The 72,089-nt window shown below is 41.2% G+C and overlaps 1 protein-coding gene and 1 pseudogene across 3 annotated transcripts; both read left to right on the top strand.

The window, feature by feature from the left end:
* The first annotated feature begins 3,360 nt into the window (after window positions 1-3,360).
* LOC120321045 lies at window positions 3,361-8,008 on the top strand (annotated as a pseudogene).
* On the top strand, window positions 5,157-17,088 carry LOC6539240 (serine/threonine-protein kinase GE16371). Of its 3 annotated transcripts, none has more exons than XM_002086103.4 (6): window positions 5,163-5,329; window positions 14,257-14,908; window positions 14,968-15,991; window positions 16,057-16,202; window positions 16,273-16,422; window positions 16,480-17,088. In XM_002086103.4, the coding sequence occupies exons 2-6, from the start codon at window positions 14,258-14,260 to the stop codon at window positions 16,759-16,761; spliced, it is 2,253 nt and encodes a 750-aa protein (XP_002086139.2). In that variant the 5' UTR covers window positions 5,163-5,329; window position 14,257; the 3' UTR covers window positions 16,762-17,088. The 3 variants fall into 3 exon arrangements, 2 of the variants coding, with proteins under 2 accessions (XP_002086139.2, XP_015045239.1); XM_015189753.3 differs by lacking the exon at window positions 5,163-5,329 and adding an exon at window positions 5,331-5,547; XR_005560540.1 differs by lacking the exon at window positions 16,480-17,088 and having other exon boundaries at window positions 5,157-5,329; window positions 14,968-15,984; window positions 16,273-16,414.
* The last annotated feature ends 55,001 nt before the right edge of the window (window positions 17,089-72,089 follow it).

Here is a 72,089-nt window from a genome sequence, read left to right on the forward strand (position 1 = left end):
TTCAATGGAATCATAAGTCTCGGCTACTATCCAAGGAAATGGAAAAAATCAATTATTATAATGATACCGAAGCCCGGAAAAGATCACACGATTCCGTCATCTTACAGACCAATAAGTTTACTATCATGCCTGTCCAAATTATTCGAAAAATGCCTTCTAACGCGCATAATACCATATATGGGGGCCCACAACATTATTCCAGCCCATCAATTTGGCTTCAGAGAAAAACACGGAACTATAGAGCAAGTAAACAGAATAACATCAGAAATTCGCACAGCCTTCGAACATAGGGAATATTGCAGCGCGATATTTCTCGACGTATCTCAAGCATTCGACCGTGTCTGGCTCAAAGGTCTCATGCATAAAATCAAAACACACTTGCCCGGGTACACCCATAAACTCCTTGAATCCTACCTCTACAATAGAGCCTTCGCAGTAAGATGTAATACAACAATTTCCGATAGCTACACTATCGAAGCTGGGGTCCCTCAAGGTAGCGCACTTGGGCCAACTCTATTCGTCCTTTACACAGCAGATATTCCCACGAGTGACCGACTAACAACATCCACCTTCGCCGACGACACTGCGATCCTTAGCCGCTCCAGATGCCCAGTCCGTGCAACAACCCAACTCGCCAACCATCTCGTGGTAGTCGAGAAGTGGCTATCTGACTGGCGTATTAAAATAAACGAACAAAAGTGTAAACACATAACGTTTACCCTTAACAGACAAACTTGCCCTCCGCTCTGTATGAATAGCACGCAGATCCCCCAAGTTAATGAAGTAACGTATCTCGGCATCCACCTCGACAGACGTCTAACATGGCATAGACATATCAAATGCAAGAAACTGCACCTAAAACTGAAAGCCAGCAGCCTCCACTGGATTATAAACTCACGATCGCCCTTGTGCCTGGACTACAAGGTCCTGCTCTACAACTCCACTCTTAAGCCAATCTGGACGTATGGCTACCAGCTGTGGGGAACGCGAGCAGAACCAACATAGACATCATTCAGCGAGCCCAATCAAAGATCCTGCGAACTATCACTGGGGCACCATGGTATATTCGTAACCAAAACATCCACAGGGACCTCGGCATTCTCGCAGTAAAAGATGAAATAGACAAGCAAAAAGCGTCGTACAATGAAAAACTATCTGTCCACCCAAATCCTCTAGCAAGGGTCTTGACTCGGCTCTCCAGCCGAACCCGCTTGCAACGTACAGACCTTCCAACCCAGCCATAACTTGTCAGGGCCACTGTCTCAGTCTACATGACTCCTAGTTAGGTTATAGTATAAGATTTGATACACTTATTGTTAGTCTCGTAAATGAGAAGATTCAATAAATAAAAGCAAAGCATTTAAAAAAAAAAAAAAAAAAAAAATATATCTTCTTTTTAATATTTTGTTATGCTTTACGTATAACGTCAGAAGGAACTGGGTGACCACACTGGTGACCGTCAAAATTAGGAGTAAAACCCACAGTGCATTAATATCTCCTATGTGATCTACTATTTTAACGTTGTTCACGACATTAGACGTGTTGTCTTTGGTGTGAATATCGTCAGATCCGAACCAACCCATATTTGTTAATTGAACGATTATTTGTTATTAGATTGTTATTAAAAAAATTTTTTTTTGCTTTTATTTCTTCCTACACGTATGTCTGTCCAAGAAAAAGTTAGTTAGAGGGACTGTGTACGGTTTTCAATGTTTTGCTCTATATAATTCAAGACCGTACACATGTTTTTAGTGAAAGACTAACAGAGATTAATATTTTTCAAGCAGCGTTTTCACTCATCGGCTTGAGGTTTTTATTCTTAATATTAAGGCATATTGGGGCATTAGTAGTTAATACAGCCTCAACTGCGTTATTGCGCACCACTGCGCAATTTGTCTTCAATCGCTTTCAGATTTTTATTTTGGTTGACTTTTTCCTCCTCCGTTGTTGCCGTCTTTTTTAGGTCCTTTATAAATCTTCTCTGCTGTAGCAGCTTTATTCTTTTGCTGCTTCTCTTCTTCTTGATTTTTGGTTTTGGCTGTCTTCTTGCCCTATACTCAGCTATTGTGAGTGGGCGTGGTCCATCGTTTGGACACACCTCTAGTGCCTTTTGTAGAGTAGGTGCGTCCCTTTACTCGATAGGAGCAGAGTCCTCCAGTTTTGCTGCTGATGTTGTCCTGGGTCTATGGGCTCAGGCGGTGCCGGTGCTGGTCTTCGCACAGGCTTATACGCATATCATTAGTAGCCGTCCTTTGTTACGTCTTTGTCTGTGTTGGTGTTGTCGTGTTATCCTTTGTGTTGTCGTCGCACAGTTTGATCACTTAACATTTTTTTTTTATAGCATTTTTCTTATACAGAATCTGTATTTCTAATTTTTCTCAATTTTTCCAATGGTCACTTTTATTTCGTTTTAATTTGTATTTTATTGTCGTGACCATGTCACGGTCGCCATGTAATAATTGTATTTCATTTTTAAGTTGTGTAATAATAGTAATTCATTTATTGAAGAGAGCTTTAGGATTAATTAGAACTTAATATTAATTGAAGACTTGTTGAAGACTCATTTAAGACATATTGAAGACTGCCTCGTACTTGGTCTTAAAGGGTCCAAGCTAGCCACCAAATGCAATCCGTCTGCGCCGGCAGAGAGGCCGTCGGCAGAGGCGTTGCTTTGCTCTTATGTACTTAACCTAGACAGCGAGAGCGCCGCTTTAAGCCAAGCGATTGCAAATATAAAAGGCATTTTTCACGTTTTTTGATTTTGACAAAAATAAGTTGTGTAATAAGTTGTGTAATAATAGTAATTCATTTATTGAAGAGAGCTTTAGGATTAATTAGAACTTAATATTAATTGAAGACTTGTTGAAGACTCATTTAAGACATATTGAAGACTGCCTCGTACTTGGTCTTAAAGGGTCCAAGCTAGCCACCAAATGCAATCCGTCTGCGCCGGCAGAGAGGCCGTCGGCAGAGGCGTTGCTTTGCTCTTATGTACTTAACCTAGACAGCGAGAGCGCCGCTTTAAGCCAAGCGATTGCAAATATAAAGCGCATTTTTCTCGTTTTTTGATTTTGACAAAAATAAAATAAAACAGGTGTTTTAAAAGCAAGAAGCAAAAGCAAAAATATAGCAAAAATATTGCGAAAACCAGAGCACCTAAAAGGGAAATTGTAAGATTTGGCCCAAATAGAATTTAAAAAAAAATACGATTACCGGAGCTTGCCTGATAATTGCTAGAATACACTGTGATAATTAAGATAAGTGTCCCAAATATTTCAACTTTTGTAACGAAAAAATGTTTTTACTCAAATAAGAAAATACAGTATCCAAAATGTACTAATCAATGCACTTTAGTTAAAAATGAAGGTGCGATCGTTTACTGTTTTTGTTTGATTAAACTGCCGTCTAGAAAACTAAAAAAAGCAGGTATTTTTTGTAGAAAATTCTGACTTTGCGGTCGATTTTTAGGCCAAATATGTCTCTATGGAAAGGGTCATTAAATCTCGGTAAAACAAAGGTAGAATAAATGTATAATATTCTTTGCAAGTGCAGGAATACCTGTTTTGCCGAAGTACTAATTTTTACATTTTTTCATCATTGATGGAGTATATAAATCGATTCCCTACCATTCCCTGGGTTTGGAGTATGAGGTGTTGTTCTTAAATATGTTCTTTATCAGAATCAAAAGAAATCGGGTCCCCCCACGTCCCACCCCGAATTTCTCAGGCAAAAGATACTTGCAACTCAGCGTAAAAAACGCGCGGCTTAGTGCAAATTCTGCTACAAGTGCAGTTGCTGCGCAGTACGAAATTGTATGGCTGGCATACATTTTTTCCTGTATGGCGGCTTGTTTTTTAATCCCTGACTTTGTAATGATTTAAAATGAATGAATAATGATTAACTATTCTTCAAAAATATTAAATTAAGTAAAATTGAATGATTATTTTAAATTATTTGTAAAAAAAGGTTAAAATAGAAGAAAAATTAACGAAATACAAAGTAAAAAATACATAAATTTTTGTTTTTTTAGAATTTATTTATTTCTTGTTATTAAAACATTTAATATATGCCATATTAGCATTTTCAGAGAAATTAAATGAAAAGTATTTGTCGAAATTGGATACAAATTGAGAAAACTGCCTCCAAAACCATTAATTTTCGAGTATAAAATCTACTATTTATCACACCATGTTGTATGACCACTTTATCGAAAGGTATTAAAATTACCTTTTATTTGAAAATTATTAAAATATTTCAACTGGTTCAAGAGTTATGTTTTTTGTAACGCAAAAGTATCTAATGCGCCACTGTGCGTCGGCTGCATCTTGCATTTGGGGTCTTGTATTTTTCCCGCTTATCTACCACAAATAGTCAATAGGCTGACGTTTTTTTATTGTCTCTGCATTATTAGAAGACGAAGACAGCAAACCTTCGAATTCGGAGACCTGCATCCATATGACGCGGAATATATTTTCAATTTTTCTTAACACGCGGCCGAATAAATCTCGCTTGGTCTACAATAACTTTGGATTATCTACAAATTATATATGATTAATTTCCCAGACGCATGTATGAAGTCCTTGAAAACAAAGGTGGATTGACTCTTTATTAATTTTCTTTAAAAATATTCGAATTCTAAATTTTTAAGTCTTAATCATCACATTGTTTTCGAAATGAATCGAACAAACTTAAATTATCGTAGGGTGCGCTATCCTAAAGACCCTATTTTGATTTCCTTATTTATGGACTGCATCCCATATAAAGTTTTTATTTATAGTTATTCAACTTTTAAGTAAAACACTAGCAACACTAGTACTAGTAAACAAGACTAGTAAAACTCTAACACTAGTAAAACTCTAGCAGTTTTCTGAATATCTCAGTGTATACCAAACGGGAAAGAGCTTATTATTTACATGCATTTTTAAAAATATATATTAGACCTTTTACAATTTTTTTAAACATTTTCAAAATTAAATTAAGCATCCAATAACTAATGAATAGAATCCCCATATTAATTTCTCCAATGTTCCTTAATCGACGCTAACTCACCAACGTTATGTTGACGCGGAATTTTATTTCGACACATTCGCTAACATTGGACCCTGCGGTATATTTGTAGTATTATCGAAGCACGGTCTTACTTTTGAAACAGTTTGCTTTTGTACTAAAGGTTTAATTAAATTATATTTACTTCGATTTCGTTTCCGAATTAAAATTTTAACGAACCATAATTAGTTACAATTTTTTTTATAACGGAATGGTTCAATAAGCAAGTATAGTTAAAAAAGTATATCGAGTATTAAAGTGTTCAAGCTAGTATTATTTAAAGGTAAATCAAATGTATGTTGTGCTATTGAAGGGGGATGTCGGTGGCGGTTGTAAAACTACATCATGTTGATACATATAGCATAATGTTCTTGAACCAAAATCCATAAGTTCGATACCGGCTGCATATGCTCGTCTGAATACATAGCAAACCGATAGAGTGCATAAAGCTGCCGTGCTGGCTTAACGGTACTACACAAAAATACATTGTTTTGACAATAGGTGAGCATTGAAGATATTTTTTTACTCTAAATACCCTTAAAGCATCACGACACTTTATTTTCAACAGCGTGGCAAAAATTTGCGTTTATAAAAGCGGGTTTAAATATGAAAATTTCTTTACTATGTTATTAAATTGTATTAAAGTTGCCGAAATTTGCAGTGGGTTGTTTAATGGAAATTTTATAACTATACGTACTTATACGCTGGTGTTCCCTTAAAGCATGTAAATGCAGGCAGTTGCGGTTGCTCGGAGCTTATTTCAACTAGTACATGAATAAAAGTTAGCAGCCTAAAAAAAAAAAACAACAAAAAAGAACAAATATTTTCATTGCACGATATTATGTCCATGTTTATACTTGTACCTTTAAGCTTTATATATTTATATCCTTGCAGAAGGTGTATTGATTTTAGTCAAAAGATATCTGCGTCCATGTAAAGTACATATTAATGTATCAGTAGGCCAGGTCCGGCCGTCTCTTTCTAAGCAAACTTATCTCCCAGTTTTAAATGTATTTGAATAAATCTAGAGTAGAATATGTGTAAAAACGGGATCATTATATCATTTAAGAATATTCGAATGAAAAAAAGCCTTCTTTGATTTTAATCAAAAAGCTTATTTGTTGGGTATACACCACTTTTCTTTGGCAATATATATGTAGGTTTCAAATTGATCATATGGTCATTTTTTTAAAATAACCCAGTTTTGTTGTTTGTGTATCAAAAGCACATTTTTCCACATGCATTTCTTCTGCAAGCTTGTTTCTGTTATTTTATGTGTATATATAAAATTTCAGTTCGATACCTGTTGATGCGTCAGTTCTCTTTTTAGAATGCTTTAACAATTCCACCAAGATCACTAAGCTAAGCAGCTAAGCCTAAAATTGTACATTTAAATATTAAAACGCATAAATAGGCTTATTTTCTGTACTTTTGTTTAGATATACCAATAATTTTGTCAAAGAAAAATAGGTAAAGTGTATATTTTTATTCTCCTACAGTAAAAAAAAAATATAAAGTATAATGGCACATTGAGAATTTAACACAGTTTTGAAAAACATAAGTTATAATTTCATTTTCGACTCCTTAAAAAGATAATACATAATTTCTATTATACTATCAAACAATCCGATGGATTACCATGTATTAAACGATCCATTGCTTGAAACGATATTAGCAATTTAAGATCTCAAGACATACTATGGTAAACTACAACAAAGTGTCGCTAGCCTTTGCACCTTTTCCCTTCTGTCATATACATATAGGGAATTATATTTAACTTTACTAAAACAAGAAACGGGGAACGGGTCGTGTACTTCTATCTTGTTTGTTTTGCTTCTCCATGTTTTAAAAATAAAAATATTAAATCATAATCTTTCAGTAGTGTTGAGCTTCTTTGACCATTTTCAGTTGCGGAAACAAGCGCAACCTGATGTTAAATCAAATAAAACAGTCTCAACGCGTCAGAAGCGAAGAATCACAAATTTATATAATGGAAGACCAAGCAGTCAGAGAGGCATTAGAACTACAAAAAGAGATCAGACAGGAAATCTCGAGATTTATTCGCAACTACAAAAAATTTAAGCGGAACGAAAATTTAGGTTGACCTATTTTCAAGCTAAGTTAGCAGCACTCAATTAGGCTTGGGAACGACCTCAACATCCCATAAAAAACCATAAAATACAACAAGCCGTGACGACAAGTGCCGAACAATCATGTAAGACGAGTTTATTTTGCTGTTCGATTGAGCAGGTCGTTTCGCAGTGTTCCCGGTCCGGTGCAATTGTAGTTCCATTTTCGCCAGTGATTTCGACGCCATCTTCCGACACCGAACAACACAATCGCTATGAAGATCTACAAGTATGTCACATGTATGCAAAGACGAAATATTCGTTTACGCTGGTTTACGATGTGATTCACGAGGTGTAGGGCAAGCTGATCACCCGCCATGGTGACGATATCAAGGCCGTCGAGGGTACCGATATCACCGCGGTGTCGGTCGTTAATGTTGTGCTTAACCACTGCTGGAGTGTACACCCTTTACCTGAAGGACTACATGAAGAAGGTGCTGGACAAGCTGAAGGATAAGTTGGCCGACCAGGTCAGGTCGATATCTTCAAGACCAACATGAACAAGACCATGAAAGACATCCTCGGCAGGTTCTAGAAGCTGCCTGCAGTTCTTGCCCGGTGAATCCATGGACTGCAATTCTAACCCTGTGGAATACGAGAAATTAACGGCGCCCGTGCTAATTTTTTTTTAAGCATGGATTTCAATCCGCCATAGAAGCATCCTCCCCCAAACGGAACCTATTCTCATGCTTATTTTTTACACATATAGCTGCGAAAAAAAAATAGCACCACTTGCCCAGTAAAACTTTGAATAAGTCTCCTACCTACAATTTTGGGTTTAAAAGAATCTGAAATACCTTTTTGGAAAGGTTAAACAATTCACTTTTTAGGAAATAAAAAAAAAACACAATTGTTCTATGAATTCTTAACTTATTTAAGGAACTTTATTAAAAATGACAAAATAAGGCGAAAAAATAAAAAAGGACCACTTCATAAAAAATGCTTTAAACATAAAATATAAACTTAACAGTAACAAATTCATTAATAACAAGTGATTGTATATTAAAACAAGAGAGAACGCTATAGTCGAGTTCCCCGACTATCTGATACCCGTTACCCAGCTAGTGGAAGGGAAAAGGAGAGTCTTAAACACAGTTTTTGGCGGTTTGTAGGCGTTATTGTGGGCGTGGCAGAACGTTTCTTGGCAAATCGATAGAAATTCACAAGACCAATATAAAAATGAAAAAATATCAAAACATTTTTCAAAAGTGTGGGCGTATCAGCTTTGGGCGGTTTGAGGGCGTTAGAGTGGGCGTGGCAAAAAGTTTTTTGGTAAATCGATAGAAAATTACAAGACTAATACAAAAGTGAAAAAATTTCAAAACATTTTTCAAAAGTCTGGGCGTGGCAGTTTTGGGCGGTTTGTGGGCGTTAGAGTGGGCGTGGCAAAAAGTTTTTTGGCGAATAGATAGAAATTTACAAGACTAATACAAAAATGAAAAAATATCAAAACATTTTTCAAAAGTGTGGGCGTGGCAGCTTTGGGCGGTTTGTGGGCGTTAGATTGGGCGTGGCAGCATGATTCGACAAACTTGCGCTGCGTCTATGTCCCTGGAGTTTGTATGCTTAATCTCAAGTTTCTAGCTTTAGTAGTTCCTGAGATCTCGACGTTCATACGGACGGACAGACGGACGGACAGACGGACGGACAGACGGACATGGCCAGATCGACTCGGCTATTGATCCTGATCAAGAATATATATACTTTATATGGTCGGAAACGCTTCCTTCTGCCTGTTACATACTTTTCAACGAATCTAGAATACCCTTTTACTCTACGAGTAACGGGTATAACTACGCCGATACCATTAATTTAGTAATTGGTAGTGTATCCTTTATAAGCAATAACAGCTGCGCAACGCTTTGGCATAGAGTCAACCAGGTCCTGGCACCGTTTTGGGAATATATTGCTCCAGGACTCCTTAATCACGGTCCATAGTCTGGCGACTGCGCAGGCCACTCCAGAACATGAACTGATTTATTTTGGAACCATTCCTTGGCTTTCCTGCTGGTATGCTTGGGGTCATTGTCTTGTTGGAAGACCGATTTTAGCGGCATATCATATTCAGCAAAGGGTAGCATCACCGTCTCCAAAATATCCACATACACATGCTGATCCATTATGGTATTTATCCAATGTATTGGTCCAACTCCATAGTAAGAAAAACATGCGCATACCATTACACTGGATCCGCCGTGTTTAATTGTTTTTATTGTGTAATTTGGATTATATTCGGTGTTCCTAGGACGCCTTACATATGATCGAGTTCCTTTGCCACCAAACAGGACAACCTTGCTCTCATCTGACCATAAAATGTTCCTCCATTTTTCGCATCGCCATTTTAAATGATCTTTGGCGAACTTAATGCGCTTGGCTAGGTGTCTCGCATTTACAAGGGGGACCTTTCTTTTAAGCCATGTTCCCTGAGACATGTACGAACAGTTTGAACTGTTTCGGATATGTTAAGCTCCTTTTTAAGTTCTGTAGCAGCTTTAAACGCATCCTTTTTGCTCTCGCGGACTAGCCTGTTGACGTGACGTGTGCTCAGGGATCGTTTTCTACCACGTTTTTCGGGCTTCTCATTAAATGTTATTGCATTGCGTATCATTTTGTTTGAGCATTGAAGGATTTGACCAATATTTCTAAAAGATTTTCCTTCAGAAATGAGTTTTTTGATCAAGTCACGTTTTTCTTCAGTGCAATGCTTTCCACGTCCCATTTAAATGATTTTTTAAAGGAAATTTTTTTAAAATTGTTTTCGAAATAATAGAACAAGTGTCAAGTTTCATAACCACATGCTTTTTACCTAAGCAACCCTTAGATAATTATTGATTATTTGAAAAAATCGATAGTGGTGCTATTTTTGTTTTCGCCTCATTTTAGACCTTGCCCCCCAAAAAAAATTATAAAAAATAAATATTCCGTTCATGAGGAACCAGTCCTTCATAATTTAGAGAAGGGGAATGCAACGAAGACACTTGCCCAGAGTCAGCGTCCCAAAATTCCGGAAAGTTCAGATGGGCGTGCCGTCGGCGAAAGGCTATTTTGGATTCAGGGCGCGTAAGTTTACAGAGACGGTAAACCCCATTAGAAGAACACAGGAAATTCATTATTCCGTTCATGAGGAACCAGTCCTTCATAATTTAGAGAAGGGGAATGCAACGAAGGCACTTGCCATGAGTCAGCGTCCCAAAATTCATTAGAGATTTGAACTTGATCTTGTTAAATCCCTAAGTACCTATTAATTCGGTTGATCCGATCTTATATAAGCCGGGAAGAATTGGCATGTTTATCGAAACAGAATATTACTATTTATTGCTGCGGCCATTCTTTTTTATTTAATCTGTTCCGTAAATTGTTAATGAAGTTTCTGAAAAATTTCAAAATGCAATAAAACGGGTAGCACTGTCCATTACGCGGACAATGTTCCAGAAATGAGTTTTTATGAGGTTATATTTCTTGTCATTTGTAAAGATTTCTTTTGTCTGTGCAATTATGCTCTAAACATGTTAATTTATGCATATAAAATTAATTTTTGTTATTTCAGATGTTATTTTTCGTATTGTTTTAATCTTCTGTTAAGTATTTAATTGTCTATATAGAGGAATGCTTGCGAATGGTCTCGTGGTCTAATGGTCTAATGCTTTAGTCATCATTTTTTGGAAAGAGTTAGGTGTGAGTTAGATTTTAGACAAATTACCGAATCGAGTTAAACTTTGTTGTAGTTCAATTTTGTGAAACCTGTCATTGTATCGAGAAATAAAATCTCTTCCTAGTTAACCCAAAATATTATCAATTATACATAGTGGAAATGTAACAGTTAATAGTTAATAACACACAGGCGATATAGATGTTTTAAATTACTCTCATGCGATATAGTTGTTTTTAATTGACTTAAAGGCGGTTTACCCATTACTCGTAGAGTAATAGGGTATACCAGATTCGTTGAAGGGTATATAAACATATGTAGTATATTTATAAAGGATATATATTCTTGATCAGGATCAATAGCCGAGTCCGTCCGTCCGTCCGTACGAACGTCGGGATCTCAGAAACATTTTCGAAGAATGTTTTTTAATTTTTTTACATTTTTGTTATTCTCGATTTTCCACAAAAAGTACCACGCCTACTTTGGGGAACTCTACTATAGCGTTATGTCTTGTTGTCCTGCAGTTCCGCTGTACAGGGTCCTACGTTGAACGACTGTCTCGATCACCATGTAATAAATAATACTCAGTTTTGGTTATAACATCAGTGGTGTTTGAGCTCATAAAGCAGCGCAGCCGATGACGCCTCATTTATATCTTATGTTATTCTGATGTATATTGTTCAGCGCTTAGGAAAAATGAGTTCTGTAGGCCCGCACAATGTTTTGGTCAGCATTTGGCATAAAAACGCCGCGAGTTGATGATCGTGCTAAATATTGCCACAATGCGTTTGTATTTAATTGCTTTATGATAGTTGTATATTGGTGCAGTAAACATATGTATATGTGCACATACCGCCCTATTATATCCATTTCTATATACATTTTTCTTTACACTTAGTTTTATTGACATATGCATATTTTATATACTCTATTAGCCCATACATTCCGTTAAATTTAGTCCATACAAATTTTTTTGAATACAAATACAAGCTTAAGAGCATTGCTCTCATCAGAGGCTGTCGCTGAGACTTCAGCTCCTTTTCTGCGTATAATTAACCACTGTCCAACTGTTGTTTGATCTAGTTGCAACGATCTAAGGCACATGGCTTGTGTATGCCAGGCATCTAAGTCAACAAACTAAAGCTTCCTCTTACCTGTTAAATATTTTTATATTAAATCTAGTAAATTCTTTTACTCTTAAAATAACGGGTTCATCGACGAAAACATGATTTCATTTGTATTACTATTTCTATTACTTAACTATTTTCAAATTAAAACTTAATATATATAAAAATAGCCGACGTATACCGAAAACGAAGGGAAATGCTTTCAATCTCCACTTTTCGATAAAAAAAAAACGGAGGTGGAAATGTCGACCCAAGTGTTGATAGTATTGAAGAATAATGCTTTGTGTTTTTTAGAGACGTAAAAATGTTTGTTGCCTATCAACTTTCAACCTTATTAGTCATTTTATTGTCATTATGGATCATTGACGTCATTTATGGTGTATTTTCAATATTTATACATTATATTTACAATATAATTCTTTTTTATTTTTACAAGACATTTAAAATTATAATTTTAAAATTCCGAACAATTACAGAAGCTTCATAAGCTTAGACAAGCCCGATTCAATAATTAAATACAAGTTTTGGTCTCAGATTAGGAAGGTACGCTAAGGATATCTAATAACAAATAAATGATTAAAAATGTTGTAATATTTCCTTTCTCCTGAACTATGCAGAGAGCGTAAGACATGCTCTTTGAATCCTATAATTTAGATTAGGGGTAGGTGATTTAGATTAGTTACGGCAATTAACGTAATAAAAGAAAACACACATGTCTAGACGCCGTTTCATTTATTCAACATTAACACTGAAACACTTTATTAATTCAAGTTGTATAAAATTTCAATTGAGTCTCCACATTATGGTATGCGTTATGCACAATAAAAATTGACACGTAAACAAGAAAGAACGCTATGGTCGAGTTTCCCGACTGACTATCTGATAACCGTTACTCAGCTAGTGGAAGTACAAATGAGCTTAAGCCGGTTTGTGGGCGTTAGGGTGGGCGTCGCAAAAAGTTGTTCTGAAGATCAATAGAAATTTATAAGACTAATAATAATAAATGGAAAAATATCAAATCATTTTTCAAAAGTTACAGTTTTGGGCGGTTTGTGGGCCTTATAGTGGGCATGACAACAATTTATTTTGCAATTCGATATAAATTTACAAGACTAATAAACAAATTAAATAAATAATTTCTCAAAAGTGTGAGCGTGGCAGTGTTGGGCGGTTTGTGGGCGTTAGAGGGGCCGTGGCAACATGAATCGACAAACTTGTGCGGCGTCTATGTCTCTGGAGTCTGGATGCTGAATCTGAACTTTCTAGCTTTTACAGTTCCTGAGATCTCGACGTTCATACGGACGGACAGACAGACGGAGACGGCCAGATCGACTTGGCTATTGATCGTGATCAAGAATATATATATGTCGGAGCATGATTATTATTTTCATTCACTACATCGATACCGTCTCGCAGCGCGTTTCCTAAGCAATGACATACTGAACTCTCAAATTAAGACTGTGTCGTTTCGACACCACACTCAGTATTTATAGGCTTGTGGCAGATCAGCATAACGATCCCTGGCACCCCAAATCTAGGCGACTGCGTTCTTGCATTTTTGTCGCGTCGAAGTGGAATTTGGGCCCGAAACTACTCGGAGCTCGCCACACTTCTTACAGCCATGTCGCGCCTACGATACGCAAAACAGAAACAACCGTTAGCCCAGGCATCGAACGGACACAAGACGAATTCTAAAGAATATAGAGAATTCTGCGAATTGCTTTACATTTCATCATTTATTTAAATTAACATTAACATGATATAATACTTCAGCATGACAAATATAATATAAAGCAGTGACATATAATACAAAGCGCCGACATATACTTTATATGGTCGGAAACTCTTCCTTCTACATGTTACATACATTTCAACGAATCTAGTATACTCTTTTAATCTACGAGTAACGTTTAAAAAATTCAACATATTTTAGGAAATTTTTTGCGTGAAACCTTTCTTCGATTTGTTGGCGTGGCAATTGGCAAATAAAAATAAAATAAACAAAAATTTTCAACGCTATTCTGAATTAAACTTACGCGGCATCTATATCAACACAGACGCAATCAATTGCATAAATAATTAATAATTTAAGATAGATGTAGATGTTCCGGTGTTTGTCTTTCATTCTTAGTAAGCACGGTATTGAAAAAGAGGTATCTGTCAATATCAACACTTCTGGTAATGTCTTCTAATTTTTCTAGATGTTTACAAAAGAATTTTGACAAAGATGTGTCGTTTAGTAACCGAACGAACACTTCTTAACAGACTACTTATTCTTACATACTTAATTTCTGTCTTGCTTCAGCATGGAATTAGACAAAGTAAAGACACACAGCCTCCATTGCAATGCTGCTGTGCTTTCTTCACTTCAAGCACCTACTTCTGCGACATCTCCTCAAAGCTTCACTTCAAAGGCGAATGCCGTGGCCGAGGCTGCTTTTATCGAAAATTCAAATCAACAGCAAAATGTTCAGAAAGACTTGAATAGCCATAATAGAGATTGTGACAGCCCCGTAAGTTCTACCTCGGAACTGGAAAAGGAGTTTGATGATCTTCGGAAGTTGCACACCTCCTCTTTAACAAACAGCGTAGTTGTGGGAAAATCGACTGGCTCGCTAAACGGCGATTACTCTATCACATCAGCCACTTCCAAAACTAAAACGCTTGAAAGTGTTGTCACGATCAACTCAGCTACTGGGTCGGCCTGCTTAACCATTGCATCCACCGCCGATCACATCAAGAAACGTATCCCAAACAGTCGAACGCCGACACGAAAGGCGCTAAGAATCAAATTCTATCGTAACGGGGATCGTTTCTATCCGGGTGTAACCATTCCTGTCTCTAACGAACGGTACAGATCCTTTGAAAGACTCTTTGAAGACCTAACCCGTCTGTTGGAAGAGAATGTAAAGATACCAGGGGCTGTTCGCACTATCTACAACATGTGTGGGAAGAAGGTAGATACTTCTCGTTATTTTTACTCACTCATTATTTGATTATTTATTTGCCTATGTAGATAACCTCTCTCGATGAGTTGGAAGATGGCCAGAGCTATGTTTGTTCCTGCAATAACGAGAATTTTAAGAAGGTTGAGTACAACCCTGGTTCCCAGCCTTTGTCCAATCTGACGCTGACAAACAATAGTCGACCCTACAATCAACGATTGGCTAAGCATCGACCCGCGTCTCCCCTGAAAAATGGCTTACTTGTAGGTAGCAGTCCTTTGGCAGTGTGCGGTGGAGGAACCGGCAACGGGAGTCCACTTATCGCTTCCAAATCAAGCGATCGAGTTACTGTGGTTCATCCTCGTATTGTGACGCTAATACGTAGTGGAACGAAGCCGCGGCGTATTATGCGATTGTTGCTAAACAAGCGTAACAGCCCGAGTTTCGATCACGTACTGACCGCCATTACGCAAGTGGTGCGCTTGGATACTGGCTATGTGAGAAAGGTATTCACCCTTTCAGGTATATCAGTGGTCCAACTATCTGATTTTTTTGAGTCGGATGATGTTTTTTTTGCTTATGGGACAGAGCGCATTAACACTGCGGAAGATTTTAAGTTAGAGCCGGAAGAGCTTAAAGCTATTAATGTCATACGTAAGACCATGCGCACGGCGGGAACCACCTGCAAGGGACCTAAGCCTAAAATGCCCATAAAGAGCAAAAAAGTTTATCCTCCGTCGGTTAATTCAGAGGCATTCAAAGCAGCAACCGCACCAGAAGACGACAGGCATGCGACTTTACTTACGAGCACTGGTATAGAGATCAATGAATTGCCATCGAATATTCGCAGCACATACACTCTGGGAAAGATTATTGGCGACGGCAACTTTGCCATTGTGTTTAAGATAAAGCACCGCCAAACTGGTGATTCCTACGCACTGAAAATAATAGACAAAAACAAATGCAAGGGCAAGGAACACTACATTGATGCGGAAGTTCGCGTCATGAAAAAGTTAAATCATCCGCATATAATTTCGCTAATTTTGAGTGTAGACCAAAATACAAATATGTATCTTGTACTGGAATATGTAAGTGGTACGTTGAAAGTGAACATATTCACAGCATCTATCAGCTTTAAAATTTTATTAAATTTGTAATAGGTGGCGATTTGTTCGACGCTATAACTCAGGTAACGCGGTTCGCAGAAAGTCAGTCGCGCATTATGATTAGACACTTGGGAGCAGCCATGACTTACCTACATTCAATGGGCATTGTGCATCGAGACATAAAGCCGGAGAATCTTCTAGTATGACCTGACTAATAAACAAATGCAGATCTATAATGTGAAAAATTATTGGAACTATAATCATTTGCAGGTAAAACTGGATGAACATGGAAACGTTCTTGAACTAAAGCTTGCGGACTTTGGACTAGCATGTGAGGTAAATGATCTTCTCTATGCCGTCTGCGGAACTCCCACCTATGTAGCGCCAGAGATATTGTTAGAAGTCGGATATGGTCTAAAGGTAAGTAAATAATCGCGTTCTTAAAGGTTAAATCATAATCACATATTCTTCTTAAAGATTGACGTTTGGGCCGCTGGAATTATTTTGTATATACTTCTTTGCGGGTTTCCGCCGTTTGTAGCGCCTGACAACCAACAGGAACCGCTTTTTGACGCTATTATTTCTGGCATTTACGAGTTTCCTGATCCTTACTGGTCTGATATAGGGGACGGAGTGCGCGATCTAATTGCCAATATGCTTCAGTCGGATCCAGACGTTCGTTTCACAAGCGAAGACATCCTTGATCACTATTGGACGATTGGGAACGAGGGGAACGAGTGCACCACTTATAAAAGATGAATCGTGGCTGTAGAAATTTCTAAAAAAAAAAATAGACTTCCACTCTTAAAACGTCTAACTTTTGTATTCCGGATCTTAAAATGCTTTTGTATTAGCCCTAATTTATTTTTACATATAAATTATATATGCAATAACAACAAACATAGAATGACTATCGAAAATTAATAAGGAATTCAAAGAACACTTGAATTCTCATCTTAAAACCGTCTTTAGTTGCTTTCCATCAATGTATAACTTTTTAAACCATTTACACTTATACATGAAAATATATATATATTTTTATTTCTTACCGTTCAAACGCATTAAATTCCGTTCACGATTTTTAAACACCACGGTATCGCATCTGCAGGAGACGGTCCGTCGCTGTGTCGATATTTTTTGTAAATCCAATAGCTGCAGATATTCCAACTCCTTGGGAACTCAAAGTTACTCACAGCTGGGACACGTAATTACTCGTAACAGGCAGAAGGAAGCGTTTCCAACCATATAAAGTGTATATATTCTTGATCAGGATCAATAGCCGAGTCGATCTGGCCATTTCCGTCCGTCTATCTGCCCATATGAACGTTGAGATCTCAGGAACTATAAAAGCTAGAAAGTTAAGATTAAGCATGCACACTCCAGAGACATAGACGCAGCGATTCATGTTGACCTCTGAGTGTATTGGCCATTAGTTGTAGGTAAGTTTTCAGAGCCCATCGAAGCCTCCACCATGTCGTCTGTCACGGTGGACGTTAAGGTGCTACATATGTAGTTGGCTTGTGGAAATTGGGTATTATTCAGGGTGAAAACATTTTGTTTACATTTTTCTTGTTTATTTTTCAATGATAGTCTTTCATCAACCTCTACAATCCCACGAGTTATTAACTAATAGTGCAGTTTCTTGAATTGGGCATTTGGACCGAATTATGATCGCGGTATCGTCTGCAGTTGTTGAAGGGGTTAGCCGCTCGTTCATGGGATTTTCCAAGGACGCTAACTTAAGGACCCCCAGCCTTTACATTGCAGTCATCACTTGCTGTAGCGTTGCATCTTACGGCAAGGACTAATTAGGGGTAACATTTGAGATCTTTCGGGCAGAACCGTTATGTTATGAATTACAATGTCCAGAAATGATACTGCAGAATTCAAGATTCTTTAGTGATTTTTTATGACCTATTTTCGCACATAAATGAATCTTCGAACTTTATTCAATAACGCTTCGACAATGGACTCTTTCGGTCCTCGCCGTCGGATGTTTCGCGTCGCTCTTCGTCGTCCTTCTTCCGTTGTCCCGCGTCGTTCTTGACAGCGTACCCGTGCTGGCTCGAATGGGGCTTAGGGTGTAATGGGGGCAGGATGTATCGTCCGTGAGTCAAGCTAACGCTTTTCTTCGAACCACCTTTGCCGATCAATAACTGCACTGTTCCTTCTGATCGTCCTGGGGCTTTCAGGTCCTTGTGATCGCTTGTTCTTCACTTGCAGTGATCTTACTTGGGTGTCCTCTACGACACTCACTCCTGCGTGATCTTGCTGTCTGTTCCCTTTATCGTTAAATTATCCGTTCTAACGTGCGGATCTCACTGACTGCCTCGAGCTGCACTTGCGGCGTCCCGTTATAGGCCGCGGAGATTCCGGTATTTCTCCTCTTACGCACGGTCCGCTCGGGTACAAGGTCCAACCCATGTCCCGTTAGTTCACGGTGCGTCCTCTTTGTGCTCGGCCAAAGTCCACACCGTTACCGTTCGACCTCTGGCTGGTTGGAGTCCAAGGTTTAGCGCGGTACCGTTAGTTAACGGTCTCTCCGTTTTGCCGGGGTCCAAGATCCATTATTTCCTGTTGGACCTAGCTGCCCCTGACTCCACTCGCATTCCAGTCGTCTTTGCTGTTGCTAGGCTGCTCCATTGCACCCGAATTTGTGAAAAGTTTTACCTCATTTCTCCTCTCCGTATTTATTTGAAATTCATTAGCTTTTGTGTCTGACAACTCCACCGATACACACCACGATCGAGTTATTGATATAGGCGGCCGGCCTTGCCCCTTCCTATTGCCAATTGCTGATTGCAATCCATAGGGTATTGTGTATCCAGTATTTTTGTTTCCTACAGATTGACCGCTGCTATCGCAGCGCCGCCATCCTGATTTTTCCCACATGTGGTTCCGGTGTTGCAGCTCAATGGAGGTACGTTTTGAGGAAATTTTTGCCATATTAACTTATCCTACTCCCGATGCCGGTCTGCTGCACCTCCCGGTTGATGCTCTGCGCGCGTTGTCATCTCGAGATCTTGATTTCTAGAGACGTATTCAAGCCGTTCTCTCTACTACGAAACCTCGGTTTTTTGTATGCTTCCTTATTTCGCGGTGCCTGTACCGGTAACGGGATTCTCCTCCGTGTACCGGCCACACGCGGAGTTCGCAACAGTGTGCGTTAGCTGGTAACGGTGTTGCTGCTGTGTACCCCCCTGTCCCGCTCTCGCGCTCCAACGGGCCTATGTGTGTGACGATACCCCGTATTGTCTTCCCCCTTCTTCTGCAAGGGGTTTCTTCTAGTTTCTGTTTTTAGCATTTTTCCGCGATGCCTTCGAATGCCTTCGAAAGGTGGTGCTCCTTGGCCCGTACTGTGTCCCCCACATTGGGTTTCCACGGCCTTCTCCGGAGATTATAGTGGCGTGCCTGGCTGCCACTCTCACAATTGTCTTCCGACTTCCTATGTCCTTCGCTGTTATCGTCCGGCTCGTTTCCTGTAGCAGCTGTCTTGAGAGAGCGTCCACGTCGACGATCAGATGGCCCTTCAAATACGAGATTTCGAAATCGTACTGTTGAAGTTCCAGAGCCCACCTTGCGATTCTTCCATGCGGACTGTCGATGCTATTCAGCCATTTCAGAGCCAATTGAACCGTTATTACTTTGAAATGGTAACCTTCTTAGGTTACGGTATCGATACACACTTTTGCTAAACATTCCTTTTCCGTTGCAGAGTGGTTCCTCTCCGCTCCGTTCAGCGTTCTGCTGCAGTAGGATATAACCCGCTCGCCTTGATCGGACTGATCGTCCTGATATGCAAAGGCGTGTGGCATCATCTCGGATCCTATAACGTGGTCCAACGTCCGTTGAAACGTTGCCGACGCGATGTGCAGCCCGAATGGCGGCATCACTTTCCATTAAAACAGGCCCTTTTCTGGCACCGTAAATTCCGTATATTGCCGACTTGCAGTATCCGTCCTACAAGTCCAGGCTGCTCATGTACTTCGCCTCCCTTAATTGGTCCAGAATGTAATTAAACATTGGCATTGGGTACGCGTCCGTCATGGTCCCTGCGTTTATCAGGTGGAAATCCACACACAACCTTCATTATCCCGTCTTTTTATTCACCATCACTATTGATGAGCTCCTAGACGGCTCGATGGATCCTTTTTGTAGCAATTTGTCAACCTTGAAGTTGATCTCTACCTGCAGCTCCGGGTAATAGCACTATTTTGTGATTTAATGGAGGATTATCAGTTGCATCCGTATAGTCCTCTCTCCAAAGTCCTATGTCCACTTCGATCAGCTCTTCGATAATAAAAACATTTGTGGCTCCGATGTCCATCGTGGCCTTAATATTCAAGCCGTCTATGATCACTGTGGCGGGCAGTTGCCTCTCTTCCGCCTTCAGTTTGCCCATTAATTTTGAGGGGCGGAACGTTGCGAACCCTGAGGATGGGGTCCATTGGCGTTTCCCGATCTCGGACAGCACTCCGCGGTTCTCGGGCCGATTCTCCGGCATATACAGCAAACGTGATCGGTCGGTTACGGCACCTTCTGCACACCGCTATTTGCTCCAACTCGAACCGTTCCCATTGAGCTCTTCGAACTCGTCGGCCAGGGCCATCAGAGCATCCATGTGCCGATACTCGTACGGGTGAACAAACAAGTCCAGGGCTGGGGTGCTGTTTACCCTTATTCTCTCTAGGGTTTCTTTCTGGGACATCCCCAAGGGCTGCATTTGGGTCTGCATGTCCACCATGTAATTTTTAAAGCACTCGCCGTGCCGCTGCTTCCTCTGCCTGACCTGTTCTGCCTGGAAGCTGTGGATAAATTCTGTCCATGTCTCCCAGAATCTGTTGTTGGCGATGAACCACTTTAGGGCCCTGCCCTTCAAACGTTCTGGCATCGCTCGTGGGATTTGGTTGATATCAAGACCGTACTGACCATTCCACCTGCTCCAGGAAGTCCAACGGCTTGTCGTGACCGTCGTACCGGAAGCTCCACTCCCGCACCTGCTTCGTCACCTTCGCGTAATCTTGAGGGGCTACTCTTGCGTTGTCTCTCCGATCGCGGCTGGACTCCCGCCTCTTCCTTCTGCTTCCCGCCGTTCACTCCCGACCTCCTGCCTTTCGGGTCTGCTCCCGCTGGCCTCCATCATGCTGTTGAAATCAAGGCTACTCATCAGGCCTTCCTCGCCAGTGACTTTGACTTCCACGGCCGGTCTCCTTGCATACTCTCTCTCCAACGCCTCCAGTATGGCGACCGTTTTGGGCTCGTCTGTGGTCTGCTGGATGAATTCGGACAGCGTCTTCCGCATATCCTCGGCCAACCCCTCCAGCTTGGTCCCTAGGGCGCTCGCTTTCGCCGGAAAGTCTTCCTTCTTCAGGCTGTATAGCCACGATTTCCCCATCTTCCCCTCTGTTCTTTTCGCCAGGACAACCACGGTTGGGCGCCAAATGTAACAAACTGATTTCTTAGTTTCTGCTCGCTACGAATTGCAATAACCGAGTCGATCTGGCCATGTCCGTCCGTCCGTATGAACGTCGTGATCACAGGAACTATAAGAGCTAGAAAGTTGAGATTCAGCATTCAGACTCTAAAATCACAGACGCAGTGCAAGTTTGTCGATTCATGTTGCCACGCCCACTAAAACTCCCACAGACCGCCCAAAACGGCCAAGCCCACACTTTTGAAAATGGTGTTTAAGTTTAAGGTCGAAATTTGTGCCAAGCAGTAGAAGGACACAAATGTAGTACAGGTGGAAGGCGAGACAAAGCAAGAATTCGTGTTTACGTATTTGGGACTAGCGTTTAAATACATTGTGTTTGTAACTTTCAAACGATTAGTGGATTAGTGGATCTTGGATCTGATCTTGGTTTGCTTCATCACCGCATTAATTTAATCTTAGGAAAAGAAAAATATGACGGGAGGTAAAAAAATTTTGTCTGAAATCGGTGAAATTCAAATCGTAACATTCGGAAGCATGACAATTCCAGTTCATATGGCATACATCGCAACGTAGATAAATAAATATCTTCAACATTGTGGTTTATGTTGAACACGTTGCAAAGAGAAACCATAAAATTCGCGTAGTCTCCATCGGTTCTTTCAATCTCACTTTCGTTTAAAAATAGCTAGTGTAAATTATAGTTATAAAACTGGATTATAATTTCACTTCAATTAGATCAATAAGTTGAAGCATTATGAACAAAGATTTTTTTCCCGGACGAGCCTCTAAAATGTGGGATTAGATATAGTTTAATTTAATTATTTGGTTAAGCTTAGCTCTTAGCTGAAAACAAGTGTTTGACTTAAAAGAATATTTCACAACTGAATAGTGCACATAATATTTGGTAAACATGTCTGCAATGTAACTTCCTTCACTTTCGTCCGTTATCTTGTTTTTGCTGTTTATGCCCGTTACTCGTAGAGTAAAAGGGTATACTAGATTCGTTGAAAAGTATGTAACAGGCAGAAGGAAGGGTTTCCGACCATATAAAGTCTTGTAAACTTCTATCGATTTGCCAAAAAACTTTTTGCCACGCCCACTCTAACGCCCACAAACCGCCCAAAGCTGCAACTCCCACACTTTTGAAAAATGTTTTGATATGTTTTCATTTTTTTATTAGTCTTGTAAAATTCTATCGATTTGCCAAAAAACGTTCTGCCACGCCCACTATAACCCCTACAAACAGCCAAAAACTGTGTTTAAGACTCTCCTTCCCCCTTCCACTAGCTGAGTAACGGGTATCAGATAGTCGGGGAACTCGACTATAGCGTTCTCTCTTGTTTTATATTAAATAAATAGTGGTTACATTTTTTGCTTAAATGAAACCATAAATCAACGGGCTGGGCTGCTGCGGAGGGCACCAGGAGAGTGGCTGCGATATAAGTTAATAAAACATAAATTCAAGTCACCTGACACTCGCTATTGCGCAAACACATGTTCTACATGTGAAGTACAATGCACTTCAAATAATAATGCACTTGCCCAAATTACTGACCTAGCGTCTGCGACACATCCGCGATTCTTCAGCAACGAAGGCTCTGCCGCGACCGACGCCAGCGACACCGTTTTCTTAGGGCCAGATTAGGGTATAACAATTTAGTCTTCAAATCATAATCAAATAAAACGGACGGTATTTGACCGCATAAATAAAGAAAACATTTTTTTAATTTGAAATAAATAATTCGTTTTTTTAATTGGCGCCCGGAGAGGGACCGCCATGCGCGTACTACAAAACTAAGTTCGTGTTAAGTGCGAAACAAATTTTGCATAGTGACTGTTACAACAAAAACAAAATTAATTAAAAACCTTTCGCGATCGAGACAGACTCCCGGTTACACACAAAAATTTGCCGGTCGACGCAAAACATAAGCATAGTGGCAGAAAATTTGCAGCACCAGATTCCCGCGTTCGCCAGGTCAATAAATTCACCTGAAAATTTTGTTGGCGGTCTTGAGACAAAATTTAAAAAAACTCGATAAAATGCCTGATGTAGTTAAGTGCTTACGAGAATTTTCTGGTAACCGAACCGAATGTAATTCGATATAGATATATCGAATATCTATATAGATATAGATATATGACTACGAATAAATTGACATGACCGAAAAGGACTACGCTCAAATCCTAGAACAGAAAAAAACAGTAGGAGAATTCGACGAGACCGTACAAGAATAAACAGATAGGGAAGACGTATTTTTGCCAGACCAAACGGAGGAAGAACCTACAAATTTAATTTTTTTTAGAATTACCCGCTTCTCCTTGCTATACTTTGAAGGAAATGTAGGGGGCGTGAAAACATAAAAAGATATAATTGGCACGGGATCAAATTAAAATTATATTCAGCCTCGTTGGGTATCTAACCCAATACCCAATAAAAACGCATTCGAAGCAATCACATTTAATTTTTCTTACTTCCCACACTGAAAACTTTTGATGCTATTCGCGGAAATGATAGCCTAAAAAGAATTGCAAACTACTATTTACACCAATATGAATCTAATGATGATAAAATCCCGTATTAAATTACAAATTAAGGAAAAGAAACTCGAGGCAGTGAACAGCATGTGCTCCCCTACCGACCATATGACTCCACCACAAATCAAAGAACTAAATAAACTGACAAATAAATACTCACAAATCTTTGCCAGGCCGAACGAAAAGCTAAAATTCGTAACTAACGTCAAAGCAGACATACGGACAAAATCGGCTGAATCTCGAATAATTAAAACTAAAGCGGTGAAAGACATTCGACTCCCATTAAGACCCCTTGTCTTTTATTTTGGCGTTTCTAAGAACGTTGTGATGGACAACAAAAAGGTCTCAATTTATCCTTAATTATTTGTATGCTTAAAGATCAGCTTAACATAGAAGTTTTCCGAGTACCACCCTATAATAGTACTGCCAATGAACAAATTCCATTCTACACTCTCAGAAATAATGACTCTGGGAACAATGAAATTACGAACTGTACGGACGTACAAACGGCAACGATCCGTAAGGGATTAGGTAAAATAAGATCATCAACAACCATACTAATACATGTCATTGATCTAAAGTATATCAAAGAAATACTAAATAAATTTGTAACGAACTGATTTTCATGGTCTGCTCGCTACGGAATACGTGCGGCTAGCTCAGTAGAGTTTGTGCGTTCGTCCCACCAAATTTATAGAATAACGTGATCACCCGGTTACCAGTAATAACACTTGCAGTGTCGTTCTTGGATCTTTATTCGTGCTTATCCAACGGGTCTGCTGGCCGTCCCATCAATGCGAACATGCTTCATCATGCCGATGATAATGCCATGGGCCCTCCCCCACACGGTTTTGTCCGCCAGCATAGTGCGCATAAAGTTTCTCGGGCTGAGCGGAGTTCCGGAAAGAGTCTTCAGTATCTCTCTCTCTGTACGAAACCTTACACAGTGCAGCAGGATATGTTCCGCAGTTTCGGCTGAGTCGCTGTAGAGCAGGCACAGGGCTGAGTCCACATGGCGAAACCTGAAGAGGTAACCCCGGAAGCAGCCGTGATCGGTGAGAAATTGGGTCAAGTGGTAGTCCACCTCTTTGTGTTCGCATCCTGCCCACTCAACTAGATCTGGGATCAGTTGGTAGGTCCATCTCCCTTGTTGCGAGTTATGCCACCTAGTCTGCCACACTCCATGAAGCCAGTCAGTGATCTCTTCCCCGGAAATACCTCGCTTTAGGTATTAGGCCTCTATCTCTAGGTCGATCGGGGGGATGCCCGCAAGAACATGGGCCGAATCTTCCGAGATTGTTCTGAATCTAAGGGCCAGGGTCCGTGATACTGCACGCGCGTTTTCCATGTATGTCACTTTATTCGTGACACTCCTCCAGATGGAGGCAGCGTATAGAAGCGAAGATTTCGCGACCGTCACGAGCAGCCTTCTGGCCGGCATCCTGGGTCCACCTATATTTGGCATGAGTCTTGCCAATGCTGCTGCTGTCATCGCTGCCTTCCTGCTGGCGTATCTCGCATGCTCCCTGAATGACAGTCTGTGGTCTGCAAGAACTTCCAGGTACTTAAGGAATCCAGCTGACTCTATTTGGGCGTCTTTGACCGAGACCCGTATACTCTCGACGGCTTTTCTGCTGCTCAACAACACCACTTCGGACTTGTGCGCAGCGATACTTAGACCGGCGTTTTCCAGCCAGCTAATAATTGTGCTAATCGCTGCATTGCTTCTGTCCTGTTACTCTGGTATTGTTTTGGTAACCGCTGCTACCACCACGTCGTCTGCAAAGCAGAGAAGCTCCACTCCGGTGGGCTTGCTAATGGACAATATCCCGTCATACATTATGTTCCACAGGATTGGTCCAAGAACCGACCCTTGTGGGACACCTGCGGAGACGTGGTGATTTCTAGGCCCGGCATCAGAATCGTACCAAAGTACACGGTCCCTAAACTAGCTGCCAATGATGATCCTGAGGTAACGAGGTATACCCATGTTGCGCATGGCCCCAAGGATTTTTGGTTATCCAGCCCTTCGAATTGACAGGCCATACAGCTATAAAGCTCTATTGCAGACGTCGCCTCATCCATGCCGCTGCAGTTTAGCGCCATTCTCCGCGCGCCCGTGCGGACCGCAGCCCTTTCCCGAAGGGATTCTTCGATAGCTCCTCTGTATTCGGGCATGCTTGCAGCAGCTTTCCCCTCCACTTCGAGCAACAACTCTCCTTGTTGGGTCCTCCTGATATTTTTTACGTGGCTGCCCAGTTCTGATAGGCTCGGGTCTGCTCTGAGTTTACGGAGCATGTCCGTGTACGAGGCTTCTCCAGTCTTCTTAGTTATGATGGCCTCCGGTTTATTTCGTAGTCGCTTAGATGCCACCTTAGTCCACTCCGAATTTTTGTTACCCTCTTTGGCAACGGACGCAAAGCTGGGCGGAACAGGCTCGTTCACCTTGTGCGTCTACAAGAGCACGTCCATTCTAACCGAAAGCTTCTTCTGGGGAGGCTTTGCTGGGGCGCTCCGCTGGCTGCCGTAGTGCTCGCTGGTTTGGTTTGTGCTTCCATATGGGTTGCCGTACTCTTTGCTGGGGCCTCCTTGATTTTGGCCTCCTGCAGCTGTATAGCTCTGGCATTTAGAGCTGCCCACTCCGAGACCACACCCTTGTTTTCCCGGGTAACGTGGCGCTGCGCCTAAAAAGCTGTTTTCTATTTTCGAGTTCATGATGCCCAGGATGCTGCTCACGTCCTCGTTTTTGTAGGCCGACAGGTCTAGTCGCCTAGTCGGCGAAACAGGCGGGGTTTTTGCTGGTGCATATTGGGACGGCACGCTGATGAGGTCGGAGATCTTTTTCCTATTCATCAGGGATGTTGAGGGGGCCAAGTTCTCTGCTGCAGTAGCTCCACCGATGCTGGGTGTTGACGTAAGCGTATGGGGGACGGCTTGCGCTACGCTCACTCTTTCTCCTGTGCCCTCCTTAGTTTGGCTTCGCCTGTTGGATGCCTCTGGGCTACTCGTCCTTCGACTTACTGGAGCTCAGCTACCTGCGTCTTAATTCGGAGACTTGTCTCGTCCAGAACGTCTTGACGTAGCGATCTTGCTCCTTGTTGACTACCACGGCTGTAGCTCCTCTGCTGACTTTGTTCTAACGTTTTAACTTGTACACTTGTTCTCCTCGACTGTCTGTCCCGTTTCCAGCGTTCGGCCTGTTTATATAGGCCTCCTCCAACGGTTCATCCCTTTGGTCTCCAGTCTCCGGATCCAAAGTCCACGATTTTACCGTTGGCCCGGTCCAAAGTTCGACTTGTCCCGTTACTTGCATTTGAACCTGCTGACTCCCCAAACTCTGTTTTTAATAAGTCCGGAGTCTCCAAACTCTCTTCTTCCAGAGTCTCCAAACTCTCTTTCTCCAGCCCAGAGTCTTCAAACTCTCTTTCTCCGGGCTTCGCACTGCCGTTACTACGTTTTGCCTTGTTGCGTAACTGGCAACGGCAGGCCCTAGTCATGCGATCACCATTTGCATTTGTGCGGAGTTTCAACTCCTCACAAACTATATGGACACATAGAAAATAGCCTAAAAACTACGAATAACTACCATACCGTGAGCCACGAAATGAATTAAACTTTTTCCACTTTCTACACCATTAACTCCCTCTTCCATAACAGTAGACCCGTTAGAGCCATTAATTTACTGGGCACCGCAAGGAAATACGGGGCAGGTACCTCAGACCATGAGGAAAACAGATCATGACATACCTAGAAAACAACGTTAAGGAGATAATAGATAACTTTGATGAATTGTCTAATGTGACTTATTCCATAATTTTATTAAATAAAATGATCACTTTGCTAAATTCCAAGAGTTATTAAAAAAAACTTAGAAATGTTTGGAATAATTAATTTTACAAAATTTAATGATGTAAAGATTTGTAATAAAAACGAAATCGTAGACCTAGGTAAGACATTATGTTTGCCTAGGCTTTTGGTAGTCGCAGTGCGGGTTTGGTAATGCAGATCATATTAAGACGATCGAAGAGGTCAACGATGGAATGTTAATGCTTAACAACGTTGAGGTGGAGCAAATAAATAAAGGATTTGGTGGGCTCATATGTGGTAAATTTTTTTAACGAGACGATAAACGATATGGAATATGGCAACACCGATGTGACATTGATAGTTTCTCTAAAAAGATTGAAGAACCCTCATGTCAACACCATAAAGTTATTGCATAAGCTCAAGATTGACACCATCTTCAATAGAAGCCAGACCATAATCCTAATCGGAATTTTACTGCTTATCACGGGCGCTTGTTTCTTAAGCAGAAGAAAGCAAAAGAGGTAGTCCCCCACGAACTTAAACAGAAGAATTTTTGGGGCGGAAGCGTGATTGCTCCGTATTGGTTCGAAACTGTCAATGGTGAGCGATACCGGTCTATGACAACCATCTTCTTATGGCCTGAAATTGAGAATATGGATCTGTACAAAATGTGGTTTCAAAAGGACGGCGTTACGTGCCAAACAGAACACGCTACGATGGATGTTCTCCACGAGCAATTTCCAGACATGGTAACCTCGCGCGGAGGCGACGTGAACTTGCCACAAGGACGTGTGATTTGACCCCTCCGGACTTTTTCTTGTAAGGTTTTCTTAAGTCGCTGGTCAATGCCAACAAGCGGCAAACAACTGATGGCCTCAAAGTAAACATAAATACAGCCCGATTTGTGTTCTAGAGTCATCGAAAATTGGCCCTTTCATGTGTGCGTCACCAACCGAAGCCGTGGAGGTCATTTGAATGATGTCATATTCCATGCATAATGGGGTTGATGGACCTTTCAAACAAATAAAAAATGTCGCAAAAATCTCTCCTACCTGTATTTTTTTTGCCATTTCAAAGATTAAAACCCTTTATGTATCGGGTCGTCAGGGTTTGGGGTGCTGTTGTCCATCGGTTCTTCCATAGTTGATCGAATTTGTAAGGATGCGAGCATCAACGAGTTCACTTGTCTGCTTCGGCTTTTGACGCTCCCGCCTCAAGCATGGTTTATCTTCTTTCTCTTGTTGGATTTCGTTTTGTAGTAACTCCATAGCATTCTTACCGAGCAGCCCAAGTGACCACGTTCAGCAACAGTTTTATCAGTCTCGCTCTAACATATTTGTTCCCATTCTCTAATAATTTGTCGCTTTACTCCCATACATTGAAATAACCAGAACATCAAAGAAGACAAGAAGAAGAGAAAACAGTACAGTTAAATATATTTTTTGCACGCAGGGCTGTAAATTTGGAGGTGAAATAATTAAATGCATTAAGCGACATTATTTTTATACAAAGTCTTAGGGGACTAATTATAATTTCTTATTTTTAACAATAATGGTTATTTGTAACACGGTCTCATATTTTAACGACTTTCAACGACTTAATCTACAAACTTTATAAAAACGGTAGTGCCCGTACCGAACCGATGGAAAGTAAAAGTGTATCACAGCAGTATCGGTGTGATCAACACTTACTTTGTAACTGACGTTGCTATGCAGAAGGCAAATAAGCAAGTGTCACAAGATAAAGATTTAAAAACTGTGCTCGCTCTCTATTACGAGAGAGAGGAACACATCACAAAGGGGAATGCAAAATCTATTGCTGCACAGAGCAATGCTCAAGTATTATAAAAATAAAATAAATGAAATTTATTTCATTTCCCCCCATTGGAGAACAGGGGCTGACAACATCACCCTGTTTGGGTAGAACGCAAAGTTTAGCGACGGCTCTATTGAATATTGCAGTTTTGAGAACAGCAACTCGAGCGACGCTATCGGGTCCAGGGATCAGATTAATTACTCGAGCTAGTGGCCTTTTAAGAGGTGACAGGTTTTCGCCTTTTACTGTGCTCGCCATTTGGAACGTTGCGGAAGAAGCGTTAGATATTCACGTCTCCACCGGCTCCATCATATTTGCTGGTAGTAGGTGATTCGCTGCCAGCGATCCAATCGGTTGAGATTTAATTTTGTTACATCAGGCTCAGCAAACAAGGCGAGGGGGGCCGTGCCTAAGAAGTGCGCTGGCGTTTGTACTTCTAAGTCGTCATGGTGTTCTGAAAGATGAACTACAGATCTTGAATTAATTATCAGCAGGTCATTTACAGACGCCTTCCAAACTGCGGCGAGAAAGAAGGAATGAATAGCCATTCAACGCTATCAGTCAAGCAGAATTCGTGTATTGCAGTTTGATGTGATGTGTTCAGGAATAATCGCTTAAGATACTTCAGCTCATTCCGAGAGCCGACAAAATTGGTGGCGTCGCCCGACCTGAGCGCTGACTGTCGATACTATGAGTTTGGGTAATGTCGCTGCCATAATCAAATTTTAGAAAGGAATCCATTTCTAAATCGGGAATCTGCTTCAAAGTACCAGAATCATTTGAGCTTTAAAATGGCCTCTATCCAGTAATCCAATGGTCTGAAGCATGATTTCCAAGACTTCTTCGGTTGAGTTACCTCCTGTGATGAGGTCATCGACATAAAAGTCTCGTAGAGAACTTTAGCGCCAATTGGAAACGACGATTTTTCGTCTTCTGCTAGCTGATGCATGGCTCTAACAGATAGAAATGAAGCTTGTTTTGTTCTTGTACCTTTTCCTGGCGTGTGTCTCGACACAAAATGCGTTGAAAATAGTTGTCCGGTTCCTTGACCCGGACACATCGGTACATCTTACAGATGTCACCACTTAAAGCAACTGGGAAGGTTCGAAACTGTAACAAAGTGTGAAACGGTTTTGGCTGCAAAGTAGGGCCTGCCATGAGTATTTCGTTTAAAGATTATCCAGAAGAGGTTTTGGCAGAGCCATCAACGACAACACGTAGCTTAGTTATTGTGCTGTCTTCCTTTGATCACTGCGTAATGCGGCAAATAAATTTGCATAGTTTTTCGGGGGTCAAATGGTACTAAAGACATGTGATTTAAAGATAAGTACTCATGAATAAAGGATGAATATTTTTTTTTGAGCTGGCGATGGCATTCAAGTTTATTTTCCAGATTTAAAAAACGGCGATAGGCTTGTTGATAGGAATCTCCAAATATTTCCGGGCTGTGCGAGTGAGTCAAGCAAGGCGCGGAAAGGAACCCTAGATCCTAATTCATTTTAAATCTTGATGACGGCAGTGGCCAACAACACAAAGTCTTCTCCGAGATTTTGAGCCACTAAGAAGGAAGATTGACCTGGTGATGACCCTTGTGCTACCACTTGCAATCCATTGGAATGAGCGAGCTGAAATGTAGCAACTTACTTCCACTGATTCGAAAGCGATCGGCAATGTCGTAGGTGCCTTCTTTAAGGCAGTTTGGGCATAAAGCCAACCTTTTTGCTTCCTGTAAGAAATCTTGGGGTGACAATCTTTTGAATTGTGGGCAACCAAAAATGATGTGGTCTTCAGCATTGCAGGCACGGCTAGCGACTGGTAGTGGCGTCAAATGAATTTCTAGAGTTGTTTATGGCTTTCCCAGGTTTTACAACCTGTGGCACGATTTGAAGTGCAATATTGGTACGTTCGGTGGTTTTAAAATTTCTGGCTTCTGGTCTCCAGAAATTTTACAAATTTATTACAGACGGGTAGCCTTTTAGTGGAAGCAACATTCTCCTATAATAACTGGGTTTCAGGGTCGACCTTTTGGAGAAGACAATAAACAAGAATAAACTCGGCTATTTGAGCCTCGAAAATAAGCCGCTTATTTTTGTAGCGCTTATCCAACAACTCTAGGGTAACCGAGTAATTTAAGTGAGTGACCTCTAAAGCACCAACGGCATGCAAAGCGGGACCTCTTAGGCAAGTTTTGAGGTGTTGAAGCTTCTACATGTCAGCAAGTATTGGGTTTTTATCGATGACAGTGGAAGACATCGACATAAAATCTGTGTATTCGGTATAATTTCCACTAAAGGTTGGTAGCTTCGGGTCAGGCACATTGGTCGTCGAAATAGAGAACCAGAAGGTCAGGTCCGGGATCTTGACGCATAGTTGTACAAGAAATCTCTGGCACTTTGCGTCTACTGAGTTCCGTTTACAACATACAACATACCACATTTCAAAGACGATGTCTTTGAACTGGTCATGAAACTCACTTCATTTGATCGAGGTCCAGTTCCTCCAGGGAATTATGAGTCAAGGTGAACCAAGCCTCTGTTTGGCTTATTAAATCCAACTTTAAATGCAGATCATCATCATTAAGTGGCCGATTCGGCGGTTACACCTGAGCAATTTTTTTAGCGTCATGAAATATGGACTTTGCCTTAAGCTTTAAAAATGTTATTCTGTCAGCTGGCAGACTGACTGTGTCGTTTTTTGGCTTTTTTTTATATTGTTGAATATTTTTATTATTTTGGCACAACAAGAAAATATAAAAATAAAAAAACTCTGACTTGTTAACAGTTTTTCAAGCACTGAACTTTGAACCGGGCAATGTAAAATGCATACACAATGCAGAACAGTTTTTAAGCAGTGTAATTGCACCGGCAACTAAACTGCTCGCACAATAGCAATGATGTGTCTGTGTTTATTCACAAAGTCAATTCTTTTTGCACAGCCAAAACGACACGAATTTGGCGGTAGGCAAAAAAGAAACCGAAAACAGGGGCGAGAGCAAGCGAGACGGGTGCAACGGCAGCTTCGCGGTAAATGATAAGTAGCTGGGGGCGAAAAAGTACAACCACTTATGACCACACAATTGTTTAACTGTTTTTGAGTTCACGATAAAGAAATGTTACCGATCACGTCGAGCTCATCAAATGTTGAGGCAATGAGCGTTTTCACTGACTTGGAGAAGTGGTGTGGCAAGAACACAGCACAAAGGGGAATGAAAAATTCATAATAGTAATAATAGTAATAATGCCGGGTATTATAAGCCACATTTTGAACCTCCGCCAGTTTTCATTTATTTAAATCAAACTCATCGTATCATCTAGACGGATTACTTCTCCACGGATAACTCACAGCTCATCGTCACTTTTGATTGGATAACTCTCGTTCGTAACTAAACTCATTGACGGGCTTTTCTCTACATTTACGTTATTCAAATCGTTTGAAATTTTAAAATCTGGCATTTTTCTTATATCCTCATGACAATACTTGAACTTTAGGATACCCGTCAATGACTTTAGCGTATATCTGTCACTCTACAATACTTCAGTTACCAGAAACGGACTTCTGAATTTCGGATTTCGTTTGGTTTGGTGTCTCCCTTCATGTTTGAATTGCACATAGTCACCTACGTGGTGTTTAACAACAGCTCCCTTACTGCTGTTTAATCTGAGTTTCTCATAAGGAGAAACCTTTCTTAGGAAAGGCTCATAATCCAAGGGGTCTGTTTGTCAATTAACACCTCCAACGGACTTGCCTTAGTGGCACCACAAATGGTACAATTTAGTGCAAGTTGAACTTCGCCAAGGGCGTCCTGCCATGATCGTTGACTTGATTCTACCACTGACAACCAATTTTTCAGCGTACTCATCACTCGTTCAACCTTCCCATTAGCGCGACTCGCTCCTGCAGCAACCAAATGCAATTTCCAGACAAGATCATCTCGTGCGGAAGCGACTTGAGCTCGCCACAGAGATCGTGCGATTTGACCCCTCTGGACTTTTTCTTAATTGGCAGGTGTTAGCCAACAAGCCAAATACCACCGATGGTCAAAGCCAACATATGCAACGCCATTGGTCGATTGCAGTCCGATTTGTGCGCCAGAGTCATCGAAAATTTGACCTTTCGTGTGCCACAAACAAAAGCCGTGGCGGTCATTTGAATGATGTCATATTTCATACTTAATGGGTGTTACGATAAATTCTAGGAACTAGTTTTGCAAAGAGTTTCTAACAATATCCCAATCGATAGTAAATCGATACCTCTGATCGATATCAGAGAACCCACCCTAGTTTCTGGAAAGGTAGGCGCGCGGTGAATCTAGCTTTCTTCTGATTTGGTGAGTAGTGAGCGGACTAAAAGCAAGAGAGTTGTAACACGATAAGATCTTACCCTAAATATTGTAATCCACAGGAAATTATAGTGCTTGCCTAGAATTGCTCGCACTAATACAGATTATTGGAAACGATGTGAGCTTGAGCTTGATTTGGGCAGCGCTGCAAGTTTTCGAACTCATGCCACATTCTTTAATTCATTTTTCCGTAAAACTTGTGCAGAGCGGTGCTCTGACACGTGCTACCTTTATCATGGACACACCTGTGACACCCAGCGGCCAGGAAAGGAATGATTTTCAATGCTCCCTGTGCAAGATATTGGACGAAGAAGTCACAATTTGCTGCAATGGCGACGACTGTGAAAACATGTGCCATCCTAGGTGCGCCGCAATATGGGATATCGAGTCGGGTGGGACCTGTGGAGAGTGCGACTCTATTGTCCGCAAGCAGGATTAAATGATGATCGGGTCAAGATCAGCGAAAGTGGCCAAAATCAAGCCCGTGCAGGCGGTGATCAAGATGATCAACAATGAAAGCACTGCGCCTGCAGGCGGAGCTTAGGTTATTGCAAGAAGAAGAACACATTTTACAACTAAGACAGCAAGTGCTACAGAGACGGAAGGAGCTTAAGTCGAAGACTGGAGCAGACGGGATGATTCCAGTTTGGAAGAAAAGATTCGTGAAGCATGCAGTACACAAGCAGCACAGAAGCCCCTAGCGACTGGCAACACCCCACTGGATATACAAGGAAGCACTGCGCAGAAGTGTTTGCTGTATCCATAGATGTTGAGCACCAGTGGCTAGCGTAATTCTACCGCCAGGTTAGGCCGACCAGCAAAAAGAATATCAGCGGAGCAGCTGGCAGCGTGGAAAACCAATGTGGCTGAGCTCGTAAAATTTTCCGGGAAACCTAAGGACTGGACCATGTTCTTGGCCACAAAAGATTAGTCAACCGAGCTGTGTGGTTGTGTGCAGAGAATCTAATGCGCCTACGCCATGCGCTGGAGGGACCAGCAAAGTTAGCGGTTAGGAGCCTTATGCTGCATGCAGACTGCGTTCCGAAAATATTCCCTACTTTGGAAATGCGCTTTGGAAGGCCTGAAATAATCATTGACTTGCTGTTGAAGCAAATGAAACAATTCCCTCAGATCAGGGAAAATAAGTTGGAGAGCTTAGTCGATTTTGCAATGGAGGTGCAAATTGTGTGCGCCACCAAAAATATATAAACAACCCGGCTCCTACTCAAGAGATAATATCAAAGCTACCTCGCATATTACAGACCCTCTGGGGAATAAACAAGACTTTGTGACTTGCCTCGGGTAGTCAGGGCTGGCCAGGGTCGTCCAGGAAATTTCTTTGTTTCAGGACAGTGGTGCTAGAGAGGAATCCCCGACCCGAGTCCCAGTAATAATGCGCAGAGTTAACCTCAACTAGGCTTAAATATAGACGCAGAGTTTATTCATTTCTTTTCTCGGCTGCAATAATTACATAGAACTGTACGGGGCTCCCTCGGCCTAGTTTCCGTCTTCCACAGCGAGGCTCTTCGTACCTCGCGTCTTCGTCCGGGGACGCGTTCTTCCGTACGCGGCCGCTCCGAATTTCGTCGAGTGCCCTGGAATCAACGTAAGCAGATGTTGTTGGACCCTGAAGTCGGCGTAGAGAATTATGTGGGACCCTGAAGTCAACGTAGAGAATTAGACCCTGAAGTCAGCGTAGATATTATATATGGGACCCTGAAGTCAACGTAGAGAATTATGTGGGACCCTAAAGTCAGCGTAGAGAATTATACGGGACCCTGAAGTCAGCGTAGAGAATTATGTGGGACCCTGAAGTCAGCGTAGAGAATTATACGGGACCCTGAAGTCAGCGTAGAGAAGTATGTGGGACCCTGAAGTCAGCGTAGAGAATTGTGTGGGACCCTGAAGTCAGCGTAGAGAATTATACGGATCCTGAAGTCAGCGTAGAGAAGTATGTAGGACCCTGAAGTCAGCGTAGATACGTAAGCAGGACCCTGAAGTCAGCGTAGATCCGTAAGTAGGACCCTTAAGTCAACGTATAGACGTAAGCAGGACCCTGAAGTCAGCTATTGCGGGGTATATACGTAGGGGTTGAGCTTACTCTCCAATAGTTACCACTTGTTGATCCCGGTCCTGATTTTGTTGCTTTCCCGCTCGCTGGTGGCTTCCACCTCGGTCGACTCCGACCACCGACTGATCATTCTGAGGTCAGCCGCCCGCTTTATATAGCGCTTGGCTTAGTGTGCCCGTATGTCCGTATGTCCGAATTGCCCGACTTAGTGTGCGCCTTGTTTGAATTTGAACTTGTTTATGATGATTATTTATTATGTTTTGGTTTTATCTATTATTATGTATTATGTCTTATTTATTATGTATCATGTATTAGGTATTATTTATTATGTATTATTTATTACGAATTATTTATTATTTATTATTGTGCGCGGCCGCGTCACACTCCCCCTTCCTTTGGGAAGTGACGCTTCACCGTCACATAGTTGCCACGGTTTGATATGATGCGCCCCCACCTTTTTCCGTCTTTTTCTAGCCATCGCCGTTGGGTCCTTTTCTGTTTGTGCGCCAGGTTTGCCCTTATCTTTGCCATCACTTCGTCCGATATCCTGGCTCCGGTTGGCACCGTCCACCCCAACTTGTTGGTGGTCTCGGTGTGGAGCTCTAGTATATCCCTGTCCGGCGACGCAGATCCCACGGCTCTCGTCTCGTTATCCTTCCGGGTTGGCGGAGTGCCCGCTGCTACCCTGATCGTGCCTGTTGTCGTTGTCTGTGCTGGTTGGTTCAGCGCCCGGCGTTCGCCTGGCTCTCGGCTTCTCCTCGGGTGTTCCCCTCCAGCCCTCGGGAGGTGCGCCACTCTGGTCTGGCCCATTCGGACGTGCTCCGTCATCGACTGGGCCCTTCCTTCCTGGCTCGCCTCCCTCGGGCCGGCTTCGCCAGTGGTTCCCGTTGGGTGGTTGGTCATCCCGCTCAGGCCCGGTTGGACGATCTCCGTCTGCGTCGGTGCCCTTGCGGGATGACTCGCCCCCCTCCGGGCTGGTGGTCCCTCGGTCCTGGGATGATCGGTTGTGCCGCTTCGGCCTCCTTGGACGGTATCCCGTAGCGTCGTCGCCTCTCCCTTGTTTCGCCTCTGCTTCCTCCTCTCGTCTCTCCAATTCTAGTCCGCTACATCTCAGTGTACTTTCTGCTCCTGCCAGAAAGTCCATCCTTAGTAGGATTCCGCCTTCGACGTTCGGTAGAATCATGAATGTTATTAGAAATCTCCGACCCCCGAAATCCACTCTCGTTGCAAACCCCCCGATCGCCTTCAGCCGTGATCCGTCCGCCAGCGATATTTCCGCGTTTATCCTGATCCACTGTCCCTCTTCTCTCAGATCCTGGAACATGTTCCTACTTATCGCACTCCTACACCCTATCCTGAATTGTGCTACTATTTGGTAGCCGTCACATCTCAAATCGCCTGTTGCTGGACCTATTATTCTTGCCTGAGCTGCCAGCTTTACTGGCCCAGGCCTCCTCCTTAGTGCCTGTGGTCCTGCTTGCCCGGTTTGTGCTTCCGTTTGCTCAATTTCCTCCACTTCCTCGGCTAGCTTAAGGAACTCCGTTAGCGTTGTAAATCCGTTCCTCCTTGTGTACAGTTTTAGCTTGCTCCTACAGTTCTTGTACACCCAATCCAGCTTTTCAGCTTCCGACAGTTTCGTGAACCTCATGAGCTTCCTCAGGTTCATCGCGTATTCCCTTACTGGCTCGTTCTCTCCCTGTCTCAACTGTGCTATTTGGGTTTGCAACTGCTCCTCGTACCTCGGTGGTAAGAAGTACTCTAACAGTTCCGTTCTCAATTGAACCCAAGAGTCGATCTTTGTTGGTGTCGTGTTCCACCAATCTATGGCGCTTCCCTCCAGTATAAACGGAATTGTTTGGACAAGCTGATCGTGACGTAGTCCGTATCCGGTGGCCCACTGCTCTAGTTTCTCGAGGAATTCCAGCGGGTTTGTCGTCCCCTGGTATCTGATCCCCCAATTCCGCACTCTATCGATTGTTCCCGTTTCCATATTTTCTTCCATCTTTGTCTTCTTCCCGTCTCTGTTTTCACGATCTCTGGATGTCGGGTGGGGCTTTCCTGGCTCCGGTTGGCACCGTCCACCCCAACTTGTTGGTGGTCTCGGTGTAGAGCTCTAGTATATCCCTGTCCGGCGACGCAGATTCCACGGCTCTCGTCTCGTTGTCCTTCCTGGTTGGCGGAGTGCCCGCTGCTACCCTGATCGTGCCTGTTGTCGGTGTCGTACGGGCCTGTGCTGGTTGGTTCAGCGCCCGCCGTTCGCCTGGCTCTCGGCTTCTCCTCGGGTGTTCCCCTCCAGCCCTCGGGAGGTGCGCCACTCTGGTCTGGCCCATTCGGACGTGCTCCGTCATCGACTGGGCCCTTCCTTCCTGGCTCGCCTCCCTCGGGCCGGCTTCGCCAGTGGTTCCCGTTGGGTGGTTGGTCACCCCGCTCAGGCCCGGTTGGACGATCTCCGTCTGCGTCGGTGCCCTTGCGGGATGACTCGCCCCCCTCCGGGCTGGTGGTCCCTCGGTCCTGGGATGATCGGTTGTGCCGCTTCGGCCTCCTTGGACGGTATCCCGTAGCGTCGTCGCCTCTCCCTTGTTTCGCCTCTGCTTCCTCCTCTCGTCTCTCCAATTCTAGTCCGCTACATCTCAGTGTACTTTCTGCTCCTGCCAGAAAGTCCATCCCTAGTAGGATTCCGCCTTCGACGTTCGGTAGTATCATGAATGTTATTTCAAATCTCCGACCCCCGAACTCCACTCTCATTGCAAACCCCCCGATCGCCTTCAGCCGTGATCCGTCCGCCAGCGATATTTCCGCGTTTATCCTGATCCACTGTCCCTCTTCTCTTAGATCCTGGAACATGTTCCTACTTATCGCGCTTCTCGTCGCTCCGGTATCTATTATGCCCTTGGCACTCCTACACCCTATCCTGAGTTGTGCTACTATTTGGTAGCCGTCACATCTCAAATCGCCTGTTGCTGGACCTATTATTCTTGCCTGAGCTGCCAGCTTTACTGGCCCAGGCCTCCTCCGTTTCCCGCCTTAGCTCGGCAACACTCCGTTGTCCTGACTTCGTTCCGTCCGCACACCCAGCAGAACAGCCTTGGTGGGTTGCCGCATGTGAGGGCCGTATGACCGGTTCCTCCGCATCTCATGCATATTTCTGGCCTTAGTGCCTGTGGTCCTGCTTGCCCGGTTTGTGCTTCCGTTTGCTCAATTTCCTCCACTTCCTCGGCTAGCTTAAGGAACTCCGTTAGCGTTGTAAATCCGTTCCTCCTTGTGTACAGTTTTAGCTTGCTCCTACAGTTCTTGTACACCCAATCCAGCTTTTCAGCTTCCGACAGTTTCGTGAACCTCATGAGCTTCCTCAGGTTCATCGCGTATTCCCTTACTGGCTCGTTCTCTCCCTGTCTCAACTGTGCTATTTGGGTTTGCAACTGCTCCTCGTACCTCGGTGGTAAGAAGTACTCTAACAGTTCCGTTCTCAATTGAACCCAAGAGTCGGTCTTTGTTGGTGTCGTGTTCCACCAATCTATGGCGCTTCCCTCCAGTATAAACGGAATTGTTTGGACCAGCTGATCGTGCCGTAGTCCGTTTCTGGTGGCCCACTGCTCCAGTTTCTCGAGGAATTCCAGCGGGTTTGTCGTCCCCTGGTATCTGATCCCCCAATTCCGCACTCTATCGATTGTTCCCGTTTCCATATTTTCTTCCATCTTTGTCTTCTTCCCGTCGTCCATCCTTGTGTTTGTCTCTGTTTTCACTCTCTGAATCTCTGATCTCTGGATGTCGGGTGGGGCTTTTCTCCTTCTTATACTTTACCGCCAGCAGTGTCAGCTTCTTCTCTGTCGCTTCTGCGTGGTCTGTTCTCTTCGAAAAAACAGCCAATGCTCTCCGTAAATCCTCGCTTTTCCCTGACGGATCCAATCCGAATTCACTTGCGTATTCTGCTAGTTCGGGTTTTGTTGCCATATACACCCAACTAGACATCACTCTCCCGTCGTCGGTTTCCTCTAATCACCACTTTAGCCTGTTCGGGCGCCACCTGTGACGTTCAGCCTTGCCTCGGGTAGTCAGGGCTGGCCAGGGTCGTCCAGGAAATTTCTTTGTTTCAGGACAGTGGTGCTAGAGAGGAATCCCCGACCCGAGTCCCAGTGATAATGCGCAGAGTTAACCTCAACTAGGCTTAAATATAGACGCAGAGTTTATTCATTCCTTTTCTCGGTTGCAATAATTACATAGAACTGTACGGGGCTCCCTCGGCCTAGTTTCCGTCTTCCACAGCGAGGCTCTTCGTACCTCGCGTCTTCGTCCGGGGACGCGGTCTTCCGTACGCGGCCGCTCCGAATTTCGTCGAGTGCCCTGGAATCAACGTAAGCAGATGTTGTTGGACCCTGAAGTCGGCGTAGAGAATTATGTGGGACCCTGAAGTCAACGTAGAGAATTATGCGGGACCCTGAAGTCAGCGTAGATATTATATATGGGACCCTGAAGTCAACGTAGAGAATTATGTGGGACCCTGAAGTCAGCGTAGAGAATTATGTGGGACCCTGAAGTCAGCGTAGAGAATTATACGGGACCCTGAAGTCAGCGTAGAGAAGTATGTGGGACCCTGAAGTCAGCGTAGAGAATTATGTGGGACCCTGAAGTAAGCGTAGAGAATTATACGGGACCCTGAAGTCAGCGTAAGGAAGTATGTAGGACCCTGAAGTCAGCGTAGAGAATTATGTGGGACCCTGAAGTCAGCGTAGAGAATTATACGGGACCCTGAAGTCAGCGTAGAGAAGTATGTGGGACGCTGAAGTCAGCGTAGAGAATTATGTGGGACCCTGAAGTCAGCGTAGAGAATTATACGGGACCCTGAAGTCAGCGTAGAGAAGTATGTAGGACCCTGAAGTCAGCGTAGAGACGTAAGCAGGACCCTGAAGTCAGCGTAGATACGTAAGTAGGACCCTGAAGTCAACGTATAGACGTAAGCAGGACCCTGAAGTCAGCGTAGATACGTAAGTAGGACCCTGAAGTCAACGTATAGACGTAAGCAGGACCCTGAAGTCAGCTTGGGCGGGGTATATACGTAGGGGTTGAGCTTACTCTACAATAGTTACCACTTGTTGCTCCCGGTCCTGATCTTGTTGCTTTCCCACTCGCTGGTGGCTTCCACCTCGGTCGACTCCGACCACCGACTGATCATTCTGAGGTCAGCCGCCCGCTTTATATGGCGCTTGGCTTAGTGTGCCCGTATGTCCGTATGTCCGAATTGCCCGACTTAGTGTTGCCGGGTTTCGGGGTTAGTGTGCCCCTCTAGTTATTTGGGCGCGCGTGCGCGCCTTGTTTGAATTTGAACTTGATTATGATGATTATTTATTATGTTTAGGTTTTATCTATTATTATGTATTATGTCTTATTTATTATGTATCATGTATTAGGTATTATTTATTTTGTATTATTTATTACGAATTATTTATTATTTATTATTGTGCGCGGCCGCGTCACAACTTTAGCACCTGGCTTTCTCAGATGGCGCAAGGAGCGAACAATGTGATGATTCCCAGTTCTCAAGCAAGAACTGAGAGGCGCAGTGTGGTGAATTCGTGTGTTCGAAGGGCGGCAGGTCCGAACAGGAGTCCAAGGAGTTTACTGAGTTTATACTCCGTGATCGTTGGAAGACAATAAGGACATGGTCACATAGCGCCACAGAGATCGTGCGATTTGACCCCTCTGGACTTTTTCTTTTGGGGTTTTCTTAAGTCGCAGGTCAATGCCAACAAGCCGCAATCCCCTGATGCAAACCCCTATGCCACGCCATCAATCAAATACAGCATGATTTGTGCGCTAGAGTCATCGAAAATTGAACCTTTCCGCTCCGCTTTCACCAACCGAAGCCGTGGCGGTCATTTGAATGATGTCATATTCCATGCATAATGGACATTTCGAACAAAAAATAAATGTTGCAAATATCTCTCCCACCTATATATTTTTTTTCATTTCAAAAATTAAGCGATCCCAATGAAAAGCACTTTATAAATCGGGTCGTCAGGGTTTTAGGTGCTGTTGTCCATCGGTTCTATCATAGTTGATTGAATTTGTAAGGATGCGCGCATCAACGAGTTCACTTGTCTGCTTTGGCCTTTAACGCTCTCGCCTCAAGCATGGTTCATCTCCTTTTTTTCTTGTTGCATTTCCTTATGTAGTATCCCTATGTCACTCTTTCCAAGCAGCATAAGTGACCATGTTCAGCAACAGCTCTATCGGTCTCGCTCTTACACATTTATTCCCATTCTCAGATAATTTATCGCATTACTCATATACATTGACTATAAGTGAAATAAGCAAAACATCAAAGACCACAAGAAGAAGAGATAAGTGTACAGTACTGCACACCCGTTACTTTGCCACAAGCGCAATAAGAAGCAAATAACGATGTGAGGAGTTAAAACTTCGCACAAATGCAAATGACAATTGCTGGAGGAGGGCCGGTAGAAAAAGAGCTTTGGAGAAACAGAACCGGTAGAAAGTGAGTTTGGCGAACATGCGGGTTTGAAGGAGAGAACATGGAGAGCAAGAAGTAGACGGCACGATCTTGAGCACGATGGCAAGACAACAGTAGGCGTCGACGTGCCAGGGTAAGAAGAATAACGGTATCAGCTGGACTTTGGACCAGACCGAGCTGGACTAGATCTGGCCAACGATTAAACCGTGGACTTTGGATCCGGAGATTGGAGTCAAGAGGGGAAACCCGTTAGAGGAGGCCTATATAAGGAGGCCAAACACTGGAAGCTGGACAGTCTAGGAGAACGAGGACACGAGTCTACAACGTAAAGCAACGAAGTCAGCAGTGTGCTACAGACGTGATAGTCAGAAGGGAACAAGATCGCTACGTCGAGACGCTCAGGACAAGGAAAGTCTCCGAATTGAAACACCTTACCTACAGGTCCAATACGACGAAGCACGGTTAGTCCGGAAGCATTCAACAGGCGGGGCCAAACCGAACGAGTACCCGAAGAGGCGGCAGGAATTGTGGTAAAGACCCAGTCTGTATCGGAGACTACGTATGTGAATCTGTCGATTGCCTGGTGTGTCCGTACCGGCGCCACCAGTCAGAGCAGTCGTGGGGTTGGCGTGTTTTTGTTCCACCAGGCGTTTGAATGAAGGATCTTAGCCTTTAACTACTGTGATTACGCACCCAACAACACGGTCCGATAATCACATTACATTATAAAGCTAAGCCAGAATAAATACCCAAAAAAACCAAAACTGCAAGTGTTGTTACTGCAACCGGGTGATCACGTTTTAATATAAATTGGGTGGGACGAACACACGAAATCTCAGTAGAATGTCATTCTGACATTTACACGTCCTCGAGTAAGCTTTCGATACTGAGATAGCAGATACCGAGCTCACAGATTTTATTAAAAAATCAGGTAAATTGCATTTATTTTATTTTTACTCTTACTAATTAGGTCTCAATTTTGATTTACAAATAAGAATAGCAAGTAGTTTATTGTTGCTGAAATAAATTTTTACATTTTCATATTCTGTTTCTTTAACCAGTAATACATCCACTTAACAACTTGTTTTAAAAATACCGATTATTATAAGCCACATATATTTCCTCCACGTAATCAAAGAATCCGAAAATGAAACGAGAGCAAGCGAGACGGGTGCAACGGCCGCAACGCGAGGTAAATGAAAAGTATCTGGGGCGAAAAGGTACAGCTACTTATGACCACACAAAAGTGCACCGAAATTGTTTAACTGTTTTTGAGTTCACGATAAAGAAATGTTACCGATCACGTCGGGGTCATCAAATGTTGAGGCAATGAGCGTTTTCACTGACTTGGAGAAGGGGTGTGGCAACTTATATAAACAATAAAGTTGATATTTCAATTTATATATCAGTTCTTATTTCCGTTTATATTTTTCAAAATGTAATATTTCCACACAATACTGTATTTGAAGCGCAGTTCCAATTTGACTTTCAGACAGACAAGACGTGTGTACGGAAAGTTTCTTGCTTGCTTCTTATCTAAAACCAATCGCTTGCTTCTTATCGCAAACCATTCTTCAAAACAAAACAAAGCAAAGCTTAAAGCATAACATAACAAAATAAAACTAATCACCGTTAAGATGGGGACCGTTGAACCCCCTGATAAGACAAAATCAATGTCTGAACCCAAGTTTTTGATTATGAAACGAACTGATGACAGTTCAATGGCAAACATCTCTCCGTTTTTAATAAAGAAAACGATTGATTTCACTTGCAACGGCGAAGTTTTGATGGCCAAAAAAACACGAGACGGAAATTTGTTGATCAAAACTAAAAATTTGCTACAAGCCTTAAAATTGAAGAAACTCCAACTTTTGGGATCATTCCCAGTGGAGGTTCGTGAACATTCTACCCTCAATGCTTCAAAAGGAGTCATATATTCCAATGATCTACGCTGCCTACCCGAAAACGTAATTAAAGATGAACTGGCAACCCAAAACGTCATTGAAGTCAAAAAAATTTTAAAGAAGGTTAACAACGAATTGGAAGAAACTGGATTGATCATATTAACGTTTGGCTCACACATAACACCTGAAAATATCAAAATTGGATATGAAGTGGTCAAAGTACGCACTTTTATACCTGCCCCACTCCGCTGCAATAATTGCTTCCGATTTGGACACATCACCACGCTCTGTCGCAACAAAAAGTCATGTATAAATTGTGCCAAGGAATACCACATGGACCCTAACACCAAAGAACTTTGCAACTTCAATAAATGTTGTGTAAACTGCAAGGATCTGAACCTACCCGACACCAACCACTCATCAGTCTTTAGAAGATGCCCCATCTTCGTGAAACATCAGGAAATACAAGCCATTAAGACGCTCGAAAAGGTGGACATTAAAAAGGCTATCTCCATCTATAACTCGAGACACCCACACGATGGATCATTGTACTCCAGCGTGGCCAAAACAAACTCCACTGACTATAACAACCATCCCCAAAATAACGCGGCGCCCAATCACTCAACAACCACACGTAAGATACTTTCCTACGAGGAATTAGCAGGAAATAACGAGGAATCCAAAACTTCAAATATAATCCTATCACATTCCACTAACAAACTTCCCACCAGCCCAAGTCCATCAGTTAAAATCCTTCCAAAAAATATTTCTAATCGACTTAAGTCACAACTTAAATCAAAAGATAAGAAACAACAAAAAACAAACAATGTAATAGATCTTAAAATTAGTCATAAGGAAAAAATTCCTGATTTGTCATCTTCAGATGAACAAATGGATCTCTCAAATTTAGAAGACGAAATTAATTAACCAATGCTGCAACCGATCCGAGAGGTCCTCCCCTGCGGCCTACCAATCGCTTTACAACATGTGGAGGGATTGGTGGGGCGGGGGGGAGGACATTTCAGTTGCAGCAATTTTCACTGTAGTTTGTGTCTGATTGCGCACTGTTGCTGCCAGACACCAACAAATCATATTTTAGTTTTATCTCTGTACTTTTCACAATACTCCTAGCCTATAAAAATGTCTTTGAAAGTTATACAGTGGAATATCAATGGTTTCTACAACAACTACAGTGAAATCCAAACCTTAATAACAAAGCACAAACCACATATATCAACTCTCCAAGAAACTCACATCTTAGCACATAATCTACACCCCATCCCAATCAACTATGCCATGATAACTCTGAGCTCTTCTCCATCTTATGGTGGGGTAGCGATCCTCATTCACAAATCAATCGAATATCGAGAAATAACCCTTAGATCCGACTTTGATGCTATCTGCGTGGAAATCTGTTCTAAGACAAAACTCCAAATTATTTCAACTTACATACAACCAAAAGCTTATTTTACTCTCAACAACCTATACTCAGTGCTTAACATCGCTAACAATATCCCGACCTTAATAACTGGAGATTTTAATTGCTGGCATAAAAGATGGGGCTCCCCTGTAAATAACAGGAAAGGAATTACACTGGAAAAATGGATTGCCCAGTCTAACCTAATTATCCTCAACGACGGTAGCCCAACACATTTAAGCACTCATAACACATTGACTCATATAGACCTTAGTATATGTACTCCCGAACTTGCAATAGAAATAAACTGGACAATAGAAACGGACTTCTTTGGTAGCGACCACTTGCCCATTCTAAACAATATATTTAATAGAGCTCAAATCCAAAAACCAACACACAGGCCATTTTTCAAAACAAATTCAGCGAATTGGGACTTATATACACTTCTTTGCATTAGTCACAACTCTTCCTTACCCATAAGCTCGAATATAAATCAGGAAGCAGCCAATCTTAGTAAAATTATTTTAAGAAGTGCACATAAAAGCATCCCAAAGTCCACGCCAAAAACTTCGCACACTGTACCTTGGTGGAATAAGGAACTAGAGAAACTCCGAAAAAGTAAAAACAAGGCTTGGCAATTACTTAAAAGAAATATTACTACCGAAAATATTATTGACTATAAGAGAAAAAATGCACTATTTAGACGTACGCACAAAGAGGCCAAAAAAGAATCTACATCCAAATTCACAGAAGAAATCAATCCTCTTACCCCAATACCAAAAATTTGGAACAATATACGCCGTCTCTGCGGCTTAAATACTTTGAAAGGCTTACACTGCATTAAAAGTATAAACTCTACTGACAACATCACTCAGCCTCAGGACATTGCGGAGCTATTCTGCCAAAACTGGTCTTTACAATCAAACAACTCAAACTTTACCAACTCGTTTACGACAAACAAAAGTAGAATTTTGGCAGATGATCTGTCATATGCTCCAGGAAAGGCTGCTTTGCCAATAGAGAACGAAATAAACTTTATCGAATTTTCTTCGGCCCTTAATTCCTTAAAAGGAAACACTCCAGGCCTAGATCGAATAAATTATTCCATGATTAAGGCACTTCCCAGAGAAATTAAAAACAGAGTTATAAACTTATGTAACGCAATACTGGGTGATGTAATACCACAACAATACAAGCTCAGCCTCATTATACCCATATTGAAACCAAATAATGAAAAAACAATGATCTCATCATATCGACCTATTTCGCTGAACTCATGCTTAGCAAAACTTCTTGACAAAATTGTAGCTAAAAGACTATGGTGGTTTATTACTTCTAACAAACTTCTACACAATAGTCAAGTTGGTTTTAGGAAAGGAAAATCTGTTATGGATTGTCTACTTTTTATAGACCATATTATAACCAAATCCTTAGCCACAAAAAACCACATATCAATTGTATCACTTGACTTCTCCAAGGCGTTTGAAAAAATTGGCATTCACGCCGTAATAGATCAACTTATTAAATGGGGGGTTGGCCCACACATTCTTATTTACGTCAAGAATTTTATGACAAACAGAAAAATAATTGTTAAAGTGGGTAAATCATACTCAAAATCACTCCCATTGGATAATGGCATACCCCAAGGGTCACCACTCTCTGTGGTTCTGTTTGTTATTGCTTACCAAAAACTTACAGAAACCATTGCTTTATACAAAGAAATATACATAAGTGCATACGCCGACGACTTTAATCTTCTAATTAAGTTAGACAAAACTAAAAATACTACGATAAACCTAGATTCCTTATTTTGCAATATTTCGGATTGGTGCAACTACTCTGGCGGCAGCCTATCTCCCGCCAAATGCAAGCATATGCACATTTGTAACAAACAAAATTGTATTTGCAATGTATCTACCAGCCAAGTCCACATTCCCAATGTTTCTTCATTGAAACTGTTGGGTGTTACATTCAATAGGAAACACAAGTGGAACCCACATATTGATGATCTCACAACATGTCTTTCAAAACGCCTCGATATCATCAAGTGTCTTGCAAGCACAAAGTTTGGCTGCAGTACACTTACATTAGTATCAATTGTTAAGTCCATTATTATTTCAAAATTGGATTATGCTTTGCCATTGTATGGATCGGCTGCACCAAGCAGTCTGAAAAAAATTAAGTCCATTTTAAATACAGCAGTTAGGATAGCCTTGGGAGCATTTCGAACTACACCATCGTCTAACATTCTATTTGAAGCAAACATCACACCCCTTGATATCAGAACAGAGTATCTAACTACTGTAGCATATCTACCCTTCCATATATCAAAGAATGGGTATGTCTTAACGTTTGTACATAGTCACATTGTGCCAGACTAAATAAAGACATACAAATACCCAAAATGACCAACAACAATAATATAAGCATTCCAGCGCCCAAGAAATATGATCGAACGCTTATACATAAGCCGATCGCGGAGCCTGGGAATGCTGAGCATGCACTTTGCAGCTCAAGTGGTCAAGCCATACATAAACATATGCATGCCTTCTGCATACATATGTATATGTATAAATGCAATTCAGAAATATATAGAGATAAGCAATATATGTGCGGGTTAGCTGAACCCAAAATCAGCTCAGAAGATTCATTCAAATAAAGAACCATGAAGTGACCGGATCGCTCTCTCTCTTTTTGACAAAGATATATTATATTAATTACATGGCGATAATATATTAATTACATGGCGACCGTGACTTAAAGAACCAAACTGTGAGCGAAATTTTGATTTCTGGCAGTGTATGCAGCGCACCACCCGGAAGGGGAAGACCTCCGCCACAGCCGTCTACATCATAAACGGCAAATTAATAATTTGTACAATCCGGAAGAGAACCCGGACCGAAGTGATTTAATGTGTAAAAAAAAATACCGTGTAAATGAATGGCGGATGAGCCAGAATTCGAAAAAGCGGAGCCAAAAAGGCAGAAAGATCCGCCAACATTAAAAGAAGCTTTAGAAAACCCAACAGACGGACCACGCCCACTCACAATAGCTGAGTATCGGGCTCGACATCAAAAGAAAATAATTAAAAAACATAATAGAAGTGGCCGTCGGGTCAAGCTTCTCCAACAACGGCGGCTGGTCAAAGAAATGACCCAGCTCGCCAAAGATGAAGAGAACCGGCAACGCTACAAAGAGCGTTTGGAACAAATTGAAGAAAAACTTCGCACTGGTGCGAAGTAACGCAAACGGGCTGCAAATTTTGCCAATGCCCCAATTTGCCTAAACAAGGCAGCCGAAAAACGCTACAAAGAGCGCATCCAAGAAGACAAGTTTCCAAGTTTCGCAAGGTGCGAAATAACGCAAACGGGCTGCAAAATTTTGCCAATGCCCCAATTTGCCTTAGTTTTTAACTTCTAAATTCAAGCCGATGCGGGAAACCGCTGCTTGAAAAATACTAATCTCTGTTAGGCTTTTACTAACAAATGTGGTTGGATTTTTAATTTTTTTTTAAAAATTTGTAATTAAATCTGTAAGCCAACCACATTAACTCACACACTAACTTTTTCACACTCAAAAAAAAAAAAAGGTTTTGGTACAATGACAAGCGTAAAATAAAAAAAAAAAGAGAAAATTTTAATTTTATTTTCATTGATTTCGTAGAAGAAATAGAATATCTAATTTTTTTTTTTTTTTTCTTTTAATGAAGGGTTCCATTGAATATATAATTTAAAATGGGATGGTTTAGCTCTAGCAAGGAGGCAAGTGACAACACTGCCAATGTAGTAAATGAGGTAAAAATAATCGATCATAGGGAAGATATTGAATCCTTGCGACTTTTACTACTAATTATAACAGTAGTTCTATGTCTACAATTTTTGCTTACACTTTATGTTAAGCATAATAAAATTATAAAAAAAAGATATGTCAGCAGGGCCAACCATCTAGATCTGGTTTAAAAAAAAAAAGAAATGATCAAGAAGCTACAATCTAAGAATGGAATGGAGCGAAATAGCGAAACGCATTGACGACTTTCGCTATAGATTTGACAAATCTTACAAATGCATTAATAGAGATGCAGTAATTAAACCAGAGACCCTAAAAAGCCACACAGAAATTGTAGTAGGCGAATATAATAATATAGTTACTTTAGTAAATAACTATAAAAATAGATTCACACCTGAGCACTGCAACAAATGTCTAAGGGTAATAAAATCCCTTAATACAAGATTAAATAATATCAAAAACAGGAGACATATTGCAATTAACGTGCCAGAAAGCCTAGATCAATTGGTGGAATTCGATCCTGACCAGTTCAAAGGGCTAGATGAATCTATTCAAACAGGCGACGCTGAATCCGATAGTGACATTGAAACACTAGAGGAAAGCGATCAAATCGAATTTAAGCCTGAACCAATAACAATTTCCGAAATGGCTCAGACAGTAACAGAATTCATCAGGCTAGCCACATCTCTGATACCAGAGTTTGATGGTAGGCATGAAAATCTGCAAAGCTTCTTAGACGCTCTAGGTCTATTAGACAGCTTAAAGGGCGCTCATGAGACAACAGCCGTAAGCCTTATAAAAACAAAACTTAAAGGCCATGCTAGGAATCTCATCAGTAATGAGCAAACAATTAATGAAATTATTGCCCAACTGTCGACTGCAGTAAAAGGAGAATCGGTAGAAGTCATATCTGCCAAGCTCCTCAATCTGCAACAGAAAAACAAAACGGCCAACCAGTACACCCAAGAGGTGGAAAAACTGACGAAGGCCCTTGAAGGCGCCTATATCAGTGAAGGTATCAGCCAATCCATTGCAAATAAATACAGCACTACAGCAGCTGTAAAGGCCATGACACAAAATTGCTCCATCGATAAAGTTAAACTTATCATGCAAGCAGGCACATTCACAAACATGAATGAAGCCATCTCCAAATTTGTCAACTCTTGCACCGAGATAACAGGTCAAAGTAACACTGTTCTCCATTATCGACGAGGTGCAAATAACAATAATAGAGGAGGCCGAGGTTATAATCGTGACAGAAATAACTACCACAACAATTACAACCGAGGTAGCAGTTACAACAATAATAACTATAATTACCGTGGAGGAAGACGAGGTCAAAACCAAGGAAGAGGCCGAGTTAACTCCAATCAGAGCAATAACAACAACAATGTGAGGATGTTGCAAAATACGTCGGAAAACTCACAGAACCCTTTAGGAAACAATCAATAAATGCAAAAGTTCATACCATCAATTATAGTCTTAATACATTCGTAACCTTCTATAATCATTCAACTGAAAATAAACTAACATTCCTCATAGATACGGGTGCAGAAATCTCACTTTTAAAAGTAAATTCTGATAACTTCAAAATTCACGATGAAAAAATAATAAACATCGAAGGCATAGGCCAAGGCGTAATAAAATCTCATGGAACAACCTCAATAGAACTTCGATCAACAAAATATATTATTCCACATGAATTTCATTTGGTAGACTCAAATTTTTCAATACCATGTGATGGAATAATAGGAATTGACTTTATAAAAAAATTCAATTGCCAACTAGATTTCAAACCAAGTGAAGACTGGCTTATAATTAGACCCCAAAATTTAAAATATCCAATATACGTTCCGATAACATATAGCGCAGGCAACAATACAGTCCTTCTGCCAGCCAGATCACAAGTTATTCGAAAAATAGACATTAATACCGTAAATGATTACATTTTCGTTCCTAATCAGGAAATACATAATGGAATTTATATTGCAAATACAATAGCAGCATCCAAACATGTATACATTCGACTTCTAAACACAACTAATTTCGACGAATTGGTCAAAGTAAACGAAATCCAATATGAAAACCTAAAAGATTACGACATTCATAACATCGATCCAGAAAATAGAAGCGAACAAGTACTTTCCAAACTAAAGAAAAATTTTCCAGAGCAATTTAAAAGCCAATTAACTGAATTATGCACAAAGTATAGTGATGTGTTCGGACTGGAAACCGAACCAATATCAACAAATAATTTTTATAAACAAACATTAAGACTTAAAGATGATGAACCCATTTATATAAAAAACTACAGAAGTCCGCATAGCCATATTGATGAAATTCAAAAACAAGTAGGAAAATTAATAAACGACAAAATCGTAGAACCGTCTGTATCCGAGTACAACAGCCCACTCTTGTTAGTTCCGAAAAAATCATTACCGAATTCAGAACAAAAGAAATGGCGATTAGTAATTGACTATCGTCAAATCAATAAAAAACTTCTTTCTGATAAATTTCCACTCCCAAGAATTGATGACATTTTAGATCAACTTGGTCGAGCTAAATACTTTTCATGCCTTGACTTGATGTCAGGTTTTCATCAAATAGAACTTGAAGAAAACTCAAGAAACATAACATCATTTTCAACAAGCAATGGCTCATATCGCTTCACGCGATTACCATTTGGACTTAAAATAGCACCAAATTCATTCCAGAGAATGATGACCATATCATTCTCCGGTTTGGAACCTTCTCAGGCATTCCTTTATATGGATGACTTAATGGTGATAGGATGTTCCGAAAAACACATGATTAAAAACCTAACTGATGTTTTTAATGTATGCAGGAAATATAACCTAAAGTTGCATCCAGAAAAATGTTCATTTTTCATGCATGAAGTGACCTTCCTAGGCCACAAATGCACTGATAAAGGAGTTTTGCCAGATGACAAGAAATTTGACGTCATCAAAAATTATCCTGCCCCTCATGATGCGGAGAGCGCAAGACGATTTGTAGCATTCTGCAACTATTATCGTCGATTTATAAAAAACTTCGCCGACTATTCACGGCACATAACTAGATTATGTAAAAAGAATGTCCCTTTTGAATGGTCAAACGAATGCCAAAACGCATTCGAATACCTTAAAGGAAAGCTTATGCACCCCACGTTATTACAATATCCTGATTTTCGCAAAGAATTTTGCATTATAACAGATGCTAGTAAACTAGCTTGCGGAGCGGTTCTAACTCAGAACCGTGAAGGGATTCAACTCCCAATAGCTTATGCATCTCGTTCATTTACAAAAGGGGAAAGCAACAAGAGTACAACGGAACAAGAACTCACGGCAATTCATTGGGCAATTACCCACTTTAGACCATACATTTATGGCAAACATTTCACTATTAAAACGGACCATAGACCATTAACGTATCTATTCTCTATGACTAATCCCAGTTCCAAATTAACTCGCATGCGGCTAGAGCTTGAAGAATACGACTTCACTGTAGAATACCTAAAGGGGAAAGATAATTTCGTAGCAGACGCACTTTCGCGTATAAATATAAAAGAATTAAAAGACATGCAACATAAAGTCCTGAAAGTCACTACCAGGCAACAAAGTAGACAGGATAAAAACTGTACAGTATCAAATAAGGAACTATTGCCTAGGCAAAGTATCCAAAATGTATCCAAGCCCAACGTACATGAAGTCATAACAAATGATGAAGTACGAAAAGTAGTGACCTTGCGAATAACTGAATCTATTTGTTTACTAAAACGAGGAAATAAAGTTATTGCAAGAATTGAAGTTGACGATTTATATACCAATGGAATTCTAGATTTAGATCAGTTCTTCCAAAGGCTTGAAACGCAAGCCGGTATACTAAAGATCAGCCAACTCAAATTGGCACCGAGTGAAAAAATCTTTGAATCCATTTCAATAGATGCTTTCAAGCAGATGGGCAACAAGAAATTAAAATCATTGAGAGTAGCGCTACTCCAGCCGGTGACCATTATACAAAATGAAAAAGAGATACAATCAATACTGTCTACATTCCATGACGATCCAATTCAAGGAGGTCATACAGGCATTACAAGAACGCTAGCAAAAATTAAAAGACACTACTATTGGAAAAATATGACTCGTCATATAAAAGAGTACATACGTAGATGTCATAAATGCCAGATGTCGAAGACAACGACACACACAAAGACCCCAATGACTAAAACAGAAACCCCAGCAAATGCTTTCGATATAGTGATAGTGGACACCGTTGGTCCACTACCGAAATCAGAATATAACAATGAATACATCGTCACACTAATATGTGATTTAACGAAATATCTGGTAGCCATACCTGTTGCGAACAAGAGCGCAAATACAGTCGCAAAAGCTATATTCGAAAATTTTATACTAAAGTACGGTCCAATGAAGACGTTCATTTCGGACATGGGTACCGAGTATAAAAACAAAGTAATTTTAGACATGTGTAAATATATGAAGATTGAAAATCTCACATCCACAGCATATCGTCACCAGACTTTAGGGACAATAGAACGGAGTCATAGAACATTCAATGAATACATTCGTTCGTACATTTCTGCTGATAAAACTGATTGGGACGTTTGGATACAATATTTCACATATTGTTTCAACACAACACCATCAGTCATGCATGAGTACTGTCCATATGAACTAGTCTTTGGTAGATTACCAAGACAGTTCGCAGATTTTAATAAAATAAATAGAGTAGAACCACTTTATAATGTAGAAGATTACTCTAAGGAAATAAAATTTAGATTAGAAATAGCATACAACAGAGCTAGACTTATGTTAGAAAAAGCTAAGTCTTATAGGAAACAAAACTACGATAAGAAATCGTTAGATTTTGAATTAAAAGTAGGAGATAAAGTAAGTCTAAGAAACGAAGCGGGTCATAAGTTAGATCCAGCATATTTAGGTCCTTATACGGTAGAAACCATAGAAGATAGGGATAACATTATAATTAAAGATAACAAGAATAAGAAACAAAAAGTACATAAGGATAGGTTAAAAATATATAATCGATGAAACGTTTCATTAAAGAAAAGGTCTGATCAACCCCAAAAAAAAAAAAATACATAAAAATACAAAAAAAAAATATATATTCTTCTAAGAAATTTAAACTTAAAACATAACGTAATTCAATTTAAAACTTTACTTGTCATTACACACAAATGCCTTTACCCTCGAGACAGAGCATTACTAATAATTAAGTATATAATAAGAAACAAATAAATTTCATTTCAATATATAATTAAAAAATAAAAACACAATAAATTCACACTAAAACTAAATGACTACATGTATTACGTCATTTCTTTAAAAAGGGAGGTGTAGCATATCTACCCTTCCATATATCAAAGAATGGGTATGTCTTAACGTTTGTACATAGTCACATTGTGCCAGACTAAATAAAGACATACAAATACCCAAAATGACCAACAACAATAATATAAGCATTCCAGCGCCCAAGAAATATGATCGAACGCTTATACATAAGCCGATCGCGGAGCCTGGGAATGCTGAGCATGCACTTTGCAGCTCAAGTGGTCAAGCCATACATAAACATATGCATGCCTTCTGCATACATATGTATATGTATAAATGCAATTCAGAAATATATAGAGATAAGCAATATATGTGCGGGTTAGCTGAACCCAAAATCAGCTCAGAAGATTCATTCAAATAAAGAACCATGAAGTGACCGGATCGCTCTCTCTCTTTTTGACAAAGATATATTATATTAATTACATGGCGATAATATATTAATTACACTACAAATCTCTTCCAACTCGTACTTAGCAGTTCAGACTCACCACTTCATAACATAATTAAGAACTATAGGCAACCAAAACCAGAGAAAAAACATTCTGTTTTAGACAAAGTTCTTAAACTTAATAAATCCTTTAACATTGTTTTAAGACCTCCAAAAAAACTCAAACACAAAGACCCACCTTGGGCCCTTAACTCGAGTACCATCAACACGACACTCAGTAAACTCAATAAAAACACAACACCTCCAGAAGTCTACCGAAAACAATTCCTTCAACTTAAGTCAGAGCAAAGTAATAAAACATCATTCGTATATACAGATGGATCTCAAATGAACGAATCTACAGGCTATGCGATAACTTCAGAAACTGAAGTTTTTAAAATGGGGTTACTTCCAACATACTCTACCGTATTTTCTTCGGAATTAATAGCGATACACGAAGCAATTTTACTACTTAAAACCAGACGAGGTAAATTTATGATTTGTTCCGACTCTCTCTCATCCCTTAATGCAATTAAAAATGTAAACAACAATACATATTACGTAGTCTAAATAAGAAACTTATTAATAAGATTTTTTCCAAAATTTACCCTTCTGTGGGTTCCCAGCCACATTAATATAACAGGAAATGAGCTTGCTGATAAATCAGCAAAAGACTCTAGACTCTTTCCATTAACATACACACAAAACAACAATAATACAGACTTAAAGAATCACATAAAAAAATTTTATTTTACAAACCAACTAAATAGGTTCACCGATACATCCACTTGGTACAAATCAATCAATTTACATAAAATGAATATAAAGAACTATCTGAACTATAAGGATAAATTAATGATACCTCGCAAAGATGAGATTAAGTTGATTCGCATCCGACTGGGACACACGAATTTAATACATGCACACTATATGAATAAAAATGCCTCTGCCTTATGTCCTTTTTGTAACACGAACAACTCGATTACCCTCGAACATTTGCTTACTTTTTGTCCCACCTTTAATCAAATCAGATTAAAATATTTTTCTCAATCTTCATTAAAATCTTTAGTAACAAACCCAACATCTGACAACATAAGAACCATTATAAAATATTTAAAAGAATGTAACATATATCATATAATATAAAATAAATTAAGATTCATAAGGTTAATCATAGTTGTAGAATTTTATATTAACAATATAAATAATATTCATACCATCCTGTAAATATGTAAAAAAAAAAAAAAACAGACAAATGTACATTAGCCGAAGGCCTCAGTAGCCATGGCTCCAAAAACTTTTCACTTAAACTTTCAAGCTTAAGTCAACTCTTCAAATAAAAAAAAAAAATAGCTCTGGAGTATCGCTCAATGGCAGACTACATATTGGTCCACCGATTCAACGCGATCTTCTTGGCGTTTGTCTACGCTTCCGGCAGCACCAATATGTTTTATGCGCAGATGTCGAAAATATGTTTCGAGGCATTAAAATCTTTAAGCCACACACCAATTTTCAGCGCATTGTTTGGCGCAAGACTGAGAATGAACCTCTGCTTCATTTTCGCCTGCTGACGGTTACCTACGGATTGGCACCGTCACCATTTCTGGCTGTTCGAGTTCTAAAGCAACTTGCCGACGATCATGGCCATGAATACCCTGCAGCAGCTCACGCTCTTCTGCACGATGCCTATGTGGACGATATCCCTACAGGCGCCAACACATTCGAGGAGCTTATGATTCTCAAGAACGAACTTATAGCCCTCTTGGATAAGGGAAAATTCAAGCTACGCAAATGGAGTTCTAATAGTTGGCGTCTTCTGAAATTATTACCAGAGGAAGATAGATGTTTTGAACCTATCCAGCTCCTCAACAAATCAGCTGCGGATTTACCTGTCAAAGTTCTTGGTATCCAATGGAACCCTGGGAAGGACGTTCTGTATCTCAACCTAAAGGGATGCGATGCGACCATTTCTCCGACGAAAAGAGAACTCTTGTCTCAGCTATCAAGAATTTATGATCCGCTTGGACTGGTAGCGCTGGTCACAGTTCTACTCAAGTTAATCTTCCAAGAAAGCTGGACAAGTGTCCTGCAGTGGGACGACCCCATTCCTGAAAGTCTACGTACGCGCTGGAGAGCCTTAGTAGAGGATTTGCCAGCACTTACGCAATGCCAAGTACCACGGTATATTGCGTCACCATTTCGAGATGTTCAACTACACGGATTCGCCGACGCATCCTCGCACGCCTACGGTGCGGTAGTTTACGCTCGAGTTGCAGTTGGATGCAGCTTTCAAGTAACTCTAGTTGCCGCCAAAACACGGGTGGCCCCACGTTTGGAGCTAAGCGCTGCGTTACTTCTATCTCGATTGCTGTCTATTGTCAAAGCATCACTAACAATTCCTCTTTTCAGCACGAGCTGCTGGACAGATTCAGAAATTGTGCTACACTGGCTTTCAGCTCCCCCTCGACGGTGGAACACCTACGTCTGCAACCGAACTTCTGAGATATTGAGCGACTTTCCCCGTAGCTGCTGGAACCATGTTCGCACGGAAGACAATCCTGCTGATTGTGATTCCCGAGGACTTCATCCGTCAAAGCTTCTGGAGCATCGACTGTGGTGGAAAGGTCCGTCCTGGCTGGCCACACCCACCTCTGAGTGGCCACCTTCTACAAGCAAGTTCAGCGTATCTTCAAGTTTCGATGTCAACACCGAAGAACGAGCCATAAAGCCCACGACTCTACATAACTTTCCTGATGAAAGTATACACGAGTTACTCATCCACAAATTCTCAACCTGGACGCGTCTTATAAGGGTATCTAGCTACTGTCATCGCTTTATTCACACTCTTCGATCTCATCATAGGAATTTGGCAACATTCCTTACGTCTGAAGAGTTGCTGGACGCACAGCGCCGACTTATTCGACATGTGCAACAAAAATCCTTTGCCAGAGAATATGCGCAGCTAGAGAATCGACGCCAGCTTAACGCTAAATCGCATCTTATCCGGTTTTCTCCGTTTCTGGATGATTATGGAGTAATGCGAGTCGGTGGGAGAATCGAGCAATCTACACTCAACTACAACGCCAAGCACCCGATTCTGATACCCAAAGATACACCACTAGCTGGACTGCTGGTTCGACATTTTCATGTCTCCTATCTGCACACTGGAGTTGATGCAACGTTCACCAATCTTCGTCAGCAGTACTGGATTCTGGGAGCCCGCAATCTCGTCAGAAAGGCAGTCTTCCAATGCAAATCCTGTTTTCTTCAACAAAAGGGCACAAGCAACCAGATCATGGGAGAGCTACCAATTCCTCGAGTTCAAGCTAGCCGCTGCTTTCAACACACAGGGCTGGACTACGCTGGACCGATCGCAATCAAGGAATCAAAAGGAAGAACTCCACGCATCGGAAAGGCATGGTTTTCTATTTTCGTGTGCCTCACTACAAAGGCACTTCACATCGAGGTTGTTAGTTAGCTAACTACACAGGCTTTCATCGCAGCCTTTCAACGATTCATTGCCCGCCGAGCGAAGCCTACTGACCTGTATTCGGACAACGGAACTACATTTCATGGAGGCAAGCGAACTTTGGATGACATGAGACGTCTGGCCATTCAACAAGCCAAAGATGAGGAACTAGCAGGATTCTTTGCCAATGAAGGGATTTTTTTGGCACTTTATACCCCCGTCTGCTCCCCATTTTGGAGGGATGTGGGAAGCTGGAGTTCGCTCAATTAAACTCCATATGAAACGGATACTTGGATCAAAGGCTCTAACGTTTGAGGAGCTCTCTACTGTCCTGACCCAAATTGAAGCTATCCTAAATTCACGCCCGCTGTGCCCAACTGGGGATAATTCTTTGGATCCACTGACGCCTGCTCATTTTTTGACTGGATCTCCGTATACTGCATTGCCTGAACCCTGTCGTCTGGATATGCAAGTCAATCGATTGGAGAGGTGGAACCAGCTGCAAGCCATGGTTCAAGGCTTTTGGAAAAGGTGGCATATGGAATACCTGACATCTCTTCATGAGCGGACAAAGTGGCATCTGGAAACCGAGAATCTGAAGATCGACACACTGGTAGTACTCAAGGAGCCCAATCTACCGCCTTCTAAATGGATTCTTGGCCGCATCACCGCAGTGCACGCAGGAATCGACAACAAGGTCCGAGTCGTTACAGTGAAGACTGCTCACGGATTATACAAATGTCCAATTGCCAAAATCGCTGTACTGCCTCTCTGCTGAACAACCGTTCAGGGGGGCCGGTATGTTTGGGAACGAGACACCGCGCGTCACCCTTTATCTTTGTTTACATTTACATTTGCATTTGTCTGCAGCTGCAGCGGAGCTTATCAGCGGAATCAATGTAATTGTCCGCGAGCTTGCCCAGTACTTTTCCAAACTTCTAACTTCTTCTAACTGTAACTTGTTTACGTCTTATGCTAGTTTAATCGTATGGCGTGAGTACAGCCAAAGCTTAAGTCAGTCACATTTTTGATCTACAAGCAAACGTACGCATCGGTGTCGAAATAATTAATATTAAGTGTCTGAAATTAACAAATAAATCAAACTAAACAGTAACACTGGCGGTTTATTTATGAACAAGAGATAATAGGATAGAATCTAATAGATAGTCAGAACATAAAACTCTGTAGGGATCATGCAACTCATAGTTAGATCTACATTGATTTAAAAGAAGGGGTACGTAATTTCTAGCGAATCTGCTTGCAACAGTGAAGTATAGCCGTCTAACCAAGTCAGGACTTACAACTTCACTACGATTAAGGTTAAAAATAAAGACTGTTCCAAGCATCGTTCTACGGTTAGCTGGGTAGGGTAAGATAGCTAACATTAGTCTACTGGAATAAGGAGGTAATCTAAGGTTTGCATCCTAATTAAGGCGCCGTAAGGCAAAAAGTAAGATCTTCTTTTGAACCGATTCAATGCGGTCCGAGTAAACTTCGTATTGTGGACTCCAAACAGGTGATCAATACCGGAGGATCGGACGAACTAGAGATATGATATGATAATCAAATTCCTTTGACCACCGTTTTATAAAGGCAAGCACACCCCTGGCCTTATTGACAATAGACGAAATATGGTCTGAAAATTAAAGTTTAGGGTCCAGAAGAACACCAAGATCATCAACATGTGTTATTCTGTCCAAAGAGCACCCACTTAAAGTGTGTGTCGCGTGCATTAATTTGGCACGACAAAAGGTCATAACTTTACACTTAGAGCCATTTAAGTTTAATACGTTATTCCAAATGGCGAGAAATGGCCTTGTACTGCAGGCATAATTTTACATCATCAGCGTACATAAGTACACGCGAATGCTTTATTATCAAGGGAAGGTCGTTAATAAATAAGGTAAAAAGGAGCGGACCTATGTGGTTCCCTTGTGGGACACCGGATGGGACTCGGAGAATACAAGAAAGAGAATTTTTAAAGAGGACCCGTTGCGTCCTGCCATTCAGATAACTTATAATCCAATTTAGGAGATCAACAGGGAAAACTAATAATTTAAGTTTTTTTAATAAAAGTGAATGAACAACAGAGTCGACTGATTTACTAAAATCCGTATAGATGACACCTGTTTGAAGATTATTTTTAAAGCCCTGTACTATGAAGGAGGTTAGCTCTAGAAGGTTAGTAGTTGTTGATCTGCGTTTGAACCCATGCTGACATGGTGATATAATTGGCCTACAAAGGTGCTGCAAATGAGGAGTGATAACGGTTTCAAAAAGCAGGGATAGCAGCAAATTTGGAGATTCCTCTTTAATTGCTTGCATCCGATTTGCTACCTTTTTTATGGAGAGGGATCACAAAGGACTCCTTCCACATATGGGGGAACTGTGAAGATTCCAGAGATAAGTTAAACATTTTCAGTAGAGGTTTGCAAAAAGCCTCGGCACAGAATCTGGCGAATAGACAGGTTTAACTCGCTGAAGATCATACACCAGTGAGCTTTCGTTTAGAGTGGGACAGAATATTAAATTCGACTTTGATACCGCGTAAGAGTATGTCCGTTCGGAATGAAGTAACGTAGAATATGTGGTTTGAAAAAACTTGGTAAATAGATCGGCAATTGCCTGATCCGATGTTACCGTATTTTTTTTAAAAAATAATTCTTTTAACACTGAGCATTAGGCACGGTAAAATTTAACCGAGCACTTACATATTTAGAAAATATGGTTTGAGAACCGGTATTTTTAAATTTTATAAAAAGTCTGGATTTAACATTTCTTAAATGTGTCAACTCTTTATTAAACCAGGTAGGTTTGTTAGAGATGGGCGGATAGTACATCAGAACATTAGAGCTAAAAATGATTTAATTGCAGCTTAAAAAATATTTATGGCATCGACCATTATGTTGCAAGAATAAAGATCGGACCAATTAAAGCCAGATATAAAATGATTTAGCCTCCGAAAGTTTGCCTTACGAAAACAATGAAGTTGGATGGTAGGGATCTTCTGGTTGACTAAAAGGTGGTACTCTAGTCAAAATCACTCTTTCAGGTCTTGTAACAAAGCATAGATCCAATAATCGACCAAGAGAATTTGGAATATAATTGCGAAATCGATATGTCGAGCAAGCCGTCAATAAAGTCATGCTGTGCTATAGGCAGAAGAATATTCGACTGTTCTTCTGTGGACCAACTAGTGCCTGGTATATTAAAGTCACCTAGAACAACCAGTTGGTCCCTATTGGACGGTCTATCTGAAACGGATTGGATAGCGGACAAATGGTTAATATATTCAGAAAACGGCGAAATGTAAGAGCTCGTAATATAAACATAACTAGAAAATGACAGCTATACGCATAAGAATTCTAAGTTATGGAACTGGTAAAAAAGTACCTTCTCTGACGTGAGGGTAGACCTAACAGCAATTAGGACTCCAACACCCCTCCTGGAGGGGTGTACATGCCTGTATACTGTGTACATACCTGGGAAAACTTCAAAGTTAAGTATCTCCGGTTTTAACCAAGTCTCTGTAAACACAATAATATGGCATGCAAAGGAAAGGCTATCTGAATACAAATTAGTTAGCTTACTGCACAAGCCTCTTACATTTTGATAACAGAAAGTGAGACCAGATTTTAGTTTTTTGGAGATGAAGAAGTAGAGGAGGAGGATGGAGCAGTGATCTGGCCATGTGTGGGAAGTTTAAATATTTATTACTTTATTTCTCAAAAACTGTACAGCTAGGCTAGTATAAAATGTTGTGGCTGCAAGACCCCCGCGTCGGCAGTTTTGCCCGGATGCCCTCCTCGAGTGCTTTGTAGACTTCTGTGGAATCCTCTGGCTGGCGATCTGATGATTCCGCTAATTTAGTCATTGGTGTTAGTCTTCCGGGTTGGTTATAGGTTGCTGTTCCTGGGGGTTTCGGGGAAGGTGAAAGCATAACTGTGCCGACACCGATAACAAGCACGCTATGTTAATAATACATCAAGCTTGAAAATCGCCGACGCTAGTTAAGTATTTCCGCAAAGTTTGTCGATATCGCGTGTTGAGAAGTGAGAGAAAAAAGCGTTTCTTGGATTAACAGAGCTTCTACGCTCGCTCTTTGGATCGCTGCTCATTTTTCGAGCTTATTACGCGTGTCACTTATTAAGTTAAGTCAAATATGCACTTGTCTTAGTCATAACACTAGTTATGAATGTGTTCAAATTTGAATTTTAACGACTCGCACCAAACGGACAGAGTCTGGCAAAGCCACTCGGTTTGTTCGATCGGATTGGCAGCTCTATCAACTGGGACACCCCCGCTTTGGTAGCGTTATCAGCTGCTTAGTCAGCCGGGCCTACGGTAACAATTGTTTGTATTTTATAATTGGCCGAAAACAAGTGTGGAATTAACGTTTTTCCGCCTGTGCTCGTGCAGCAAGCCACGGGGTGCGACATCAGTACGACTTGGCACACTGTTCAACAATTTCTGATAGCGACGTCGTTAGGAATAGTTAAATTTCGCGCAGCGTTTAAAATCACGTCCGGTTAACTCGATAGATCGATCGTGAATCGAGAATTTAAATATGAATGATACTCTAATATGTGCCACATTAAAAAATAATTTTGCATATTACACTAAATAAATAGAAATCATACAAATGTATTTAATCAATCGCTTATCGCTGCCAGTGGCTTCGAGTATTTAAATATAAATGTTATGCTTATATGCAATAGAATAAATGGTGGAAAAATGGGGTAAAAAAACATTTTTGAAAAGTGCGGCCGTGGCAGCTTTGGGCGGTTTGTGGGCGTTAGAGTGGGTGTGCCAAAAAGTTATTCTGCAAATCGATAGAAATGTATAAGTCTAAAAATAAATTAAAAACAAGAAAGAACGCTATAGTCGAGTTCCACGACTTTCTGATATTCGTTACTCAGCTAGTGGAAGGGAGAAGGAGAGTCGTAAACACAGTTTTTGCGGTTTGTAGGCGTAAGAGTGGGCGTGGCAGAAAGTTTTTTGGCAAATCGATAGAAATTTACAAGACCAATATGAAAATGAAAAATATCAAAACATTTTTTAAAAGTGTGGGCGTAGCAGCTTTGGGCGGTTTGAGGGCGTTAGAGTGGGCGTGGCAGAAAGTTTTTTGGCAAATCGATAGAAACATTTTTCAAAAGTGTGGGCGTGGCAGTTTTGGGCGGTTTGTGGGCGTTCGAGTGGGCGTGGCAACATGAATCGACATATAAGGAGGTAATCTAAGGTTTGCATCCTAATTAAGGCGCCGTAAGGCAAAAAGTAAGATCTTCTTTTGAACCGATTCAATGCGGTCCGAGTAAACTTCGTATTGTGGACTCCAAACAGGTGATCAATACCGGAGGATCGGACGAACTAGAGATATGAATAAGGTTTTGGTCATGTAAGGCTAATCAAATTCCTTTGACCACCGTTTTATAAAGGCAAGCACACCCCTGGCTTTATTGACAATATACGAAATATGGTCTGAAAATTAAAGTTTAGGGTCCAGAAGAACACCAAGATCATCAACATGTGTTATTCTGTCCACTTAAAGTGTGTGTCGCGTGCATTAAGTTGGCACGACAAAAGGTCATAACTTTACACTTAGAGCCATTTAAGTTTAATACGTTATCACGGCACCAGGTTTGAGAGCTATCTAGATCGGATTGTAAGTCCAACTGGCGAGAAATGGCCTTGTACTGCAGGCATAATTTTTCATCATCAGCGTACATAAGTACACGCGAATGCTTTATTATCAAGGGAAGGTCGTTAATAAATAAGGTAAAAAGGAGCGGACCTATGTGGCTCCCTTGTGGGACACCGGATGGGACTCGGAGAATACAAGAAAGAGAATTTTTAAAGAGGACCCGTTGCGTCCTGCCATTCAGATAACTTATAATCCAATTTAGGAGATCAACAGGGAAAACTAATAATTTAAGTTTTTTTAATAAAAGTGAATGAACAACAGAGTCGACTGATTTGCTAAAATCCGTATAGACGACACCTGTTTGAAGATTATTTTTAAAGCCCTGTACTATGAAGGAGGTTAGCTCCAGAAGGTTAGTAGTTGTTGATCTGCGTTTGAACCCATGCTGACATGGTGATATAATTGGCCTACAAAGGTGCTGCAAATGAGGAGTGATAACGGTTTCAAAAAGCTTAGGGATAGCAGCAAATTTGGAGATTCCTCTGTAATTGCTTGCACCCGATTTGCTACCTTTTTTATGGAGAGGGATCACAAAGGACTCCTTCCACATATGGGGGAACTGTGAAGATTCTAGAGATAAGTTTAACAGTTTCAGTAGAGGTTTGCAAAAGGCTTCGGCACAGAATCTAAGCACACAGCCAGGAATTCCGTCGGGACCTGGCGAATAGACAGGTTTAACTCGCTGAAGATCAGCAGTGAGCTTTCGTTTAGAGTGGGACAGAATATTAAATTCGACTTTGATACCGCGTAAGAGTATGTCCGTTCGGAATGAAGTAACGTAGAATATGTGGTTTGAAAAAACTTGGTAAATAGATCGGCAATTGCCTGATCCGATGTTACCGTATTTTTTTTTAAAAATAATTCTTTTAACACTGAGCATTAGGCACGGTAAAATTTAACCGAGCACTTACATATTTAGAAAATATGGTTTGAGAACCGGTATTTTTAAATTTTATAAAAAGTCTGGATTTAACATTTCTTAAATGTGTCAACTCTTTATTAAACCAGGTAGGTTTGTTAGAGATGGGCGGATAGTACATCAGAACATTAGAGCTAAAAATGATTTAATTGCAGTTTAAAAAATATTAATGGCATCGACCATTATGTTGCAAGAATAAAGATCGGACCAATTAAAGCCAGATATAAAATGATTTAGCCTCCGAAAGTTTGCCTTACGAAAACAATGAAGTTGGATGGAAGGGATTTTCTGGTTGGCTAAAAGGTGGTACTCTAGTCAAAATCACTCTTTCAGGTCTTGTAACAAAGCATAGATCCAATAATCGACCAAGAGAATTTGGAATATAATTAACTTGCGAAATCGATATGTCGAGCAAGCCGTCAATAAAGTCATGCTGTGCTATAGGCAGAAGAATATTCGACTGTTCTTCTGTGGACCAACTAGTGCCTGGTATATTAAAGTCACCTAGAACAACCAGTTGGTCCCTATTGGACGGTCTATCTGAAACGGATTGGATAGCGGACAAATGGTTAATATATTCAGAAAACTCAGAAGACGGCGGAATGTAAGAGCTCGTAATATAAACATAACCAGAAAATGACAGCTATACGCATAAGAATTCTAAGTTATGGAACTGGTAAAAAAGTACCTTCTCTGACGTGAGGGTAGACCTAACAGCAGTTAGGACTCCAACACCCCTCCTGGAGGGGTGTACATGCCTGTATACTGTGTACATACCTGGGAAAACTTCAAAGTTAAGTATCTCCGGTTTTAACCAAGTCTCTGTAAACACAATAATATGGCATGCAAAGGAAAGGCTATCTGAATACAAATTAGTTAGCTTACTGCACAAGCCTCTTACATTTTGATAACAGAAAGTGAGACCAGATTTTAGTTTTTTGGAGATGAAGAAGTAGAGGAGGAGGATGGAGCAGTGATCTGGCCATGTGTGGGAAGTTTAAATATTTATTACTTTATTTCTCAAAAACTGTACAGCTAGGCTAGTACAAAATGTTGTGGCTGCAAGACCCCCGCGTCGGTAGTGGTGTCGGTGCCGACACGGATAACACGCACGCTATGTTAATAATACATCAAGCTCGAAAAACGCCGACGCTAGTTAAGTATTTCCGCAAAGTTTGTCGATATCGCGTGTTGAGAAGTGAGAGAAAAAAGCGTTTCTTGGATTAACAGAGCTTCTACGCTCGCTCTTTGGATCGCTGCTCATTTTTCGAGCTTATTACGCGTGTCACTTATTAAGTTAAGTCAAATATGCACTTGTCTTAGTCATAACACTAGTTATGAATGTGTTCAAATTTGAATTTTAACGACTCGCACCAAACGGACAGAGTCTGGCAACGCCACTCGGTTTGTTCGATCGGACTGGCAGCTCTATCAACTGGGACACCCCCGCTTTGGTAGCGTTATCAGCTGCTTAGTCAGCCGGGCCTACGGTAACAATTGTTTGTATTTTATAATTGGCCGAAAACAAGTGTGGAATTAACGTTTTTCCGCCTGTGCTCGTGCAGCAAGCCACGGGGTGCGACATCAGTACGACTTGGCACACTGTTCAACAATTTCTGATAGCGACGTCGTTAGGAATAGTTAAATTTCGCGCAGCGTTTAAAATCACGTCCGGTTAACTCGGTAGATCGATCGTGAATCGAGAATTTAAATATGAATGATACTCTAATATGTGCCACATTAAAAAATAATTTTGCATATTACACATAATAAATAGAAATCATACAAATGTATTTAATTAATCGCTTATCGCTGCCAGTGGCTTCGAGTATTTAAATATAAATGTTATGCTTATATGCAATAGAATAAATGGTGGAAAAATGGGGTAAAAAAACATTTTTGAAAAGTGTGGCCGTGGCAGCTTTGGGCGGTTTGTGGGCGTTAGAGTGGGTGTGCCAAAAAGTTATTCTGCAAATCGATAGAAATGTATAAGTCTAAAAATAAATTAAAAACAAGAAAAAACGCTATAGTCGAGTTCCACGACTTTCTGATATTTATTACTCAGCTAGTGGAAGGGAGAAGGAGAGTCGTAATCACAGTTTTTGCGGTTTGTAGGCATAAGAGTGGGCGTGGCAGAAAGTTTTTTGGCAAATCGATAGAAATTTACAAGACCAATATGAAAATGAAAAAATATCAAAACATTTTTCAAAAGCGTGGGCGTAGCAGCTTTGGGCGGTTTGAGGGCGTTAGAGTGGGCGTGGCAAAAAGTTTTTTGGTAAATCAATAGAAAATTACAAGACTAATACAAAAATGAACAAATTTCAAAACATTTTTCAAAAGTGTGGGCGTGGCAGTTTTGGGCGGTTTGTGGGCGTTAGAGTGGGCGTGGCAACATGAATCGACAAACTTGCGCTGCGTCCATGTCTTTGGAGTCTGTATGCCTAGTTTCAACTTTCTAGCTTTTGTAGTTCTTGAGATCACAGCTTTCATACGGACGGAGAGACAGACGGACGGACAGACGGACATGGCCAGATCGGCTCGGCTATTGATCCTGATCGAGAATATATATACTTTATATGGTCGGAAACGCTTCCTTCTGCCTGTTACATACTTTTCAACGAATCTAGTATACCCTTTTACTCTACGAGTAACGGGTATAAATATGAAAACAATTTTCCAAAGTGTGGGCGTGACAGTTTTGGGCGGCTATTGGGCATTAGAGTGGGCGTGGCAACATGGGTCAACAAACTTGCGCTGCGTCTCTATCTCTGGAGTCTACATGCTTAATCTTAATTTTCTAGCTTTTATAGTTCATGAGATCTCAACAACACATACTGTTCTTAATAAAAACGGCATGACGACCACCGCGGAGTCGGATTCTTTTGCGGAACCGTGAAAAAATACAAGAAATCAAATTTTATATCTGCACAAATGTAAACTAAAGAAGCATTAGAAGGAAGATTTTATTAAAAACACTTGGCCCCGCGGCTTTAATAGTAAAATTTTAGCTTGATTGGGTACAATATCCAAGTGCATGATATCCAATTACAGATCCCAAAAATTCAGTTAAGATCAGAACGTTAAACTGCAAAAAAACATTATACTATAACCGATAAGTACAAACGAATCGACAACATATGAATTAAAACTTTAAGACTATAAGGGAAAACCCATATATTTTTATATCACATATATATATTTTTATTATTTCACATATATTATATAAGGTTGTCAAATATCTGTCCGAGTTCTTCGCAAATAAGGAGGGGGGCTTTTACGAGGGAGGTATTATGAAGTTGCCGTCTAGATGGAAACAGATTATCGAACAAAACGGCGCATATTTGAACTTAATCCGATCACTGTAACACTTTTTATAAAGCATTGAATAAAGAGCAAAAAAGCGGAAGGGAGATATTTGACAACCTTATATATATAAATATCCCCGGGCATTTTCAATATTTTTGTTTCAATTTTCAATCTGTTTTTATTCTAATATATCATAATACTCTCAATACTTTTTATATTCCCCAAAATACCTTACATATATACAAGTATATAGTTTTCGTAAACCTATAACCATATTCTTTATCACGTATCCCACTCTGGATTATATATACATATGTACATATATTCTCGAACGCATAAATTGTAGGTAAATCACTAAATCTCAAGAAACTCAGGAAACTCAAAAAAGCGAAAGCAATTTTTACCTGCAAATATGAGTCCTTCCAGTACTCTGATAAACACCTTAATGATCACCTGAAAAAACACGACACTCAATCTTCAAGACATATTGGCATTCGTTAAACAATTTACAGCCTTTGAGAGGGCCCCGGGGACCCTTCTAAAGATTATAGTGAGCGTAGAAGAGGTGATTATGTTAATTAAAGGAACCGACCAGACGCCATACGGTCAATTATTGCTAAGCACTCTAAGAAACAATATAATAGGGAAGGCAGACGAATCTCTGAATATGTTCGACACGATGCTTGATTGGGACAACCTGAAGCGCATGTACGCATGGAAGAAGACGGAGCCAATATTGATTGCAAAAATTTAAAACCAACCCAACGGACTCCCTATGGGAAGACAATTCGTTGAAATCACTCGGCTCAGGGTGAGTTGCTAGCACTTACCGCCGTTTCAAATAAAGGGGTCAGTACAGCTTCAAAAAGGGCCCTCTAGGACGGAATACCGACAAGACGGCTACCTAAGTAAAAGTTAAAGGTCGGAGTTAATTTAAAGACCTAATTTTGTGGACCGCTTCGTGAAGTGAGACCTCTACTAAGGTGTAATACAATTAAAAGGCGCACAGTACAGTACAGTACACAAACGACGCTCGACAGAAGGCGGTTATATTTGGAGCCATCGAACTTCAAGTTGTCGGAGATGCGGAAAAGGTTACCCAATTTGGAATGCACAACGAATGGACATCTTCAAGAGACGCCCTAATCACGGAATTCAAGACTCAGACGCCCGTGGAGGATCTACTAGGAAGACTGTATCGGACACCTTTTAAGGGTAACTTACGTCTATTCTGTGAACAGTGTAATTATAAATAAGTAAGCATTAGAGAATGACCGAAATAATATGGTGGTTTATACACAAGCAATGGCAACCACAATAAAAAATACAATTCAACGCTCACTCCCCGATAGGTTGTTCATGACCTTAGCGAGGTATGACATTTCAACCGTTCAAAAACTAAAGCAAACCGCCCAACAAGAAGGTCTATACGAAGACCCAATTTCAAAAACATTCGATAGTCAGCCAAAATTTAACTCAAATTCACCTAACACCTATAAACATACAAACATTAACCACATCAAAAACACTCACCCCAACCAACGATTCATTCGCCCCTTTATTCCATTAAATCCCACACAGACCCAAAACACTAACGTAAACAATCAAACCCCTTTTAGACAAATTCCTCCGACCAGACAACAGCAACTTAATCAGTACAGAAATTTATACAACGGATTCAGAACAGACTTACTTCAGGACCGTCAAAACGACACCCGAAACTACTATCAGCCCCCCCAACAACCAAGTGTGCCAAATAAGCGTTTTTGAAAAAGCAGCTAACAATCGCGTATGCAGACAAATGAAAATTTTCACCAGCACGAATTATGCTAATTAAAGGAACCGACCAGACGCCATACGGTCAATTATTGCTAAGCACTCTAAGAAACAATATAATAGGGAAGGTAGACGAATCTCTGAATATGTTCGACACGATGCTTGATTGGGATAGTATCAGGGACATCCTGAAGCGCATGTACGCATGGAAGAAGACGGAGCCAATATTGATTGCAAAAATTTAAAACCAACCCAACGGACTCCCTATGGGGAGACAATTCGTTGAAATCACTCGGCTCAGGGTGAGTTGCCAGCACTTACCGCCGTTTCAATTAAGGGGTCATTACAGCTTAAAAAAGGGCCCTCTAGGACGGAATACCGACAAGACGGCTACCTAAGTAAAAAAAACGCATGGATTCGGCTTCCCTAAGTAACATTTATTGTCCCTTCTAAGCCTCATACCTACTCCTTCATCGACCCAGATATTGTGAGGAGTTAAAACTCCGCACAAATGCAGATGACTATTGCATGAGGAGGGCCTGCCGTTGCCAGTTACGCAACAAGTCAACGCATAGTAACAGCAATTGCGAAATTGAGGAGAAAGAGAAGGTTTGAAGGAGAGAACGTGGAGATCGAGAGGGAGACAGCACGATCTGGACCAGCACGGCAAGTCAACAGTAGGCGTCGACGTACCAGGGAAAATAAGAGAGAATAACGGTAGAAGCTGGACTTTGGACCGGGCCAACGGTAAAACCGTGGACTTTGGATCCGGACACTGGAGACAAGAGGGATAAACCGTTAAAGAAGGCCTATATAAGCAGGTCGAACGCTGGAAGCTGGACAGTAAAGGAGAACGAGTATACAAGTCAACAACGAGAAGAAACGATCCGAGCAGGCGTGGTACAGGCGCCACCAGTCAGAGCAGTTGTGGCCCCAAGGAACAGGGGGTTGCGGCCAGCACTTTTTCACCCTAGTCTGAGAACGGTGACGCTTCTCTAAACCCACAGCCTTTCCTCTCGCCACCAAACACGTGTGGCTGCGGCAGTACCAGGCGAGGGTCCAGCACTACGAGGGGAGAGCAGAGACGTTCGGATAACAACTTCACAATATAAAGCTAGGCCAGAATAAATACACAAGAAACGAAAACTCCAAGTGTTGTTACTGGTAACCGAGTGATCACGTTTTAATATAAATTTGGTAGACCAATAAAATCAGTTCGTTACAATATCATCCCACAAGAACTAACCTGGACACTGGACCAAAACATTGAAAACGGCAACGACTCTGCCTATACCAAGGGAATTTGGGGAGCAGGGCGACATAAATCTCCTACTCTTCATATTCCACCCTTACTTCATCGGGCTTTTTGGTATAGACCTAATTAAATAAGCAAAGATAGATACCGAGAAATTAAAACTCGAGACACAATCATCCTCAATTGATATAATAACGCAGATTAAAAAGGGTACGCAAGAACTTAATATTTCACCCCACAGCAAATCTTGCGTTAAACTACCCTTAAATATAAAAAGGGGGAGATTTT

This window comes from Drosophila yakuba, chromosome 2R, assembly GCF_016746365.2.
Source record: "Drosophila yakuba strain Tai18E2 chromosome 2R, Prin_Dyak_Tai18E2_2.1, whole genome shotgun sequence".
Classification (NCBI taxonomy): Eukaryota; Metazoa; Arthropoda; class Insecta; order Diptera; family Drosophilidae; genus Drosophila; species Drosophila yakuba.

Excerpts from the sequence above, each read along its gene's own strand:
- LOC6539240 (XM_002086103.4), top strand. The coding sequence starts at position 14,258 with ATGGAATTAGACAAAGTAAAGACACACAGCCTCCATTGCAATGCTGCT. Across the intron at positions 14,909-14,967 it reads ACAACATGTGTGGGAAGAAG|ATAACCTCTCTCGATGAGTT; the intron begins GTAGATACTTCT and ends TTGCCTATGTAG. Across the intron at positions 16,423-16,479 it reads AAGTCGGATATGGTCTAAAG|ATTGACGTTTGGGCCGCTGG; the intron begins GTAAGTAAATAA and ends TTCTTCTTAAAG.